General features: G+C 44.4%; 4 protein-coding genes across 8 annotated transcripts in view; all 4 read left to right on the forward strand.

Annotated features, from left to right (window-relative positions):
• The first annotated feature begins 16092 nt into the window (after positions 1–16092).
• Positions 16093–33204, forward strand: mturn (maturin, neural progenitor differentiation regulator homolog (Xenopus)). The gene is made up of 3 exons (XM_015955692.3): positions 16093–16389; positions 19640–19762; positions 32927–33204. The coding sequence occupies exons 1-3, from the start codon at positions 16231–16233 to the stop codon at positions 33032–33034; spliced, it is 390 nt and encodes a 129-aa protein (XP_015811178.1). The 5' UTR covers positions 16093–16230; the 3' UTR covers positions 33035–33204.
• A 2682-nt stretch (positions 33205–35886) lies between these two features.
• Positions 35887–45234, forward strand: LOC107383206 (E3 ubiquitin-protein ligase znrf2). The gene is made up of 4 exons (XM_015955693.3): positions 35887–36419; positions 37495–37590; positions 41948–42053; positions 44364–45234. The coding sequence occupies exons 1-4, from the start codon at positions 36098–36100 to the stop codon at positions 44419–44421; spliced, it is 582 nt and encodes a 193-aa protein (XP_015811179.3). The 5' UTR covers positions 35887–36097; the 3' UTR covers positions 44422–45234.
• Positions 45235–46226: 992 nt separating this feature from the next.
• txnl4a (thioredoxin-like 4A) lies at positions 46227–47511 on the forward strand. Its single transcript, XM_015955694.3, has 4 exons — positions 46227–46371; positions 46554–46734; positions 46861–46964; positions 47051–47511. The coding sequence occupies exons 2-4, from the start codon at positions 46582–46584 to the stop codon at positions 47220–47222; spliced, it is 429 nt and encodes a 142-aa protein (XP_015811180.1). The 5' UTR covers positions 46227–46371; positions 46554–46581; the 3' UTR covers positions 47223–47511.
• Positions 47512–67547: 20036 nt separating this feature from the next.
• fam49al (family with sequence similarity 49 member A, like) overlaps positions 67548–72089 on the forward strand; it is a 45937-nt gene continuing 41395 nt past the window's right edge. Inside the window, exon 1 of one of the 5 annotated variants that reach the window (XM_054745998.2) lies at positions 67548–67844. The gene's annotated coding sequence lies outside the window, so the exon portion shown is untranslated. The remainder of the gene's footprint in view (positions 67845–72089) is intronic. The other 4 variants (XM_054746008.2, XM_054746021.2, XM_015955696.3 and 1 more) reach the window with 4 other exon arrangements.

A 72089-nucleotide genomic window follows, 5' to 3' on the forward strand; every position in this document is an offset into this window, starting at 1 on the left:
AGTTTTCTTACTTAACCCTCTGATGCATGAATTATGAGATCTTCAACCATGATTTTTTAAACATTTTTTTTCATTCATCTTTAGGTGTAAATTAAACAAATTCCAACAAATATTTTTTGTAACATTTTGTTAATTTACAAATACTTTATTACATGTCCATCTCAGTGGACAGTGTGCATTCTGAACATGAAATATTTTGGCTTGCCTTACTGAAGTCCAACTGGAGAGGCTCACATGCAATAAAGTCTTCAACAGCTGTGCTTAATAGCAAAAATAAATAAATAACAATTTTGAGTACCTGTCCACTGTAGTGACCATTATGCATCAAAGGGTTAAGCAGATAATATCTCTTTTGCCTAATGGGGCTCTGTAACTCACAGTAGAATTGTTTAAATGGATCACAGAAAGTCGGATCTTACCTGACTGAACCAATATCTCCAGAGTCTGTTAAAGCTTTCCACACAATTACGGTTTTAATTTGGTAATTTAAGATTATTTTTCACAGAATGTTAAATGTTTTTCAATCCTACATCAATATATACTCTGACCACGACCTCTGACCATGACCCATCGAGCACAGTTGTGCGGCAGGATCTATGGTTTTCTCTAACTGTCTACACATGCTGGACAACGAACAATGTGACGTACTCACTACTACAGGGTAGTCCACCATACACTGTCGAAAAAGACGCAAATGCATTCTTTTTCGAAATAAAGGACATTAGGACCTTTACCTGCTCTTGACTCAAAGAAAAATCCAAGTCTAAACAGTTCAAAGTTGATACCAAAGCCGTTTTGAACAAGCCAACGCCATCTTTGTTGTTGCACGCTGTTGCATCATCCCGCTAACTCTTAGATCGACCCCGCAACCACCATGGCTCTCACCCTGTTTTTGACCTTTTAACCTTCAACAACCCCAAACAGTGCGTGACAAGTCTCGGGGTAAAGCTGGATGCTGAACTCTCAGTGGCCCCACAGATCAACTCCGTAGTGAGGCGTTGCTTTTATCAGCTTTGTCGCCTTGCTGGCCTCAGACAAATTTCGAAACGGAGAAATTTGGAGTCAGTCGTCCACGCCTTCATTACCTCTCGCCTGGACTCTGCAAACACCCTCCTCGTTGGTGCTCCGGTCTCTGCCATGAAATGGCTGCAGGTCGTCCAGAACGCTGCTGCCAGGTTCTTGACAAATACGCACCAACGTAGCCATATTACCCCTGTCCTGGCACATCTTCACTGGCTCCCGGTCATTTTCAGAGTACAGTTGAAGTTATTGACTTTTGTATTTAAAGCACTCAATGACTTGGCTCCTCCTTATCTCTCTGACCTGCTCACTCCCTATGTACCCACTCGCACATTTAGGTCATCTGACCTCCTGCTGCTGTGCACCCCCCGGATGCGATACAAATCGAGAGCATTTGTACATGCTGCCCCAAAGCTGTGGAACTCGTTACACACTGGAGTTCGTCAGGCTCCATCATTGATGGTTTTTAAATTTCGTTTAAATGTGGCTTTTAGACAGTGACTCGTTTTAGTGTTTTAATGTGTTCTCAGTATTTCTCATGTTTAATCTGCCTTTGATTCGTATTTTTATCTTCTGTTTTAGTTGCTTAGATTGGTTGTGTTTTGGTTTAGGCTGTGCAGCACTTTGCTGCTGTGGCCCCCAGACTCTGGACCTCTCTCCCCCTGAGCCTGAGATCAGTGGACTCAGTGGTCTCCTTCAAAGAGCAGCTGAAGACTCACTTGTTCAAGCTGGCTTTTGTGTGACCTTCTTCACCTCTCTCTTTATTCTGCTCTCCCCACCTATTCCACTTTCTTTAGGATCCACTGATTTCCCTCTTTCCTATTCACTCTCTCTCTTTCTTCACATTTTTTCTTTTAAATCCCGATTGCCTATTTTTGCTCATTTTAAAATATTTTTAAACATTTTCTAAATGTTTTTTTATATTTTTACATATTTTTTTTTGTTTTTGTGAAGCGCCTCGTGATTTTTATCTTGAGAGGCGCTATAGACATGATATTTTCTTCTTCTTCTTTGGGAAGCTCCCATGCTGCGTTTTAAATGTGCTATATAAATAAACTATGGTATGGTATGGTATGGTATGGTATGGTATGGTATGGTATGCTATGGTATGGTATGGTAGTGTAGCATCATGAATGGCCTCTAATTTGTGACAAAGGTCACACTTTCCCAGCTGGGTCAAGCTGGGTCGTGCCGTAACTTTTGCTCCACAGATTTTCCCGCCAGGAGCCGTGATGTCTGCTGAACAACATCTTTATCTGCTGCTGTACCTAGTTTGTAGTAACCGTCGTCGTCGTCGTCGTCTTCCTCCGCTTATCCGGGTCCGGGTCGCGGGGGCAGCATCCCAACTAGGGAGCTCCAGGCCGTCCTCTCCCCGGCCTTGTCCACCAGCTCCTCCGGCAGGACCCCAAGGCGTTCCCGGACCAGATTGGAGATGTAACTTCTCCAACGTGTCCTGGGTCGACCCGGGGGCCTTCTGCCGGCAGGACATGCCCGAAACACCTCCCCGGGGAGGCGTCCAGGAGGCATCCTGACCAGATGCCCAAACCACCTCAACTGGCTCCTTTCGATCCGGAGGAGCAGCGGTTCTACTCCGAGTCCCTCCCGAATGTCCGAGCTCCTCACCCTATCTCTAAGGCTGAGCCCGGCCACCCTACGGAGGAAACTCATTTCGGCCGCTTGTATCCGCGATCTCGTTCTTTCGGTCATTACCCAAAGCTCATGACCATAGGTGAGGATTGGGACGTAGATCGACCGGTAAATCGAGAGCCTGGCTTTCTGGCTCAGCTCCCTCTTCCCCACGACAGATCGGCTCAGCGTCCGCATCACTGCAGACGCCGAACCAATCCGCCTGTCGATCTCCCGATCCCTCCTACCCTCACTCGTGAACAAGACCCCGAGATACTTAAACTCCTCCACTTGAGGTAGGACCTCTCCCCCGACCCGGAGGTGGCAAGCCACCCTTTTCCGGTCGAGAACCATGGTCTCAGATTTGGAGGTGCTGATCCTCATCCCAGCCGCTTCACATTCGGCCGCGAACCTACCCAGCAAGAGCTGAAGGTCAGAGCTGGATGAAGCTAGGAGGACCACATCATCCGCAAAAAGCAGAGACGAGATTCTCCTGCCACCAAACTCGACACACTCCACACCACGGCTGCGTCTAGAAATTCTGTCCATAAAAGTGATGAACAGAACCGGTGACAAAGGGCAGCCCTGGCGGAGTCCAACCCTCACTGGGAACAGGTCCGACTTACTACCGGCTATGCGGACCAAACTCACGCTCCTCTGGTAAAGGGACTGAATGGCCCTTAACAGAAAGCCACCCACCCCATACTCCTGGAGCGTCCCCCACAGGGTGCCCCTGGGGACACGGTCATAAGCCTTCTCCAAATCCACAAAGCACATGTGGATTGGTTGGGCAAACTCCCATGCCCCCTCCATCACCCCTGCAAGGGTACAGAGCTGGTCCACAGCTCCACGGCCAGGACGAAAACCACATTGCTCCTCCTCTATCTGAGATTCAACTATCGATCGGACCCTCCTCTCCAGTACCTTGGCGTAGACCTTTCCAGGGAGGCTGAGGAGTGTGATCCCCCTATAGTTGGAACACACCCTCAGGTCACCCTTCTTAAAGATGGGGACCACCACCCCGGTCTGCCACTCCCTAGGAACTGCCCCCGATGACCACGCAATGTTGTAGAGACGTGTCAACCATGACAGCCCTACAACATCCATAGCCTTGAGATACCCAGGACGAACCTCATCCGCCCCCGGGGCTCCGCCGCTGTGTAGTTGTTTGACTACCTCAGCAACTTCTGCCCCCGAGATCGGACAGTCCATCCCCAGGCCTCCCAGCTCTGGTTCCTCCTCGGAATGCGCATTGGTGGGATTGAGGAGCTCCTCAAAGTATTCCTTCCACCGTCCGACTATAGCCTCAGTTGACGTCAGCAGCTCCCCATCCCCACTGTAAACAGTGTGAGCGAGTTGCTGCCTTCCTCTCCTGAGGCGCCGGACAGTTTGCCAGAACCTCTTTGGAGCCGATCGATAGTCTTTCTCCATGGCCTCACCAAACTCCTCCCACGCCCGAGATTTTGCCTCGGCAACTGCCACTGCTGCACCCCGCTTGGCTATCCGGTACCTGTCTGCTGCCTCCGGAGACCCACAGACCAGCCACGCCCTGTAGGCCTCCTTCTTCAGCCTGACGGCTCCCCGAACCTCTGGTGTCCACCAGCGGGTACGGGGGTTGCCACCACGACTGGCACCGGCCACCTTACGACCACAGCTAGCAACAGCCGCCTCGACAATCGCAGAGTGGAACAAGGCCCACTCGGACTCAATGTCCCCCACTGCTCTCGGGACGTGGTCAAAGCTCTGCCGGAGGTGGGAGTTGAAGACCGTCTTGACAGGTTCTTCTGCCAGGCGTTCCCAGCAGACCCTCACTATGCGTTTGGGTCTGCCAGGTCTACGCGGCATGTTCCCTTGCCATCTGATCCAACTCACCACCAGGTGGTGATCAGTTGACAGCTCCGCCCCTCTCTTCACTCGGGTGTCCAAAACATACGGCCGCAGGTCAGATGATACGACTACAAAATCTATCATCGACCTGTGACCTAGGCTGCCCTGGTACCAAGTGTACCGGTGGGCATCCTTATGTTCGAACATGGTGTTCGTTATGGCCAAACTGCGGCTTGCACAGAAGTCCAATAACAAAACACTGCTCGAGTTCTGATCAGGTGGGCCGTTCCTCCCAATCACACCCCTCCAGGTCAAGCTGTCATTGCCCACGTGAGCATTGAAGTCCCCCAGCAGGACAATGGAGTCCCCTGATGGAGCACTATCTAGCACTCGTCCCAGGGACTCCAAAAAGGGTGGGTACTCTGAACTGATATTTGGCCCATAAGCACAAACAACAGTCAGGACCCGTTCCCCGACCCGAAGGCGCAAGGAAGCTACCCTCTTGTCCCCCGGGGTAAACCCCAACACACAGGCAGAGAGTCTCGGGGCTAACAAAAAGCCAACCCCAGCCCTCCGCCTCTCACCCGGAGCAACTCCAGCAAAGTAGAGTGTCCAACCCCTCTCCAGGTCTCGGGTTCCAGAGCCAATGCAATGTGTCGAGGTGAGTCCGACTATATCTAGCCGGTACCGCTCAACCTCTGCCACAAGCTCCGGCTCCTTCCCCGCCAGCGAGGTGACGTTCCATGTCCCAAAAACTAGTTTTCTTGTCCGGGGATTGGACCGCCAAGGCTCCCGCCTTGGTCTGCCACCCGATTCACATTGCACCGGACCCTTCATGTTCCTCCTGCGGGTGGTGGGTCCACAGTTGGACGAGCCCATGTATCCGGTTCGGGCTGGGCCCGGCCGGGCCCCATGGGCGAAAGCCCGGCCACCAGGCGCTCGCTCACGGGCCCCAACCCCAGGCCTGGCTCCAGGGTGGGACCCCGGTAACCCTCCGGGCCGGGTACTCCGACTCTTCGTTTTCACCGCCATGAAAGATCCTTCGAACCGTTCTTTGTCTCACCCTTCACCTAAGACCAATTTGTCATGGGAGACCCTACCAGGGGCACTAAGTGCCCCAGACAACATAGCTCCTAGGATCATTAGGGCACTCAAACTCCTCCACCACGATAAGGTGACGGTTCAAGGAGGAGCGTTTGTAGTAACCACGCTACATAATGGTATGGTATGGTTTTGCTACTTCTATGGCCTGTCTAGATGTCTAAGGTAGTTTTTTCATAGTTTTCTCATTGATCACCTCAGAGTGCAGAGATCAAACCCAAACATCCTTGCTCAGATAGCTAAACGACAAAAAAACGAAGAACAAACGCCTCGGTAGAACATGAACATTGGAACATGCCTTGGCGGTTCCTGATGATGTATCTTCTAGGCAACAGGGGCGGGACCAAGACGTAAAGGCGAGGTTCCTTGTAATTGAGAAACACCTTAGACCCGCTCCCATGTATTTTTTGAACTGATTTTTATGGTTGTATGTTACAAAGCTGCCAATATTTTTCACCAACTGGACAACATTTCATTCATTTTCAACAACATTCTGATGGATATTTACAGAGATTAATGGTAAAAACTACACATTGTCTCTTTAAGGACCCGTGGTGACACTGGTGTCACAACCCATTTCAAACCTCTGCAAAATAGCTTCTTGAATCAAATATTCAAGTTTCAAAACCTCAAGTGACATTCTATCCATACATATATTGAAAATTATTTAACTTCTTTATCTCATGTAGTTTTTTTCTTTATTTTGATGTATTTATTCCAATGTGTTTTCTAATTCAAAAGGGTTTGGTTTCTAAAAGGTAAAAACAATCAGAATATGTAGTCCATTAATGCCACTCATTTGGGCTGCCAGAAGAGATGTGTGTGGTAACTTACCATGGTGACCTAAAGGTACAATAGGTAATAAGTCAATTGATAGGTACACTTTTCGCCTTTCAAACAAAATTAAAGAAGGATGCAATTACTTTTTACAATCTGTGAGCCTGCAGGGATGTTGAGTCTGCGTCAGCTAACGCTGCAACACCAGCATTTGTAATGTCACACCAGGTGCAAAAACGCAGCAGTGTTCGGTAAAGATCCAAAGTTAATAAAGCCAAGTGTACAATTTTGATCCAGTATGAGCCCAATTTCCTCTCGTGTGAGAATCTTGAAATTGAGGCAAGAGTTGCGTCAGGTAGCATACAGGCGTTAACGAGTGCCGATTAACACCTCACTTTTCCTGCACACAATGACAAGGATTGTCAAGAAAGCATGTTTACGGTGTTTATGTCAACTAAAAACGGATCTCAAAACATTGGTTTACTTTCTTTCTTTCACCTTTCTCCTCCAACCCCCAACAACCCCTGTGTGTTCCCCTACAACTACGGCAAGCCTGAAGGAAAACATCAGTAACAGCACAACAGTCTTCGTGTCTCTCTGGTTTTCAGACTCAAAGGTCCAATGCGCTGTGTAAAAACTACAATTTTTATCACATTTTTGTCACGTTGTAGGTGTGGATGACGGCGGACCATGTGTGGTAGAGCTGACCAGGAGGTAAAAAATGCAGGCTTCAGTAAAAGTAAAATGGTTTCAATGGAGGACTGGGAACGACAGGAACCAAACACAAGGACTACAAGCAACAATGATCTGACAAAGGACAGCAACAAGGAGGGAGGTATAAATACACGGGGAAAATGAGGAACACATGGGCAGGCTAATGAGGGACAGGTGAGAACAATAAGGGTAATCCAGGCAGGAGAGGAACACAGTCAGGAAGGCAGGGGCAGATCGTGACAATTTTTTGGTTGGACGTGTTGCTACAATGTGAGCAGTCAGGTTGCATCTGGGCATTGGGTCATACAGTAAGACTCGTGAGCTTTTCTCTGTAAGGAAGTCGTACAATTTGAGATGGAGTTGAATGCTACGAGTGAAAAAAGTCCCAGAATGTATACGCCTGGCTTAACAGGAGCGGCCCAGAAGTAATTATTTTGTACCCCTAAGAAACCACTGCATCTTTACATCTATACATCTATAAAATCTTCTGCTGCTGATCAGTAAATGGCAACAGTTGCTTAGAGAGGACTTGTTACTCTAATATTGTCAGGCTCCTCACCTTGCAGTGAGGAGAGCTGTAGTGTGTCAAGAGCCATATGGGGACGGGCTAACAAGGGGATATGTCTGACACGCCGGCAATCTAGGAACACCAGCACAAGTCTCAAAGGAAAACGAGGACATGGCGGCGTTCCAAAAAGAAAAAGGAATGGTCTGTTCAGGTGCACCTGGATGAGATTAGCGCGTGGAAGCTCTTAATCATCTGGCGTCAATCTGTGCCACAACAACGGGAATGGTTAAAAGCTATGACCTTCCAGTGTGAATCTGAGCTGCAATGATGGGAGCGATTGAAAGCTATGACCGTTCGGCGTGAATCTGAGCCTCGACAACTGGGGAGCTAAAGAGTGGGGTGAGAGTAAAAGCTCTATACGCTCAGCGTGACTTATTGAACCGATGGACTGGAAAAGTAAAAGCTGGGATTAAAGCAAAAACATGCCACCAATCGAGGCACTATTCTATCTGACCCAAAACGGGAACGTAACGGACAAAGGGTGATGACTGAGCCATGATTATTTTGATGAAGTTCCTGATAAAGGGTGAGTGTGATGACGTAGAGAGACAAATATTGGTCCTGTGTAAAGTGGATGGCTGGAATTGTGACAAATATCTGGAAAAAGGCTAGGTTAACATTAAGCTAACATTGTTAATGGTAAACTAGAAACAAATTGGCTCGATGTTACAGTGAAATGTATTTATCTACTAATCAACTGACTGTATATGACTCGTCTTTTCTCAACATCTATAAAATCTTCTGCTGCTGATCAGTAAATGGCAACAGTTGCTTAGAGAGGACTTGTTTGTTTTGATATGTGGACTGTAGTACTCATATTTGACCACAAGATGTCACTCACTCCTATTCATGCACCTTTTGAGAGCCACCAGGGCTTGGTGACTCAAATGGAAGCACTTAAAAATTTCTCAACTTTTACTTATTTATTAATTTGGTACAATGCACATTAAACAATCAAGTACATATGTGCAGACTGTAAATGAACCAGTTTATAGCATAGCTGATAATTTCCATCTGTAGTTCCTAAGCAGGAAAGCTAACTTACCGTAAATCCTCTAATATTAGCCTGTATTTAATTAACTGCCGGGTATCATATTTTGGCCGGTGTCGGAGTCGGCGGAGGTGAATAATGGCCGTTTTTTTAATTGTGGCGGGGTGGAATGTGGTAACAAGCAAGTACGGGGGGCGGTTGTGTCATCCGTCTCACTTTTGATTTGCCAGTGATAGACCGCGAGGGTAACTTTAACCGTGCGGAGATGAAGAGGAGGCGAAAATTTGATATCAAGTTCAAAGAGAACGTGCTGATTATGCTGCAGAACACTCTGGGGAGCAGTAGGGGTCGTATGAACTAGTCACTAGTCGACTTCACCGCTCTATAGTGACTTGTTATGCCTGTCATCGACTAGTCGCTGTCACGTGATAATGACCGGCAAGATGCAGTCCTCAGAAAAGACAGCAGCCTGCTGTCAGCAGGTGACAAGCTCCTGCGCACCGGGAGGCAACGCGCTGTGCCAGAGCGTCGGTACTGACACCCGCCGTAAAACGGACATTTAACCAAATTGTGACGTTTACCCTCGTGCAATTTAACCTTCCCCTCACCCCCATCCTAACCTTAACCAGCTTGCACATGCAAAGCTCTGATTGTTGACGCACTCCAGACATCTGCGTCCTGAGCACGGCCACAGTAACATTATCAAATCAGGTGTCGCCACCTCAAAAACTAATTTTTTTTTATTATATTTTTATTGAAAGAAGAAAACAACAGTACTTGCAGTTACCAAAATACAATTAACCTTTCTTCATTTTTTCTAGGTAAATAACAACAATCAGACAGAACAACAACAACAACAAAAAAAAGGGGGACAAGACAATTAGACAAAAAAAACATACCAAAAAACAAAGACCCCCCCCCCCCCCCCCCCACACACACACACACACACACACACACACAGATCAACACAACCGTCAAACATATTACCGGAATATAACTAACAGAAGTACAATTAAACAGGTAATACCTCTAGACTAGTAAAATAAGAGATAAAGGGTTGCCACTTATGAAAAAAATTGGCCGTGCAACCTCTCAGCGTATATTTAATTTTTTCAAGTTTAAAAAAAAAACATGACATCTTTAAGCCACTGGGAAACAGTAGGACACTTAGCAGACTTCCAATGCAACAATGTTAGACGTCTCGCTAATAGGGATGTGAAGGCAATGATATCCTTTTGTGTGGAGTCCAGTATAAGTGAGCGGTCAGGAATCCCGAATACCGCAATCAGAGGACAAGGATGAAGAGTTGCCCCAAGAACAGTTGACATAATAGCAAAATACCCTGTCCAGAAACTTTGTAGCTCAGGACAAAAAAACATGTGGCTAAGGTGACAAGGAGAACCCTGGCATTTATCACATTTATTTTCCACTTCCGGATACAGTTCAGAAAGTCTAGACTTAGAGAAATGCACCCTATGAATGACCTTGAATTGGATAAGTCCAAGACGAGCGCAGGAGGTGGAAGATCGTACCCTTGCTATAGCCTGTTCCCAAGACTCCTCATGTATTCCAATTCCTAGTTCTCCTTCCCATATACCCCTAAGCTTAACCTTAGAGTGGTTACTAAGAGACAGAATAGCATCATAAAGTTTCGAAATGGTTCCTCTGTGATGAGGAATAAAATATAACATAGTTTCCCACCACTGTTCTGGAGGTAAAGAGGGGAAATTCGGGAAACACTTGGCAACAAAATTTCGAATTTGAAAATAGTGAAACAAATGGGTAATAGGGAGATTATAACGAGAAGACAAATTGGGAAAACTATCGAACACACCATCCACATATACATGTTTAAACTGTTCTATACCCTTGTCACACCACACTGAGAATGTCGTGTCCAAAAGTGAAGGGGGAAACAAATGATTGTTGGTTAGAGGACCCGAGGAGGATGGCATTACAAAATTAAAGTGCCGTCTAAACTGAAACCAGATTTTGAGTGTGTTAAGAACCACCGGATTATCAGTATACAACGAGGGTTTTACGGGTAAAGAGGAATAGAGCAAAGCTGGTAAAGAGGAGCCCTTACATGATAATAGCTCCAATTTACACCACGAGGAACCAGAAGATTTTAGCCAGTAGCAGAGTTTTTGAATGTGAGCGGCCCAGTAATAAGCTAGAAAATTAGGTAATGCAAGTCCTCCACTAAATCTTCATTGCTGCAGCAACGTTTTAGAAACCCTAGGCGGCTTCCCTCCCCAAATAAAAGAACCAATAATCTTGTCCAGTGAAACAAAGAAATGTTTCGGCAAAAATAAGGGAATTGAGTGAAATAAAAGTAAAAATTTTGGTAAGATGTTCATTTTAACGACATTAATCTTACCGATTAAAGAAAGGGGGAGATTACCCCATCTTTGAATATCAGATGTGATCCTAGATAAAAGAGGAGACAAATTTGCTGATTTAAGGCCAGATAGAGAGCGAGTCACGTTAACCCCTAAGTACTTAAACCCAGAGGGACTAAGACAAAAGGGTAGATCGGACTGTTGGAGTTGACGTGCTGCCGTATTAACAGGAAAACACTCACTTTTCCCTAAATTTAATTTATAACCTGAAAACGAGCTGAAGTTCTCCAGAGTACTTAAAACAGCAGGGATGGAGCGAGCAGGGTCAGTCATATATAATAACAAGTCATCCGCATACAATGATATTTTATGTGTAATTCCATTACCGATGATTCCCTTGAATACAGAAGAAGATCTTAATGTAATGGACAGCGGCTCGATGGCAATGGCAAAGAGTAAAGGTGACAAAGGGCAACCTTGACGACAACCACGACCCAGCGCAAAATAATCAGAATAAACATCATTAGTATGAACACTGGCTTTAGGGGATGAATAAAGAAGCTGAATCCAAGAAGTAAATTTATCACCAAAACCAAATTTCTTCAAAACTGCAAACAAATATTCCCACTCCACCCTATCGAAAGCCTTTTCAGCATCTAAAGAAATCACAAGTTCAGGAAGTTGAGATAGATGCTTTGAGTAAATAACGTTAAAGAGTGTACGGGTATTAAAAAATAATTGCCGTCCCTTTATAAAGCCGTTCTGCTCTTCGGAGATAATTTGAGGAAGCACATCCTCAAGGCGAGACGCAATTACTTTAGCCAATACCTTTGCATCGGCATTAAGCAGAGATAATGGCCTGTAAGAATCACAGGAAGTTGGGTCCTTGTCATTTTTGAGAAGGAGCGCTATGGTGGCCTGCGTGAAAGTAGGAGGTAATGAACCTGATTCCAAGGACTCATTAAACACAGACAAAAGCAAAGGTGCCAGTTTACCAATAAATGTTTTATAAAATTCAATAGGAAACCCATCTGGGCCTGGGGCTTTATTAGACTGCATAGCTGTAATAGCTTTTAATACTTCATCAGCAGATAGTGGGGAGTCCAGTTGCCCGGCCTTATCAGTACCAATAACAGGGTTTGAAAGAGACTGAAGAAATTCATTCATTTTAGCTTTATCCGTGGGAAATTCTGACTTGTACAACAAAGAGTAAAATGCTTTAAAGGTAGAATTAATTTCCAACGGATCTGTAGTAATATTGTCGTAAGAGTTTTTAATACCAGGTATCACACGTGAAGAGGCCTGACGTCGTAACTGATGCGCCAACAAGCGATTAGCCTTGTCTCCGTATTCATAATATGAGCCACGACTGTGTAGTAATAAGTGCTCAGCCTCTTTGGTTGACATAAGATCAAATTCGGCTTGCAAATCAAGGCGCTGCTTGAGTAATTCTGGAGAAGGATTCAGTGCATAAATTTGATCAAAGTTACTAACTGCCACCGTAAGTTCTTTGAGCCTGGCATTAATCTTTTTATTAGCACAGACAGAATAAGAAATAATTTGACCTCTCAAATAGCATTTAAGAGTCTCCCACAGCAGAGAATATTAAACAGAATCATCCCGATTGAAGAACAAGAACTCCTCAATAGAGCTTGAAATAAATTCACAACATTCTTTATCAGCCAAAAGCAGAGAATTAAATCTCCAAAGAGGAGGACTACGTTTATATGTAGAGAGTTGAACATCTAATAGCAGAGGAGAGTGATCAGATATTACAATACCAGAATAGTCGGAGTTAGTAACACATGAATTGAGAGTTCTATCGATGAAAAAATAATCAATCCTGGAATAAGATTGGTGGACCTGGGAGAAAAACGAAAATTTTTTGATTGTAGGATTGCGAAGTCTCCATGGATCAACAAGATCATTCTGTTTCATAAAATCTGAAAATGTTTTAGACATAGATGATGGAGTCAAATTACGAGGACCAGAACGATCCAAGCTTGGAACAAAAACACAATTCAGATCACCACCAAAAATAAGCAAATGTGTATTCAGAAAGGGGATGTTACTCAGCAATCTATTAGCGAATTCAGCATCATCAAAATTCGGGGCAAATACGTTTACCAACAAAACCTTTTTCTGCATTAGGGTGCCAGCAACAATTATGTATCTACCGTTCCCATCAGCGATAACATTGGTCGAAGAGAATTGAACTTTCTTATTGATGAGAATGGCCACTCCTCTAGCCTTTGAATTGAAATTTGAGTGAAAAACCTGACCTACCCAAATTGTGACGGTTACCCTCTTGCAATTTAACCTTCCCCTCACCCCCATCCTAACCTTAACCAGCTTGCGCATGCAAAGCTCTGATTGTTGACGCACTCCAGACATCTGCGTCCTGAGCACGGCCACAGTAACATTATCAAATCAGGTGTCGCCACCTCAAAAACTAATTTAACACGCGATTGTTCATGTCGGCTCATTTCCTTTTATGTTTTCTGTCTTTTATTCTTTTATTTGTGCCTGATGCGTTTCGCTGCTGCGGATCGGGGCGCATCACCTGCTTTGTCCTCGGTGACGCACCTAACTGATACTGCCGGTGAGCACTCTGCTGTTTTTGCGGTCGGTAGATCTTTTAGAACTGCGTTCAAAGGTAACTCATAAGCAGAGGCGGATTTAGGACTGAAGAAGATCCGGGGCTTAACACACACGCGCGCGCGCACACGTGACACGCACTAGTCAACATCATATATCTTGTACCACATAATTTTTAATCTGAAGCTACATATTAAGCATTTTCAGGGCAGAGTATTGTTCCTGTTAGTGTTTAGTGTGAGATGATAGTAAATATTCCCTTTCTTTCTCCATCAACTTTACCTGATAGTAAGCAAACTTTAGGCAAACCAGCAGCACAACAAATATTTACAAATAAGACTCACAAACCTGAGTCAACACCAGTCTCATCAGAGCTGGGGTTCTGTCGCCGTACTTTTGGTCTAAAAAACGTCCTTATGTCCATCTTCACTCATGTGTTTAGAGTGTAGAAGAAGCCAGCTGCTGAAGGGCTTCTTCTTCAGTGGTGGAGGCTCAGGCAGGCTGTATACAAACTACTGCCAGCTGCGCCCTCTCTGTTGGACTTTGGTACTGCATGTTACTTCCGCGATTTAGATCCGGGGCTTATCATGAAAGATCCGGGGCTTCAGCCCAAGTAGCCGGGCCTAACGCCGCCCCTGCTCATAAGGTGAATATAAATGAACCCAGGTAGCGGTTTTTCTTTAGGATTGAGAGGAGATGCAGGAAGATAATAAACAGGCAGGACAGAAAAATAGTCAAATAAAAACAAGTTAGTTTTTGTACCTGGTGGTTGCAACAAACAGACACCATAGAAGGTAATCAGAAGTGAGGAACAGAAAATGAAATCATTATTTTAATGTTTAGAGCAGCAGGAACTCTGAGAGGCTGCAGGCGCATCAGTGAGTTTGCGGCCGCTGCGCAGGGGGAGGGGGGAGAGGACTGAAGCAGAAACTACCGTTGTTAAAAGAAATTAGTTTAACTTTGAAAATGTGGGCGCAATTTTAATTGTCAAAAACTCCAGCGAACCATTAGTTCATTTTGCTCAAATAGAAATTGAGGCCTGCCTCTAATTCTGGTCCTCCTTCCAATAAAGGCCTGGAGCTTGATTCAAATACAGGCCCGGGCCTGTATTAGAGGATTTACGGTACTGACAATTTACAATTCTAAAACAACAATCACATTACAGAAATGAAAACAAATTACATTTCAACAATAAAGATTAGTAAAGGTGCGTACATGACTGGGGACTTTAAGGTACTGTTTAAGGTGCTTTTTGAAAATACTATTATGGGGTTCAGAATGCGCCAAAATTTTACTGTCACTTTATTCTTGAAACTTGTTGCTCTTTTTCTCTCTTTATAACCCGTCAACACGATGTAGTCTTTATCTGTTGTAAGGTTGTTATCACATGATGGTTGTTTTTCTGTAGGGAATCTCCAGATCTCCTCTAGGGGAGGCTCTGGTGCCAAACCCTTCATCAGTTCTTAGTTTGATGTATGTAGCAAGTGAATGTGGGGCTAGTCCATGCAGTACTTTGTAGATTAAGCAGCTATTTAAACATTTTTAAAATTGAGCATATTGGATTTTTCCAGAATAGTACACTGGTGAAATGATCAAGAATTTTTATAAACTTTTTTAATAGCATTTCTATCGGTTTTAAGAGTATGTGACCAGAGAGTGACCAGGTTGTGAGGCAATAATCTATATGAGAAGATATCACAGAGTGTAGAAACATTTTAGCTGAGTTGATTGTCATTGATGGTCTTATATGTTTGAAGTTTTGCACATTGAATTTGATTGTTCGCTATGAGTTATATGTATTTTTTAAAAGATTGTGTCGGATGCAGGTACTTGAGCTCTTGCGCAAGGTCAAAATCTACTACCCCCAAGATCATATTGGACCGCTCCAGTTTTATGTTGTTTTTTTCATCGAAACTGTTTTGTTTTTGTTCAATGAAAGACAGGACCGAACTTAGCTTAACCTAACAGAGGTCCTTGAATAACTAAATAGTGTGTGTGTGTGTGTGTGTGTGTGTGTGTGTGTGTGTGTGTGTGTGTGTGTGTGTGTGTGTGTGTGTGTGTGCACATGTGCATATTATTTGTTACTTTGATGCAAATATACTTTAATGACTTCTTTTTATCACTTTTGGTAGGAGTTCCCTGTCTAGGCTATTTAGGAAGTGTGCATTTGCAAAAAAGAGAACTTTACTTGTCAAAAAAATATATATAGATTTTTTTGTTAAATATGCATTTTCCATTAAAATGACATTGCATCAGTTCTCGGTCTGCCTGACTCCAGGTTAAATGATGATGCTGACAGGAAGAAGTTGGACGCAGCCCCTCACAAATGGACGGCTGCCCGGCCTTGCTGTTCGTCATCGCGTTGTTTTTCCAGCGTCCTCCTGCGTCTGCATATATGCGACCGACAGGCTGATTTCATAACGCGGGGAGGAAGAGAGGAATGGGGCTTTGAGGACGGACGAGCACCAGCTCCCGGTCGGCTCCACGCATAAGCAGCAGTAATCTTTAGTGGGCCATGCAGAGGATGCTCTGGGAGGAGATGCGGTGCTGATGCTGATGCTGCTGCTGCTGCTGCTGTTTGCGTCTTGAGCATCAATCGCCCTGACGGCAAAAGAGATAGCGATCGATCTCCGGAGCCACGGACACAGCACCGAGACCCACACAGGATGGAGTTCAAGCATCTGGTGGAGGCAGCGGAGAAGTGGTGCTCCGGGAACCCGTTCGACCTCATATTTGCGGAGGAGAACGACGAGAGGCGGCTGGACTTTTACGCAGAGCCCGGCGTTTCCTTCTACGTCCTGTGTCCTGGTGGTACCGACAGCTTTGTGAGTGGGCTTCATCTGCAGGCCTTTTACTTCAGTGCGTGTGTGCTTGTGTGTGCGCGCGCGCACGCGTATGTGTGTGTTGGTGTTCTTGTAGGTGTGTCGAGGTTGGGATGGAGGTGGAGTTCCGGTTTTTTCGGAGATGAATGTAGGAAGGGGGTTGGGGGGGGGGGCTATGATGTCATTTCATCTTGGGTTCACACCCACTTTTTTCAATTTAGAGATTATGTTGTTTTCTTTCCTCTCTGCAGTGAGGACACCATGAGATATCTGGTTTAAGGTCTCAGACTAACAGAATTCCAACAAATGACCACGAAGTCACCAAAACTAGCCTTAAATTAAAGTTACAGCAACAATCAGAGGATTCAATTGATTCTTCGCCCCTCGTGTCACTCCTGTGTTCATAAAATCAAATTCAATCTTATAGTGAAGCTGTTTTCTACACATTAATTCACAAGAATAAAAAAGCATTAAGTGACTGTTTTAGGTGTTTTTTCTATTTACATATAATTTTTTGTTTTTACACAGATCATGGATCATATTGGTCTGCTTTGAGTTTTGGTTGCCACAGCAACACTGATGTATCCTGCCTTGGATCCATTCAAACTATTAACACAACCACATTTGAACAAGCATATACAGATTTTAACTTGTTTTTGCACATTTAATAATAAGGTTTGTAAATCTTTTTAATAATGTATGATGAGATTTATAAACACATTTGAAAGGATGCACCAACAGCTTTCAAAGAGTCACTTCACCCTGTAGCCATGTGATGCGGCGCTCAAGCCCCAGAGGCCAGACCCACTCTCCTCCCCCTCTTTGCCCCATCCTAGAGCTCATGGGCCAACGGGGCGGGGGCAGATGGAGATGACCCAGGAGTCTGGGCGGCTGTTCAGTCAATAACATATTATGTCACACAGGCTGAGCCTCCGTTGTGTTTGAAGCCTCGTCTGGCTCCACAGGGCAGCTCTAAAGCAAGAGGTTTCCACAGCTGCTCGGAAACAAAAGCTAAATCTGCATGAGTTTAATCATAACAGGGGAAACGTTATTCCTGACATTTGCAGCTGGAAGTCATTCATAACAAAAACTCTGACTGCTGACAGCATTTTTATTTTTTAACCTATAACTCTGGTATGAAATGAGTTGATGTGCATTCCTCCGATGGCTGCTGGAATATCAATTATTGCTTCAGTTCTAAGTCTCAGAGCCACTTTTAAGTCTTTTTTAGACGACACATCCAGATATTAAACCCGTGGTTTTGGATTCGACTCAAAAGTTGTCACTGTGGGCAAGCGCTTGCTGTCACATCATACCATTCTGATGTACAGAAGAAAAAAGACATTAATTTACAAAGATGGCTGTTTTTTAAACATATCCTATATGTGGTGTCTAATCCGGATCTTTAGAGGCCTCTATCCTGCATGTTTTAGATGTTTTCCTTCTCCACGCCTAATTCAAATCTGCTATATCAGAGTAAATGAACATCTAAAACATGCAGGATGGGGTCATTAAGGACTGGACAACAATGGAGACCATTAAAAATGCCGACGATTAAAAAAGCAACATAGATTGTTTCCACTGAAATTCTTCCAGAATAGACTCTTCCTGAGCCTAATCCTCTTTATTCTTACACCTGAGCTAAGGACTTTATCGTTCAACCTGGAAGGCCTATTTAACTAAACGTTTATCTTTCATAAAACACTTTAGACACGTAGAAACCTTCGTCTGTGATCATCAGTACAATTTACAGATTTTGCACAGTGGCTGTTTCAGACTTGACTTTCTACTCTTAGCAACATTTAACTGATAAACTTCATTACAGACTCCAGCTTACATAATAAACAAGATAAAACCAGTAAAAATACAATATTAAAATGAAACAGAAAGATAGAAAATGTCACCATATATACAAAAAAGTTACAATTTTGTTTAAGATTATAAATTTAGTTTTTAAGTGACTACAGAGCTCTTTAGTATTGGAATTTTAGGTAGTTTTAGATAAATAACACACCAGACGGGCCTTTAGACTTTAACCAGAGCAGTGTAAAGTAAGTGGCATTACTCCAGAAACAATCTCATACAGTTCCTGTAAATGCTTCAGACAAGCACTGGAGGAAGTTGTATTGAATCAGACCATAAATGTTGCTTCTGATTTCCATTTATCCTTCTCCAGAGCTCCTTGTGCTGACAAAGAGCATGAGGAGATTCTGGTCCACCATCCGGCGTCTCAGGAGGGGAAACCAGTGCACTACCAATGCTCTTTATAGGGGGAAGATGTTCTGCTGATCTCGTCTTGGGACGATGTGGATTGGTGGGTGGAGAACTTCAAAGACCTCCTCAATCTTCCAGTGAGGAAGCAGAGTTTGGGGATTTTGGTTTGGGCTCTCTAATCACTGGTGTGCTGAGGTCACTGAAGTGGTTAGAAAGCTCCTCGGTGGCAGGGCACCACATGTGGATGACATCCGCCCAGAGTTCCTTAAGGCTCTGGATGTTGTGGGGTTGTGTTGGTTGACGTGTCTCTGCAATATTGCATGGACATAGGGGGCAGTTCCACTGGATTGGATAACTCCAGGAGTATGGGGTACCAGGCCCTTTGTTACGGGCTGTTAGGTCCCTGCTAACGCTAGCCCAGTTACTGCTACCACTAGGCCAAGCTACTGCTAACGCTAGGCCAAGTTACTGCTAACACTAGGCCAAGCTACTGCTAATGCTAGGCCAAGCTGCTAATGCTAGGCTGAATTAGTACTAATGCTAGGCCAAACTACTGCTAATTCTAGGCCAAGCTACTGTTAACGCTAGGCTGAACTAGTGCTAACGCTAGGCCAAGGTAATGCTAACGCTAGGCCAAAATAGTGCTAACACAAGGCCAAGCTACTGCTAATGCTAGGCCGAACTAGTGCTAATGCTAGGCCAAGCTATTGCTAACACTAGGCCAAACTAGTGCTAACGCTAGGCCAAGCTACTGCTAACGCTAGGCCGAACTAGTGCTAACGCTAGGCCAAACTACTGCTAATGCTAGGCCAAAGTAGTGCTAACGCTAGGATGAACTACTGCTAACAATAGGTCAAGCTACCGCTAATGCAAGCCTGCACTGATTGGCAAGTCGGAAAAAAAGAAAGATAGAAAGTAAATTTTAGATCATGATCTGAGTTTAAATGTTGTGAACTCTCTAAATAGTTATTTCCTGTATGTCTGCAGTCAGTTAAAACATGTAATTAATCTGTGTGTGTGTGTGTGTCTGTGTGTGTAGCATGTGTGGAGTGAGAGCGAGGACTGCCTCCCCTTTCTGCAGCTGGCCCAGGACTACATATCCTCCTGTGGGAAGAAGACTCTGCTGGAGGTGCTGGAGAAGGTCTTCACGTCCTTCAGGCCTGTAAGGACACACATGGCTCTGAGAGCGACATGCTGCTTTTATCGCTGCTTCTGAACTTGTTTCTGCCCTAAAACATTCAGGCTGCTCGGTCACAACCAAAACACACCACTAAACATAGGTTTCTGTAGGCTGGCGATCTGTCTGATCTTGAAAGTTTAAGGAATGGTTGTGTGTGTTAACAAGGAGCTGCATTCCATTTAAAATGATTTTTACAAGACAGCCTGTGCAGCTGCTGAAGTGGAATGCAGCCCTTGTTATCTCACCTGTGCCTTCAACACTCAGAGCAAAAATAACGGGCCTTTTGGGAGATAAAACTGTTACTGGTCATCTTTTGAATATCAATGGCTTTCCTCGTTATTTTGCAAGCATAACTTATATTTAAATGTTTACATATCTGCAGAAAAAAGGTTCTGATAATTGCAATATATTGCTAGCTCATTAGCTCAGCAGGGCTACAGCCTGTTATGAACAGCTTCATTTGAACTGAAGCTGCATGCTGGCTAACAGTTTATCACCAACATTTAATTAGAGCTTCATGTCTGCAGCTCAGAGTTAACAAAAAAGGGTTTTTAAACTTAAACAATTGCTGAAATATTAACAAAAATGTTGTGTGAAATAGTATCACTATGCTGCAAATATGTCCCACCCTACGACACACACGTTCTCCCTTACATATGACTTATCTGTTATAAATAAAGCTTAGCAACTATATGTTTTCTGGTAACATTAATACAACTATACAATCTTATGGAATTAATTAAGTAATTAGAAATGCATCATTGTTTATGAGCTTACAAACAATTCCTCTCTACAGGTCACATTTATTAGCCCGGCCTGCCAGACTCGTCCTCTGTGTAATTCTGCACAGAGAAAGAGTCTGGTTACTCACAGGCAGAGAGGCACATGAGGGGCGGGACTAGCCAACTCAAAAATAACCAATCAGAAAAAAGACGGAAATGCTGACTGTACCGCGCAACGCTGTAGTTTTTTTTAGCTGTAGTCAAAAATGGTGTCTAGCGACAGCGCAAGCATCTTTCTTTAGAAGAAAGGCTTTTAGCATTTCTACTTGTGGTTTCAAAGACACGTCCAAGTCATTTAGAACAGAGGAAAGAGCCTCAGCGAACTCCGCTTCAGCCGCCATGTTTATGACAAACTCAGTGTTGTGGTGTATGACGTACGCTACTCAGCGCTGATTGGCTCTGTTAGAATTCTCAGGGGGTGGGGTTATTTGAATAGGAGAGTTCCCAGACCCTTTCTCTGTTCAGAATTAAACAGAGGAGGAGACTGGCAGGTCAGGCTACATGTTTATGGAGCTAAAACAGAGCCACAACGTTTAATTTTAAAAGAAAAAAAAAGAAACCAAAGCAATACTAGTTGAAATTGTAAGTACATTTTTGATCTTCAAATTCGAAAAGACAAATTTTTTTTTACAAAAACAAATTAAGCTAATGTTTTTTTTTTTTGTCGGTAGATTTGATTCCCTTTTTACATCTTTGTCTTCTTTGTCACATTCCACTTTGCATGTGTGCTCTTATTTTGGTAATCCTTTTAAAACTTCTAGCACAGGGATTCCCTAAGTGTGGTGCGCGCACCCCTGGGGGTGCGAGAGCTGCCGCTAGGGGGTGCGCGAGGTGAAAAGTGTAATGGCTGCGGAGCTCAGAGAAGTCTGTCATATGTCACCATTAATGTAGCCAGAAACTCATTTGTGGGTGGGCCTAAGAAAAAGTAAGTGGGCCCAATAAATGTAATTGAAAACAAGTATATTTTGCTTGTGTGTGTGCGTGTGTCCTCTGCATGTGCCCTAGCTTCATAATAATAATGCGCTCCGAGCTTCAGCGCTCTGACCTGCACACGCTGCCAACAGCAAGATATGTTTAGTATTTGATCATTTTTAACATGTTGGAGGAATCTGAAGGTGGTGAGTGATTCTGGCAGATTGTAATTAACACCTGTCTCATGCAGGTGTTCTGACATTGTAAACCTCACACACAGAACATTGTGGATGTAACAAAATAAATCAAGAAATGATTCCCATCTGAGCATTTTAGCATTATTATATTATTATAGTAGCTCACTGACTGTGGGACAGCATTCTAAACGTGTCAGGCTATTAACAGCACGCTGAAGATCTGAAGGTCAGAGTGCGTCTGTCAGAGGTCACACGCGTTCCAGCGGAACCACGGCTCACAGGTGCACATGTGAGCACATCTTGGCTGGGCAGAAGAAATTTTACAACATTGGTTTAAATAGCGCCAATAACGAGACGCGGTGACTGGAGCGGCTCATGGAGCTGTGCCGCGCGCGCACACACACACACACACACACACACACACACACACACACACACACACACACACACACACACACACACACACACACACACACACACACACATACTGATTCAACAAACGCACGCTGCGCAAACTCCGGCATTGCGCTGTGCCGTCAGACTGAAGGCAGAAATGAGCGCTGCCTCCTCTGTGATAAAAACTTTTAAGAGGTTTTATAACAACATTTTTCATTCAAGATCAAATTAAGATATTAGCTTCTATTTTGGGATGACGTATTAAAGTCGGGTCCGCTGCAGCCAGTGACTCCTCATGAACCTGACTACAAATCATGTTACAGCAGCATTTGTTATTCCAGTATGGCAGCAGATCGCAGATTCAGCCACACCATAAAACAGCAATAAGTCGGTCTGAGGCAAAAGTGAACCTCATGGCTATAGATTTTCCATATTTTCCCCTATAGACATTTGATTACGCACAAGTAGGTGACCAGTTCAGGTTTACGCAGAGCAGAAGGAAGGAGAGAGCTCTGGCCACAGGTTAAACGTTCCTGCTTTAAGAAACCCATTAAATTGCATTGTTTATGTGCTACCTGGGTTTCTCCAAAGGACTGTGCATCTACACCCTGAAGCATAGACAATAAGCATATTGATATCAGCGCCAGCAGGGACTCCATGTCCCATGATCCTCTGCAGCCGGCAGCAGCTTGATGATGTCATCACGAGATGCCAGGTCTGACTGGCCAGTGGATACCGGCCGCTACGGGGACCGCCCACTGGACCAGTCTATAAAGCCGAGGCGCAAAGCGGAACTCGCCCTCTTCCCGTCCAGTTCATCTGGTGTAAGGAGAACCCCCGCTTCTGCTCCTACCGCTCCGGACAGCGCGTGCATGAGGCCTAGCTGCTGAGATCAACGGAACAACGCCATCTGATCGGCTCAGCCCCGGACACAGAGGGACGCCTCGTGTTTGTTCATTCAAGATTTTTTTTCTCTCTCTCTCTCTCTCTCTCTCTCTCTCTCTCTCTCTCCCGCTTCTTTAATAGTCCGAAACAAGCGGTCGACCACGTGACTGCTTTAAATTAACAGACGGTCTCTCTCTTCCGTACCAAAAGCGCCGACGGACATCTCGAAGTAAGCTCCGTTTCTTTTATGGTTTAATATCTAAGTTTGTTTATGCTGTGGCCAGGCTGACAGACTGTTTAGACATGTGATTTGCCTTTTTGACTGATCTGTTGTTTTTTTTCTTGATCTTTGTGAAGCGATTTGAAGTGTTTTGATTAAGTTTACTGTGAACGTTTGCTCACACCGCCACTGATTGTGCGTGTTTGGGAAGACAAGCTAAATTCCACACACACACACACAGTTAGTGTCACGATCTGCCCCTGCCTTCCTGACTGTGTCTCTCTCCTGCCCTGATTGATCCATATTGTTCTCACCTGTCCCTCGTTGACCTGCCCATGTGTTCCTGATTTCCCTGTGTATTTATACCTCCCTCCTTGTGCCAGTCTTTGTCAGATCATTGTTGTTTGCCGTGTTGTTCTCGTTTCTGCCGTATCCTGTCATTAAACCCATTTTTACTTTATCCGTGCCTGCATTCCTGCCTCCTGGAACTCTCCACCACACATAGTCCATCATCTCCACACCCTCGCAACGTGACAGAATGATCTGACCAAACCTGGACCTGTGGTGAGCTAACACCTGTTTTTTGGAGGATTCTTTTTTCTTTTTTTCCTCTTTTCAGCGGAGGGAGATTCCGGCCCGGAGTTGTGTTTCTCGGCGCATCCTACCTGTTCTCGGGGTGGTCGAGCCCTCTGGGTGATCCTGGCGCATCCTATCAGTTTCCGGGGTGGTCAAGGTCTTTTCTCCTCTCCTGCTGTTCTGCCCCATCCTGTTTTTTTACAGAAGCTGCCGTTTCCTGGAGTTTTGATGGAGGTAAAACCCTCTACGCACGCTATCATTCTCCGGGGTGGTAGGGCTGGTCTTCCTGCTCCGTGGTCTGCTTCCCTTCACCCGAGCCTGCCTGTGGATCCTGTTGAGTTACGGTGTGCACCTGCTCAGAACTGTGGTCGAGTACCTGCTACCGCTCCTGGTTCCCTCGCGTCACTCCTGCTGTCTCGTCCCACTTCCTGGTCCACGCCTGCAGGGTCTATGCCTGCAGGCCCTTCACGCTGCAGTTCCTGCTGGGTCCCACGCCTGCTGCTGCAGTTTGTTTACGCCAAGTCAAGTGTATCCAGTCAAGTCTTCGAGTCCTGTCCCCGCCAAGTCAAGTGTTTCCAGTCAAGTCGAGTCTTCGAGTCCTGTCCCCGCCAAGTCAAGTGTTTCCAGTCAAGTCGAGTCTTCGAGTCCTGTCCCCGCCAAGTCAAGTGTTCCCGTCCCGAGTCAAGTGTTCCCAGTCTCCTGTGTTGTGTGGCCTTGTGGGTGTCTGGTATCCGCCCCTTAAGGGGAGGGTACTGTCACGATCTGCCCCTGCCTTCCTGACTGTGTCTCTCTCCTGCCCTGATTGATCCATATTGTTCTCACCTGTCCCTCGTTAACCTGCCCATGTGTTCCTGATTTCCCTGTGTATTTATACCTCCCTCCTTGTTCCAGTCTTTGTCAGATCATTGTTGTTTGTCGTGTTGTTCTCGTTCCTGCCGTATCCTGTCATTAAACCCATTTTTACTTTATCCGTGCCTGCATTCCTGCCTCCTGGAACTCTCCACCACACATGGTCCATCATCTCCACACCCTCGCAACGTGACAGTTAGATCCTTTGGTCAGCCAAACAAAGAATCCGCCATTTTGTTTTAAAAACTCCCTCCAGTTTGGTAATCAGGCTATCTCTGCCTGATTGCATCATCAAGCCGCCTCACCATTGCTGGATCACATTACCATCTCACCCCACCGGTCTGATTAGATTGTTACTTCACATTATCATTCCACGGTTTCATTGCTTGTTGTTTGTTTAATAAAATCAGTTGGTTGATATTGATTGGCTAGCGCTTTGAAGGAGCTAAGGTGATTATGTTAGTCAATAAATGTTATTGCCAATTAAGTTTTGTCTCAAGTGAACTTGTCTGTGTTGGATAGAATATGACCGCTGCTTGTTAAAAGAATTTTACGAACTTTAGACAGATTGATAGAGGTTTGGATTCATTTTTCCCCTATAAAAGGGGTGGTGCCCCAAGGCATATCCACGGATATCCTAATTAGGTAATAAATTGGTAAATATTTCCATATTTACGAATTTTATTGATGAATCCAAAGAGTAAGTAAAGCTTACACATTATTTGTTGGCTAATAACCACAACATATATATATATATATACATACATATATAGCCATGCCCTCATGTGGGGCTCGGTGCGTCAACATGGTCGGGACATAGAAGGGGGTGCGTGGCTAAATAAGTTTGGGAACCACTGTTCTAGCACACGATTTTGATGCAGCTTGTAACGGTGTTTCTGAAAAGTCAATAAATAATCGTCAATAATTTAGCAGAATGAATGCAAAACACACTGTTGGTGCATGAGGTACATCATCTGTTATTTTTCATTTATGGCCTAAACACATTCTGTGGCGTTGCTCCTGAGAAAACACCTCTTTTATGTATTGGCATCTGGTTTCCCGTTAGCTCTTCTCTATTTATACATTAGCTCTGTCTTTCTATTAATGCGATCAATCAGGTAGAAGATTAAGCTTAATTAGCTGATGTCAGTGTACAGTCCTGGGGCGAGCTCATCAAGCAGGCTACAGTTTGAAAAGGAAAAAATTAACAAATTTATTGTCCACTCCCATCCTCATGACTTCAATGTTTTCCTTTAAGGCACTCTGGTACTTTGTCCTAAATTTGAAGTGGTAGCAGCCGGCGGTTTCTCCTTCTCTATTGAGAAGGAGAACCTCTCACACCAGTGGTGTTGTTCTGCAAAATGCATGAGTGTGTAATGAATGGAAGAGCCAGGTAAATGCAAAAGTGAAATGGCTCAGTAAGATGGTCCAATTGTTGGGTTCGGACAAAGCCGTTTCATTGGCTGAAGTTTTACGACAAATGTGAGGGAAAATATTTATCGCTATGCTATGCTAGAACGAGGCATGAAAAAATACTTTAAGATTTTCCACTGTAGCTTTAATAAGTAATACTCACCCGGCTCACGAAGAAATAGAACCCGATCCTATCTTCAGCAGCGCGGCATGCCATGTCACCACGGCTGGTTTGTTACACTCCATAGACTATAATGGATCCTATTTGAAGCAATGCCGCTGCCGCGCTGCTTTTGCTTCCAGTGTGCAGCAGGGGTGAATGTCTCAATCATGTTGGAAGGAAGGATACTTTAAAACAGATTTCCTTCAGCTGGCTGGGGCGTTGTCAGTCTTTCTCCTTTCAAAAAGCTAAAGAGGGACGAAGTCTTAGTTTACAATCTGTGAGCCTGCAGGGTTGCTGAGTCTACACGAGCTAAAGCTTCAGCGCTGGCACTTGTAATTTGACACCAGCCGGCAAAACACAGCAGTGTTTTGGAACTAACCAAAGCCAGTAAAAAGGAGCGACCTGGGAGTCATTTCTTGTACCCCCAAGAAGCCACCGCACCTTTCTGTTTTCCTCTAATATGGGTAAATAGCAGAGGTGTGACCAAGTCACTGCTTTTCAAGTCACAAGTAAGTCACAAGTCTTTCCAGTCAAGTCTCAAGTCAAGTCCAAGTCAAAGACAACCAAGTCCAAGTCAAGTCCAGTTCATTAACTTTGAATTTTCAAGTCAGAATCAAGTCATCTGTCCAACTTCAATTTAATGACAATGATAATAAATAAATACCAGAAATAAAGCTTCATTTATTTGTGCTGCTGCATTTAGCAGTACAAGATCAAACCCAGAATGAAGAATGACTTATGATTTTTGTCCATGTCTTGTCACTTTTGTGCTAAAATGTGGGGCGACGGTGGCACAGGAGTTAAGTGCTCGCCTCGCAATCGGAAGGTCGCAGGTTGGAGACCCGCTCAGTCTGTCGCTGTCGTTGTGTCCTTGGGCAAGACACTTAACCCACATTGCCTGCTGGTGGTGGTCGGAGGGACCGGTGGCGCCAGTACTCGGCAGCCTCGCCTCTGTCAGTGCACCCCAGGGCAGCTGTGGCTACATTGTAGCTCATCCCCACCAGTGTGTGTATGTGTGTGTGAATGGGTGAATGACTGATTGTGTTGTAAAGCGCCTTGAAGGCGCTATATCAAATACAGGCCATTTACCATTTACCATCTAAAATATCAAATATGGTTAAGTCATCATCAAGTTAACATATGCAAGTCCATTCAAGTTGCAAGTCATTGGCATTCAAGTCCGTGTCAAGTCGTAAGTCTTTATAGATTTTTTCAAGTCAAGTCAGAAGTTATTAAAATAATGACTCAAGTTTGACTTGAGTCCAAGTCATATGACTCAAGTCCACACCTGTGGTGAATAGGCTAGAGGCTAATGTTGAGCCAACAACTATTTAACTGCTTCGAACCAACAATACACAATTCCAAAAAGAGGAGAGACGGTCAGAGGGCAGTTTGTTGGATGGATTATGATCCATTCATTAGGAAGGGGATGGTCACAATGACTGGATGAGGTTTTTACAGGATTAGTAAATTTACGGGGTGGTTAAAATTCACAGTTTTGACAAAACATTTGGAATAGAAGAGCATTTCAAGTAATGTGGCAAAATAAACTTCAGAAAAAATTTTTCTCACTTCATCTTTAAACTAATGTCTGAATGCTTCAAACATTTATTAGATTTTAATCCTAAATAAATCTGGCATTAAGTGTTTTATGATAATTTATTCTCATTGTAGTATAACAAAAGTAATGTTTGTCCTGTAATTTATACCCATCTGCTGACATGAAGCAGTGCCTCCTTTAATATGAACTCTGGATTTGCATAATCAGAAAATGTCATTTCTAAAACCCTTGTGCTCTAAAGACAAGATGTGTTGATGAAAAAAGGGTGGTACAACTAAGGGACAGAATGTGAAAAATTTCTTCAGACTTTCTGTGTGTGCACTCTGGTGTCAGAGTGGCAGTGTGTCAGGGTGCGCTGGTGAGTGGAGCGGAGGTGAGGATCCAAATGCAGGGGAGAAAGCAGGCAGGCAGACAAACTGGACAACTGAAAGGGTTTTAATGATTCACGCACGCAGGACATGGAAACAATGAAGCAACAAGAGACAAAGGACTGGAGGGGTTTAAACACAGGAGGGCTGGGAGCTTGGGTGATTGGGAAACAAGAGGCAGGTGGGAGCAATCAACAGGGACACAGGCTGAACCACATGGAGAGACAGGACAGGGTGTGACAGTACCCCCCCCCCCCCCCCCCCCCAAAAGGGCGGCTTCCAGAAGCCCACAGGAACACAGAACAGGGCCGGAGGAGGGGGACCCGGATGGAGGGCCGAAAGGGACAGAGGGCCCGATGATCAGGAGGCAGGGACCAGCAGAGTCCGGGGGCCTGCACCCAGGGCAGAGGAGGCAATAACGACGACGGGCTCTTGGGGGCCTGCGCCTGGGGCAGAGGAGGAGGCGACAACGGGCTCTTGGGGGCCTGCGCCTGGGGCAGAGGAGGAGGCGACGATGGGCTCTTGGGGGCCTGCGCCTGGGGCAGAGGAGGAGGCGACGACGGGCTCTTGGGGGCCTGCGCCTGGGGCAGCGGAGGAGGCGACGATGGGCTCCTGGGGGCCGGCGTCTATGGCAGAGGAGCTCTGTAGACTGGGGCGGGGACAGAGTCTCTGCAGGCTGGGCCGGGGACATAGTCTCTGCAGGCTGGGCCGGGGACATAGTCTCTGCAGGCTGGGCCGGGGACAAAGCCCCTTGGACGGGCTGGACCGGAGACTCGTAGAAGAGCTGGACCGGATACGGTATGACCTCCAGAACCACCGTTAGCACTGGAGACGGTGGAGACGTCGGACTAGAGGGAGCGCCGACCTCTGGACAGGAGAGAGCGCCGACCTCTGGACAGGAGAGAGCGCCGACCTCTGGACAGGAGAGAGCGCCGACCTCTGGACAGGAGAGAGCGCCGACCTCTGGACAGGAGAGAGCGCCGACCTCTGGACAGGAGAGAGCGCCGACCTCTGGACAGGAGAGAGCGTCGACCTCTGGACAGGAGAGAGCGTCGACCTCTGGACAGGAGAGAGCGTCGACCTCTGGACTGGAAAGAGCATCCTCAGACGAGGCAACTTCAGACGACCCGACTTCGGAGGAGGAGGTGACGTTATCGGACGAGCCGACTGCAGAGGCGATGTCATCGGACGAGCCGACTTCAGAGGCGGCGACTTCAGAGGCGACGTCGTCAGACGAGCCGACTTCAGAGGCGGCGACTTCAAAGGCGACGTCGTCAGACGAGCCGACTTCAGAGGCGGCGACTTCAGAGGCGACGTCGTCAGACGAGCCGACTTCAGAGGCGGCGACTTCAGAGGCGACGTCGTCAGACGAGCCGACTTCAGACGAGCCGACTTCAGAGGCGACGTCGTCAGACGAGCCGACTTCAGAGGCGGCGATTTCAGAGGCGACGTCGTCAGACGAGACGACTTCAGAGGCGACGTCGTCAGACGAGACGACTTCAGACGAGCCGACTTCAGACGAGCAGACTTGGGAGGCGACGTCGTCAGACGAGCAGACTTGGGAGGCGACGTCGTCGGACGAGCAGACTTGGGAGGCGACGTCGTCGGACGAGCAGACTTGGGAGGCGACGTCGTCGGACGAGCAGACTTGGGAGGCGACGTCGTCGGACGAGCAGACTTGGGAGGCGACGTCGTCAGACGAGCCGACTTCAGAGGCGGCGACTTCAGAGGCGACGTCGTCAGACGAGCCGACTTCAGAGGCGGCGACTTCAGAGGCGACGTCGTCAGACGAGCCGACTTCAGAGGCGGCGACTTCAGAGGCGACGTCGTCAGACGAGCCGACTTCAGACGAGCCGACTTCAGAGGCGACGTCGTCAGACGAGCCGACTTCAGAGGCGGCGATTTCAGAGGCGACGTCGTCAGACGAGACGACTTCAGAGGCGACGTCGTCAGACGAGACGACTTCAGACGAGCCGACTTCAGACGAGCAGACTTGGGAGGCGACGTCGTCAGACGAGCAGACTTGGGAGGCGACGTCGTCGGACGAGCAGACTTGGGAGGCGACGTCGTCGGACGAGCAGACTTGGGAGGCGACGTCGTCGGACGAGCAGACTTGGGAGGCGACGTCGTCGGACGAGCAGACTTGGGAGGCGACGTCGTCGGACGAGCAGACTTGGGAGGCGACGTCGTCGGACGAGCAGACTTGGGAGGCGACGTCGTCGGACGAGCAGACTTCAGAGGCGACGTCGTCAGACGAGCCGACTTCAGAGGCGGCGACTTCAGAGGCGACGTCGTCAGACGAGACGACTTCAGACGAGCCGACTTGGGAGGCGACGTCGTCGGACGAGCAGACTTGGGAGGCGACGTCGTCGGACGAGCAGACTTGGGAGGCGACGTCGTCGGACGAGCAGACTTGGGAGGCGACGTCGTCGGACGAGCAGACTTGGGAGGCGACGACGTCGTCGGACGAGCAGACTTGGGAGGCGGCGACGTCATCGGACGAGCCGACTTCAGAGGAGACGTCATCAGGGGCGTCGACTTCTGGACAGGAACGGGCGTCGACTTCTGGACAGGAACGGGCGTCGACTTCTGGACAGGAACGGGCGTCGACTTCTGGACAGGAACGGGCGTCGACTTCTGGACAGGAACGGGCGTCGACTTCTGGACAGGAACGGGCGTCGACTTCTGGACAGGAACGGGCGTCGACTTCTGGACAGACACGGGCGTCGACTTCAGGACAGACACGGGCGTCGACTTCAGGACAGGAACGTGCGTCGATTTCAGGACAGGAACGAGTGTCGACTTCAGGACAGGAACGGGCTTCGACTTCCATCGACTTCAGGTCCGGGGGCGTCGGCTTCGGGTCCGGAGGCGTCGACTTTTGGTCCGGAACCAGAACCATCTGCTTCGGGGTCAGAACCGTCTGCTTCTGGGCCGGAACCGGAACCATCTGCTTCTGGGCCCGAACCGGAACCATCTGCTTCTGGGCCCGAACCTTCTGCTTCTGGTCCGGGACTGCCTGCTTCCGGACCGGTATCATCAGCTTCTGGGCTGGAGGCAGAGCTGCTGCAGGAGGAGCTGCCTGGCCAGGCTGGACCAGATGCGGTGCGACCTCCGGGACCACCGCTGGAACTGGATGCGGAGCGTCCACCGGGGCCACTGCTGGAGCTGGCTGCGACAGAGCAGGTGGTGCTGAGAACTGTGAAAGCAGGGAGGACAGACCGTCCAGCTGACGCTCCTTAAGGCTGAGGGTCCAATGGAGCTGGGCCAGCTTAGCCCGCAGATCGGCGAGCTCCGCTGGGTGAACACCGGGCTCGCTCGTCTGGTCCTGAGATGAGGAGGATAGAGCGTCCAGGCGGGATTCCTGGAAGCTGATGAGCTGGCGGAACCGGCCAAGCTCCGCCTGGAGACTGACGAGCTCAGTCAGCTGGGCTGCGGCCAACGCTCCTCCCTCAGCAGATGACGGAGGCGCCGATTGGGTCGGAGCCGGAACTGCTGGTCTGGCCGGGGGCTTGTCCAAACTGCTGCGCAGAGCAGGGGCAGCGGCGGGCACACAACTCCATCCCGGTACACAGGACTGCGGGGCAGCCCGGCGTCTCTCCCCACGCCGTGGACCAACGCCGGGGGAGCACACAGCCAGACGGGTGCCCACGTAACTGGAGTGATCCGAACGCGTCTCTCGATCCGGTCTCTCATCAGGCGCTGGGAGGGTGGAGAGGAAGGCCGAGGGTGCACGCTGACGCCGTCGTCCGCGACGAGGCGGAGCTGGAGCTGGAGAAGCCGGGTGGTGGCTTGGAGCGAGCCACTGGAGCAGGTACTCCCTCGGGAGAATCTCCCCGCTGGGTCCTTCAACTGGGGGTTGCTTCATTCTGTCAGGGTGCGCTGGTGAGTGGAGCGGAGGTGAGGATCCAAATGCAGGGGAGAAAGCAGGCAGGCAGACAAACTGGACAACTGAAAGGGTTTTAATGATTCACGCACGCAGGACATGGAAACAATGAAGCAACAAGAGACAAAGGACTGGAGGGGTTTAAATACAGGAGGGCTGGGAGCTTGGGTGATTGGGAAACAAGAGGCAGGTGGGAGCAATCAACAGGGACACAGGCTGAACCACATGGAGAGACAGGACAGGGTGTGACACAGTGTGTATTTTTCCTGGTGATGGGGGCAGTAAATACCTAAATTGCAGCAAGCAGGCAGTATTTTTGTGTTTGGGTAAGATCTTACCAAGGGATGCTCATTAGGATCAAAAAGCCCTGGGGAGTGCAAACTTTAGCTAAAAACACACACATCAGACTCTCTTTCATCACTGGCAAGAAGTGAAAAGGTAAATGTGGAAGACAACAACATTTAAGAACGACTAAAGTTTCGTAACCGTTTGTTACAAATCAGTAAATGCATTTTGTCCTCATGGGCTCCTGTAGAAGGAAACATGGCTTCTAATATGGTGTTGCCCAGCTACAGACACGCTGCCATGTATTTTAGACATTTTTTTTAACATTTTGATAGATTTTACCAGAAATCAATGGTTAAACTGCACATTGTCTCTTTAAATGCTCTTATTTTGAAGAGCCACAATACAGCATTCTATTTCCAATTATAATTTCAATACCGCTCAAAATATTGCTGATCCTGATTGTTTAAATGACTGAGAAGCCTCTGTTTTTATACTTAGTCAAAGAAAATTGGTTGTAAAAGTTTCCATTAAGATTTGATTTCCTTTATTAAGAATATAAATGACTTAACCAGTGATGTTTATATATTTTATTCAAGTCATTAGAAGAAAAAAGTATAACGAGGCTAATTTCACTTCTTTTTCTTTTTTAGCTGTTAGGCCTTCCAGACATAGACGACGACAGTTTTGAGCACTACCATGCCGACATGGAGGGGGAACCTGGACCAGACCACCAGCAGATGGGGGTCAGCCAGCAGTGATGCGTCCCCATGAGGGAGCTCTATCCTGGGCTGGGCTGCTCCACAGCTTTGGGCCTCGACACATTAACACACACACACACACACACACACACACACACACACACACACACACACACACACACACACACACACACACACACACACACACACACACACACACACACACACAGTTAAATTGGTGAAAATTCACTTCCTTGTTCTTGAATGTCTCAGTTGCTTTGCTTCCTAAAGAGTGCCCTTTGTTGATCCTACAACAAAAAACATCAACACACACACACACACCTACACACACTCTGGGGTCACACGAGTAACCATGTACAAGGCAGCATCTTAATCATTCACCATTTGGCAAGTTAAAGTTCAGCACAGCTTTGTAATGAAGAAATACTTTCAGACGTTACGGCAATACACACCTCCACCCTCGTGGAGATGAATGTGGCAGACTGCTGCCTCTCTGACACAAATGATGCTCGAAAACCAGAGGAAACGCAGACATGTGACAGTTTGAGGCTGAAGCATGAAGTAGCGAGAGGACAGGTGCAGCTTTTCCACTCTGAGGAAGACGTGCATACTTGTGACAGACTGATGAGTGTAAATCCTGATCTAACTAACCGAACTAGGCATCCTGCAGCCGTGAATAAAAAGCCCCCCCCTGTGCTAACAGTCCTTTTGTGGAAAACAGTAGCATGGTTATTTGCGAGGTGTGTTTCTTACTGTTTGCTAGGCACTGCATCTCAAACAGCCGCTTCATTAAGATGTTTTCATCACTTTTGGTATCTTTTAACCACTGCCTCATCCAGCCCAGCTCCCACTTTAACTTCCTGTAGTCTTCCTGGTCGTCCCTCAGCACGATCTGAGGAGAAACTCTGATTTCCAGACTTGAGTTATTTTGGTTCTGCTGTCTCACCTGGAGGTACCTCCTCATGGAGGGCCCACCCACACCCCTAGGCAGAGGAATAGTTTATTTGTAGCTTCCTTCTGACGCCACCATGTCCCTGTCCACCACCAGGTCCAGGACTGACAGGTCTTCAGCTGAGCTCCTCTGGCTTGTAAACGTTTCTCTCTCTTGTTTGAATGTTTCTCATGCAGTGTACCTTCTGTTTGTCCTCTGGTGTGTGACTTTGGTCAATAAACCGTATGAACAGAGATTGTCTGCCTGTCTGGGGTTCCTGCAACACAATCACAGAGCTCTCTCTCGCCTGGACTGCCAGCCCGCGGTGTTGCTAAGGTTGACGTCACGCCACCTGACTCGTCCTGTCTGAGCTCCGTCAAGGTATAAAGTTTATTAAAAAAAAATAAAAAGCTGCGTCAAGGTGGGGACGCGAGAGAGCTGCACGTCGGATGCACGGTTTTGGCTTTCAAAGTAAAAGCATTCATGCAAAAAATAAATAAATAAAATGAAATAACCTTTGGGCCCCTAAGGATATTTTTAAGCACTGGACCAAGATTACAATTATCCAATCATGCGGCAGTGACGTCATACAGCTACAGTTCCTCCAAAAGTTTAATGTTAGCTTTGTCAGTATCATTATCCATCCATCTATCCATCCATCCATCCATCATCCATCCATCCATCTATGTATCTATCCATTCATCCATCATCCATCCATCCATCTATCTATCCACCTACCATCTATCCATCATCCATCCATCTTTCCACCCATCCATCATCCATCCATCTATCCATTTATCCATCATCCATCCATCCATCTATCTATCCACCCACCATCCATCCATCCATCCATTAGACACCCTCGTCTCCATGGACACCATGAATCAATCAGGGCGGGGTCCTACCTTCAAACTGAAGGGACTCTTGTGATTGGGCATTTGTTGATCCTGGACTGGAACCAGTGCGATCTTCAGTCGATTTGCTGCAAGGTGCCAGAACACAATATTTATTGACTTCCTCTCATTGTTAGCTGACCATTTTCAACAGTCTGGCACACTTTGTCCTTTCAGGAAATACGATTTGCTTATATAAAACTAATAAGACAGCGTGGAGAAGAAATAGTACACAATCTCATCTCTCATAGCTTCTGATAAAAGAAGCTTAAACTACCTGAAAATATCCAGTTATTGTTATTATTATTATTATTATTATTATTATTAGCATTTCTGTTTCAGTTAAAGAGCAAAACGAATGGAGAATGATTATAAAAGTTGAAGCACATGTTTAATGATAATGTCAGTAAATGTATTTATCTGTGAGAGCATCAAAAGTAAAAAAAAGATTAAACTAATTATTCAGTTTTACTCTACTTTCTGCTCATTTTCCTTCAAACTTCACTGGTTTAACAGTTTTGGTTGTGGAATAGTGTTTTCCATAATTTGAAGTGAAATTACTTTTATTTTGTTACTTTGTTTTATTTATTAAAGATTTTAATTGATGCTTTTAATTTCTACATATTTTCCCCAGTGAATTAAACTTCCCAAATATGTTTAAAGGATAGTTTTTCATCAGTGAGAATATTAATGGCTGTGACGATTTCAAACAGAAAAATGTAAGAATATTTTTTGGTAAGATTTTTTTCTCCAATCATTGTAATAAAGCTTTTATTTTGAAAGGTCCGTGTGTGTTTACGCGGTGCACTTTGGTAAGTTTCACTGCTCTGCCCCACCAGGGGAGGAGGGAGAGGAGGAGGGCAACCCCTGCTTTTATTTTTATGTTCTGATGGCCGCAGTTAAGCCCAAAAACACAATCGCTGCCGAGGAGCCTTCGAGCCAAACTCTTGTTTTGTGTGCTGGTGAGGAGCGGAGGAACTAAAGGCGCGGGACTGCTGAGGTGCCCTCCGCTTTGCTTTTCCATTGTTTGAAAAGGGGAAGGGCTAAGAAAGAGCAACCAAAACAAAACCAGAACAAGTGAAATCCTCTCGGGTCGTCTGCGGGAACGCACTTTACGCACAAAGGGAGCACGCAGTCACACTCTGATGTTGGATCACCTCGACGGCGTGACTGCCCTTGTTGGTGTCATCTCTTCAGGACTCGCTGTGATCATGAGTCGTGGCTGAAACCAAACAAAAACAAACTTCGAAGCTCTGAAAACCTCGCGGATCCTGCGGCATGGGCTCGAAACAGAGCAGCCCGGCGCTTGACGGCAGAACTCGGGCTTACTCCAGCTCCGACCTCCCCGTTTCTGGGAGCTCCGGTGCAGCTGAAAGGATCGCAGGGTTTAGGTACACAAACGGACCCGACGGGCCCCGGATCCGCTACATGGGTGAAGGACCAGCCAACCCCGGGCTGAGTATCCCGGCCGGTGCAAGGTCAGGGTCGCACAGTCAGAGCCTGGATGATGGAGACGGTGATGAGGGCCAGCTGGGCCCTGACGCGCACAGGTTACTCATCGGGTCACTACCTGCTCACCTGTCCCCCCGCCTGCTGGGAGGTAAGATCCTGAAGCCCCAGACCACCAACCCCCCCTCCTTTCAGACCAGTTTCAACATGTTCTGATAGTTTTATCAGCTCTGCGCGTGGCTGTTACGTCATTTAAAGTTATTCTTTAATCTCCAGCTCTACAGCGTGTTCCTTCCTGCTTCAGCAGAGAGAGTCAACGCTATGTTTGGTGTTGTTGTCTCCTATTTCTCTCTTTATGGCTCCACAACACTTCCCCAGATGCTTGGACACGTGGAGTAATTTTCCATCTGACACGTGAAACCTGGCATGTTTGGTGTCTGTGTGATGACAGCCCTTTGTTTGGCTGCCTGCCCATTTATTCTATCCACAGGTGGCTCCGCTCTGCCCTTTGTCTTCCTTCTTCTGACTTGCCTGTTTTGCAAAGTGGGCTTGTTTTCTTTTTTTATATTTTGGCCTGCCTGAGAGGGAAGAGTGCCCTATGTAGGTCAACAGATAAGAGCTTCCTGCTGGTTACACATTGCCTGACACACACACACACACACACACACACACACACACACACACACACACACACACACACACACACACACACACACACACACACACACACACACACACACACACACACACACACACACACACACAGCTCACTTCAACTTCCTGAATCTGCAAGTCTGGCTGTTTATGAGCGCTCTGGGTTCCAGATCAGACCAAAACAGAGCAGGAGACGAGCCGACACAACAGCAGGGAGATTAGGCCTTTTCATGGTCATCGCTGTTTCATAACAGGGATCCATAAAACTCCAACCTCCTCCTGTTTTTAATTACTGATGAAGGTAATGAGGAAGTCTAATCACCGATGGCCTCATCAGCGACCTTCGGTCATGATGCGACTGCGAGGGCCCCACGCTGGGCTCAGACAAACACGCTGCGACAACATGACGCATTTCTTTGTCTTTTTTGAGGGAGACCTCACAGAAAGTGTGTTTATCTCAACGTCTAGTAGCGTTTGACCCAGTTATGACGTCTAGTGCCAGGATGTAAGCAGATCAGGGGCTGAGTGGTGCAGGTGAGCTAACAGATTTATGTGTTGTTTTTATTTCCCAGGGTTCCATTGTCCTGTTTGCTCCAAGTTCATGGAAGCAGATGAAATAGAGAAGCACCTGCTTGTGTGTTTCAGCAAAACACACCTCACCTATAACAGTAAGATTCTACAGTTTCACCTTTCATTGGCTCATCACCGACGTTTGTCCGTATGAGCCCAAACAAAAGTTGGGATTGAAAGTTTTTGCTGCTCTTATTTTGTGAGTTAAAGCCGAAACGATGATGAAAACACGTCTACATTAAAGGTAAGGTGGAGGATGTTTCTGAATGTCAGGAAAGAACTGAGTTGAGAGAGGACATCCAGCAACGATCACGTACAACAATGGCCTTGCTTGACTGGTTCACCAAAATGATTGACAGTTATGCAAACCAATGGTTCAGATTATCCACCCGGAAGAAAAAGATCCTCCTCTATACCTTTTAGCTGAATATGTCTTTCCTTTTTAACCTGTGCTCTAGGGCTGCTCAATTAATCGAATTTTAATCCCAATTACGATCTGAGTTTTGAACGATTATGAAAACAAAACAAGCCGATTATTTGCTCCTCCCACTTAGGATTGTCACGGTAACCGGTGTAGCGGTAAACCCCGGTAAAAAAAAGTTGACAATAATAATAACCGTCTTGTTTTTAAAAAAAACTATATTATCTCGGTGGGTTTACCATTGCTGCGGTGTAGGCGTGGTGACCCTTACCAGCCACCGTATCATCTGCTGAAGTTGCCGGCGGCACATGCGCACTTTGTTGTTTACAACCAAAACTTTCTTGAAGCTAAAGCTGAAATAACGGCCAAAGGAGGAGACGGCAGCACTCAGGAGGACATTTTTTATCCCTCAAAGAAGACAAAGTGGGAAGTATGGGCATCTTTTAGATATTTGAAGAATGCCGAGGGACAGTTGATAGAAGACGGCTATCCTGTTTGCAGCACGTGCAGAAAAAGTGTCTGTGAAAGGCAGCAACGCTTCAAATCTCATGACACATCTGCGTGACCATCACCCACAACTCTACAGCCAACGCAAGGCAAGCTAACGTTAGCATTTTAGCTAAAATGGGTGATCCGAGGATTTGGGTTGAGGGAGAATGCAACGAGTCGCTATATAAAGCAGCCGCAGCGCCGCTACCTGCATATAAACCGTGTCGCGGACACCCCCATGTTGAAATGACGCTATGCATTACGGGGCTCCCAGGGGCAGATAAGAGTTGGTCTCTCTCCGAGAATAATTATGAATTTAACAACGATTACTGCCTGATGACATTTTCCCACATCTGCAAAGCTCACTGGAAGGACACAAACCGAGGATGATATTTTCCTGATATAGGGTTTATTACTCAAGTAAGGGTAAAAAAGTATCTGATTAGAAGGCTACTTGAATACTGAGTATCATGTAATCTAATATTTTTAAATGATGACATCAAACAGACATAAAATAAGAAGTTATGGGCAAATATTGGTATTTTAAAGACTAAAGGGAAAAAATGTAAACAAATAAACAACATAATTACAAAATAACACATTTTAGGCAAAAGTTAGACACAAACTGAGGACAATATTTCCTGACATACAGGGTTTATTTAATTGTGTGAAAATGTAGCACGTTTAAAAAAATACCGCAATAATACCGAAAACCGTGGTAATTTTAGTCACAATAACCGTGAGGTTAAATTTTCACACCGTGACAACCCTACTCCCACAGTGTTGCCAACTTATCGACTTTGACGCTATTTCAGCAGCTTTTCAGACCCCCTTCTTGACTTTTTAAATCCTAAAAGTACCTGGCGAACACCTGAGAAACATCTCTGGTTTAGCTACTTTCTGGATAACTGTCGTCGACATTTCCTGCAGGTTAGCTAAACACTCCGCCTGCGCTTCCGACCGTTCTTCAGGATTTTAGGAAAGGGAATGATGTAGTGATGTGTCAGTCGCTACAGAAACGGCTCCCAGAGCCGGCTTCCTGTTGGAGTAACCAGAGTGAGTGACACACACCGTACCTGCAGGTTCCTGAGCCGATAAAAACGGCCAAATGTGCGCGTGCGGCGTGCTAAACACACGTGCAGCTTGCCCCTGATTGCTGTGAGACCGGGTTGGGGGGTGGGGGGTGCAGCTGTGGTTGGGACAATTATTACATTAACTGATGGACCTGTAAATACATAGTTGATAAATAAGGTAGAAATAAGTTCCTCACACTGATAAATAATCACTAATCTCTCTGAGGACACGGTGCTAGTGCGCTCTCCTACAGCACCTTGACACGACTAAATAAATGTTATGCAACATTTTGTGAACATCAATTTATTTGCATTTATTTGTTATAAATGCCACTGTATAATTCTTGCTGTCAGTATTAGCAAGATATTGGTATTTGGGTCTGTACTGGTTAGACTTAAATGAGTTAAACCAAGGTCTATAGCCCTTGGGTCATAAACTATGAGCTATAAGTATATTGGTCTTTTTATACTGGGAATCAGGAGTTATTTTAGTGATCATCTTGTTTCTTATTTATTTTTGTCCTGATTGTGCCCTGAGCAATTTTATGACTGAATAAAAACAAATAAAATCAACATTAATTGAAAAATCTTCTAAAATAATCGAGATCTCAATTTCAGTCACCATAATCGTGATTATTTTGCCATAATCGAGCAGCCCTAGTTTTTATTATACTATACTATATTATATTAGATTATAATAGATTAGATTAAATTAGATTAGATTATTATTTTTGCCATAATCGAGCAGCCCTACTGTGCTCTCAGACCTGCAGGGTAACATGGATGTTCTACCAGCAGGGGGACCACGAGGCAACCTCCAGACTTGCACAATTGACTGATTTTAACATGGTGGTGGATAAAACAGCAGCTGCAGTCTGGCTGAAGTTATTAAAGGCCCTTAAATCAAGCATAATGGAGATTTGTTGGCATTCGCCCCACTGCTCCCTCTACTGGTCACTTCCACTGTTAAACAGGGCTGTCCAACGTGCAGTCCCGTGGGTCGTTTGTGGCCCTTAGAGGGATTTTGTGCAGCCTGCAAAGGCTGTTGGTGCAGAGGAGAACCTATACGTGACAGTGTGTCATTAGTCCACAACCACATGTCTGGTGAGCACAGGAAGTGTGACGTGACCTTTTAAGGTCAATCCTGCTCACCTGCAAACATTCTCGTTCAGGACTTCCTTTGAAAACGTGTGTTTGTGTACCAGTTTTTGGACAGAGGAGCTCATTTCAGCATGTTAATGTTTGCAGATAAGTCAAGCAGCAACAAGGTGACATGATGCATGTGAATCCCAACAAACAGCCGCTGATAAAAAGCATCTTTCCTGTGTGGTTGACCAATCGTATACTTACTGTAACAGACTTTGAAAACGGCTGTTTAGAGTTTGCAGAAAAACACGAATTGTATAATTGTGCACATGAAATCCTCACCTGGACATGCACGACAGATTCTGTTTACAAACCATTACTGAAAGTCTGAGGCATTTAACATTTAAATAAAACATTTTATTACTGATTCTTCTTTGGTGATCTCACATATTTGACTCATTTGATGACGTACCCATGAAGAACTAATAAAAACGTCACAAAATTTGAAATAAAATACTACTTGAACTACTTTTTACCTGCAGTTTTGAACCATTTCTACCTTATTTAAGTAGATGTTCATTCTGCAGCCTTAAATTGCATCACACTCGTGGTTTGGGTTCGACTGCAATCTTTCCTGACCTGCAAATGAAAGATCTCAGGAGCAAAATTAGTAAAATGTGTGTTGAGCAATTTTCAAAACCACAAACATGCACCTCTAGACTGTCGAGGAGAGAAACAGGAAAAGAGATCAAACCCCAGTCGAAACGTGTGATGCAGCTGCGCATCTAAGCAGCCGCTTATATGCACGCCTGTGAAGTTTGAGCACCTGTAAAACACACACACACACTCACAGGTGTGTGCATGTTGCTGATAAATATGCAAATGTGGCTCCTCTGCTGGATCAGGACTATCATCACCCACATGCAGAGGTGTTTCCAAGTAAAGTATTCATAAAAACAGTTTTTTTTTATTAAGAAACAATAAAAATACAAAGGAACGGGTCCTAATTTACTTCATCCTTTTTGCTGATCCTGTCGCTGCTTCATCTCTTTCAAAATAAAAACCCAACGTCTTGTTTTTGTATCAGTCAAGAGACTTAAACTGGAATCATGTTACACGGAGGAGTTCTGGAGCTAAAGCTGTTTTACAACAAAAACATTAGATTCACGTGGAAAACAGTAGCATGATAATTTAGATATTTACTAAAGTTCTAACAAACAGATTTACACACAGGTTATAAAATAATATAATTCCTCACACAACCCGTTAAAAGACTGGATTTTGAGCTCAGATGATTTCAGGTCTGCTGGTATCCCAGATGGGTTTTGCAGGATTGAGAGGACACTCAGTGCAGCTTATTTTGTCTGTCCACAATGTCTTCTACAGAGGACATCCTGTCCAGAGACTGTGGGGAATGTGCCATCTGTCTAGAGGAGCTGGAGCAGGGGGACACCATTGCCAGACTGCCTTGTCTCTGTATCTACCACAAAGGGTGAGACACACACACACACACACACACACACACACACACACACACACACACACACACACACACACACACACACACACACACAACTTGGACTAATACGTTAATGCTGGTTAGTCACTAGCAAAACCAAATGCTGCTCTAGGTAGAAGTAGATGTCCGCTTACACTACAAAAATATCAAAAGTTGTTTTTTCTTACACTTTTTTTTTGTTGCACCTTTTTTACGTCTAAATATTTTTTAAACATGTAACAGAACATTTAGACCGGTGTTTGCAAAGCTGAGGATCGGGGGCCTTGAGACGAGCCCCAGACATAAAATTAAAGTGACAGTGTGTATTTTCCCTGGTGATGGGGGCAGTAGATACCCGAGTAATTGCAAGCAAGCATTGTTTTTGTGTTCAAGTAAGACCTTACAAACAGATTAGGGTCAAAAATCCTGGGAGTGCAACTTCCATTAAAATAAGAAAAATATCAGATTCCTTTTTATCACTTGCAGTGAGTGAAGAGGGAAATGTGTAAAAGAACAATGTTTATTAATGCTGAAAGTTTTGTAACCATTTGTTACAAATCAGTAAGTGCATTCTGTCCTCACGGGCTTCCGTAGAAGGAAAGATGGCATCCAATATGGCGAAGCCCAGTGACTTAGACCCGCTCCCGTGTATTTTAGAACCTATTTTTATGGTTATATGTCATGAAACCTCCAACATTTTTCAACAACTGGACATCTTTTAATTCATTTACAACAACAGTTCAATGGGCATTTCCAGAGATTAATGGTAAAAACTACATATTGTCACTTTAAACTGAAAAGAAACTCCCCAAAAGTTCATGTCCTAAAATACAACAAATCTAGTTGAAGTCGTTTGTTTCCATCTTGTAACATAATAGATGATTCAGCCATTTTTACTTATTAGTTTACAAAATAATCCGGCCGCAGATAAGCGGATGAAAACGGATGGATGGATGGATGGATGGATGGACGGACGGAGTTTACAAAATTCATTCAGAGTTTTTCATGCAAGGACAGACGGTGAAACTTTAGGATTTGAACATCCTGACAGTTCTACATCCCTCTGTCACTTAACATTCGTGGACTCACAGATATTGGCTCACGACGAGGAGAGCTGTTGTTAGTTTAGCATCAATGAAACAGCAGACATCTCAGCTAGTAGAAGCTAACGGATAGCCTTAGCACCTCCGCCACACTGCAGAACTCCTCCAGGCTTGTGTTATTTGCGGAGATAAAACATCAATGTTGCAAATTGAGTCAGTAACAGAGTCACGTTGCTGTTAGCCACTCCGAGGCGAGATGTCCAAATATCAGGAAATAAGAATCCAAATATTTTTGTCATTTTTCTCTTTTTAAAAAGTCAAAAGAGGGACGTAGTCTTTGTTTACAATTGGCCCCGCCTCCATACACCTTGATTCCAGAACCAATCATATTCAACTCAGTGGGGCAGTCTTCTCCAGCATTTGTAATTTGATACCGGATTGCAAAAGGCAGCAGTGTCATGGGAAAAAATGTTAGCCAGTTAACAGGAGTGACCCAGGAGTTCTTTCTTGTAAAAAGCCACAGTATCTTTTTAGTTGGCTCTAATATTGGGTAAAGAAGGCTATATGCTAACACTGAGCTAACAATGCTAATGATGAATTAGAAACACAGTCGGCTCTAAAAATATATCAAGTTAATTTTACCAACAACTCAATATTACAGCGAATGGGCAAAAGTAGCTCAGGATGTAGAGCAGGTTGCCTCATGATCAAAGGGTTGAGGGTTGGATTCCAGCTCCCGCCAGGGGTACTCTGCTGTTGTGTCCTTGGGCAAGACATTTCACCTGACTTGCCAGTGTTGGTGGTCAGAAATGGCAGCAGATCTGTCAGACTGCTCCAGAGCAGCTGTGGCTACATAGTAGCTTACCATCACTAGCAGTGTGTGAATGTAAGAGTGCGTGAATAATGGAAAACGCTTTGGGTGGCTTGAAAAAGCGCTGTATAATTCCAATCTACTATTATTATCATTATTATTATTATTATTATTATTATTATTATTATCATTATTATCATTATTATTGAAATGTGTTCATCTACTTATCAACTCACTGTGTATGACTCGTCTTCACTCGTCGTCTAGAATCTTATGGTGCTGGTCCCTAACTGTCAACAGTTTCTCAGAGCAGACTTGTTTGTTTTGATACGTGGACTGCAGTACCCAAATCTGACCACAGGAGGTCATTCTTACTTCACGCACCGTTAATTCTACATGGAGACTGGGTAAAGTGTGTCCCGTTGGAAATAATCTTTCTTTTGGTTTCAGGTGCATTGATGAATGGTTTGTGGTGAACCGGTCATGTCCAGAGCATCCTGCAGACTAGCAGCTCCTGTTCATCACCATAATCCCAAAGCTGTCTGATCCAGCTCTCCTCAGGGACTCAAGACATTATAATGACCTTTTTTTTTTTATCGTGGCCTAACAACACACTGATGGACCTTCTTCATATGATGTGACGTTGATAGAACCACTGATGGAGACATGGGGTCTCTTCTATTTGTGAACTCTCCATGCGTCGTGTGTTGAAGCGAGCGTGTGACACCGGAGCCTGATCCAGTCTTGGGGAACTGGGTGTGGTTTTACAGCTCGGAGCCTGCAGATCCAGTATGGTGTGTGGAAATTTAGGCTAAGTGACCGAATTTGGTCAGAGTGAGGATGTTGTGCAATATGAAAACCAGCCAAATGGAACCGAATAAACCAAGCCTTTTGTCAGCTTTAAGGGATGATTGCTGTGGTGATGGTAGTCGGAGAATAGATTAGAACTTTATCCCACGTCAGCTACCATGACTGTTTGTTAATCAATCATGTCTTAAACCAAATCTTCTAACAGGAGAAAGGTGAACTCATCATTCACTGGGTCATTCATTACCACAGTGATGCGGTTAATTAGTCATGAAATGAAAAAAATATAACTTTTAGACATATCTAATGATCATTTAGACTCTCTCTCTCTAGGGAGTGCCACAATGTGCTGCTATGTCGTCAGACTGGAACGTTTTTTCTTTAACCTTTATACTATCTTTTTCTTCTTTGATTGTACTGCAGTAAATTGCACAATAAGTGTTTTTTCTTCGTGTTTTTCCACTATTAGAATTGTACACCCACACTTTAAATAAAATAACGTCTCTAAATCTAAGTAAGACTGAAAGATTGATGATTTATTTGTTTATTCGTAATGGTATTTTCAAGTTTTAAAAGTGCTTCAGCATTTAAATAAGTCCTTGAAAACAACTGAAACTGACTTTATGGTGCAGACGTTTCCTTTAATGAGACAGCAAAGTGACGTGATTGTTGTGAACAAGTATAAACGGTCTCTGTGCAACACCGGTGTAACGTGCTGGAAAATATTTAAAAACTCCATCTTAAAGTGCTTGAAAAGGGTTTACATTTTATTATTTACAAAGTGTGTTAGGAAGCCTGCAAAAAATCAAGTACGACACGTAGTATTTGACATTGCATGATGAGTTAGGGTTGGGTTTTTACAAATTTTTCTTTGGAATCTCTTTTTGTGGAAGAATTTGAGTTTGAACGCAGAGTAAAACTCCAAACTAATCATTTTTCAAGCTGTATCCATTTTACAGCAAGTGTGCCAAATATACACATTGTTCTAAATTTGTGAACTTGTTAAGAATCAGAAATACTTCACAGCATCAAATATTAACAGTTTTTTTTGTAAAGTACACAAACAACACGTGCACGTTTTAATTGAAGTGTGGCAAACAAGCTTTACAAATAAAGAGTGCTCCGAGATTTCCTAAAAAATGTATTCATGTTGCAAATTTCTAATTATGTTATCTAGACTGTAAACATAATTTCTGTTTGTTATTGAGCTGTTTGAAAATCTGTTTGTTCTCCATGCATGAATACGAAATACATTTAATACTAGAAGTATTTCTCTAGTTGATCATCCAAAAAGATGATCATCCAAAAAGATATTGCTGGAAAACATAACGTAAATATATTTATTTTAAAAGTACTTGCTGGAGTGAAAAGTAATTATTTCAAATAATTAATTATTTAAAATTTTTATTTTTTGTGTGCGGCTTTCACATTAAAAAATAATAAATAAATAAATTGGGACTTTTTAAAAGAGTTTTTCGAATTGAGCGACTATGACGTAAATTTAACGCGTCTCCTGCGTCGCTGATTTGATGACGTCGTGAAGCGTTTGTTTTCCGTGGGGTTTAAAAGAAGTCACATTGAACATAGCTGCTTTATCTATAGTTAGTCCGTTTTCTTCCCGCCACTTAAATACTCTATTTTATATTTTGGGGTAAGTGTTTCAGAATATTTAGTGGGAAGTTTCATAATTGTGTCTTTCAGATTGTATCCATGGTTAACGCTAACTAGCTAGCTAGCTGTTGCCGGTCAAACCGTTCTCTGGTACTCAGAGATGTTTGTTTAATTTAATGTTCAGCTGTGATCGATTTGAACTCTTTATTTGATCCATTTCAGGTTAGAATTTGCTCATTTTTGAGTCAAGATGTCGTACATGTTACCGCATCTCCACAATGGATGGCAGGTCGACCAAGCCATCCTGTCTGAGGAGGACCGAGTCCTCGTCATCCGCTTCGGACACGACTGGGACCCAACATGTATGAAGATGGACGAGGTTCTTTACAGCATCGCTGAAAAGGTTTGATTTGTTTCCTGTCTTTATTATATAAAGTCCGGTTGGCTCAGATTCAGGAGTCGCGTCACATTACCTGCTGGCGTGCTCCAAATGCCATGTTTAATTCATTCTTGGTTTGTTTATTTACAGGTGAAGAACTTTGCTGTCATTTACCTCGTGGACATCACAGAAGTGCCTGATTTCAATAAGATGTACGAGTTGTACGACCCCTGCACTGTCATGTTCTTTTTCAGGTAGCTCTTCCAGTTCCACATGTTGCAATAGACAGGGCAGCTGAGTAAACATATTTTAAGGTGATATTTTTGTCTTTCTCTTCCAGGAACAAACACATCATGATTGATTTGGGCACCGGTAACAATAACAAGATCAACTGGATAATCGAGGACAAACAGGAGATGATAGATATTGTTGAAACTGTGTATCGAGGAGCAAGGAAAGGAAGAGGTTTGGTGGTGTCTCCCAAGGATTACTCTACAAAATACAGATACTGATTTTTTTTCATCCTCCTTTGTTCAGTTTATTATTTTTTCATTTGACAAAATGAAGAGACAAAAAACACAAAAGGTTCAGGAATATTCTTCAGCGTGTTTACCTTTGGTAGTAAAACAGGACATTGTTGATAATGGTGGGTTTAATGTCACTTTTTGTTTTTGCAAACGTAGCTTCATAAATATTAAGTTTTGTGTTTTTTAAGGCTTATTTCTGTGAAATATGTCAGTGTGGAACACATCGGTAATATTGTACAACTTGTAACTGTTTTAATAAAAAACTTTTACTTAAGATTTAAATGTAGTGTTTTAATTTATTTTATATATATATATATATATATATATATATATATATATATTCTGAACCTGCTTGTCCATGTAGGGTCGCGGGGGGCTGGTGCCTATCTCCAGCTGTCACTGGGCAACCAGGCGGGGTTCACCCTGGACAGAGCCAGTCTATCTAGTACTTCTAAGGCCTATAAAATAAACATGTTTATCATGAGTACAAGCTGTTCCACCACATCATTAAGTATAAGACTGATAGATTTATGAGTGTAAAACTTAAAATCCTGCTTTTCTGTTGTTAATACTCTTAATTCTAGAAGGCTTTTAATGACTGGCTAAAAAATATGGCTATAAGTTTATAAATATAATGAATATATGATCTTATTTAATTATGGTTATGCAAAATAAGATAGTAGACAGGCTTTTTAAAATGTTAAGTATTTTAAATAAAACGAATCTGTGCATAATGTTGGAAATCATACCATTTTAATGACATACCTGGAATCTTCCACTAGAGGGAGTTAGAGCTCTTGACTGCACCTTTGCCTCATTGGATCATTGTAAAACTTCATTATAACATTAATTAATAGTGATACTAAATGTAGAAGGACGTATGAGCCAAACACCAGTGAGAGATGAACACTGAAACCAAGAGTAATACATTTTAATGCAAATTTTTTTATAGGAAATGCACTGAGGCACAATATTAAATACCACACTGGCCAAAAAAAGTCACATTAATATTTCTTTGAATTGCCTTTAGCTTCAGTTACGACACACATTTGCTGTAGCATTGTTTCCATACGCTTCTGCAGTGTCACCAGATTCACTTCCATCCAGTGTTGCATTAACTTTTCACCAAGATCTTGCATTGATGATGGTAGAGTCTGACCGCTGCACAAAGCCTTCTCCAGCACATCCTCAATGGGGTTAAGGTCTGGTGACCAATCCATGTGTAAAATGATGTCTCGTGCTCCCTGAACCACTCTTTCACTGTTTGAGCTTGATGAATCCGGGCATCGTCATCTTGGAATATTCCCGTGTCATCAGGGAAGATGGAATAACCTGGTCATTCAGGATGTTCAGGTAGTCAGCTGACCTCATTCTTGGTGCACATCCTGTTGCTGAACCTAGATCTGACCACCTGCAGCAAGCACAGATCATAACACTGCCCCCACAGGCTTGTAGACACTAGGCATGATGGGTGCTTCCCTTCATCTGCCCCTCTTCTTACCCTGATGCACCTAACGCTCTGGAACAGGGTCCATCTGGACTCATCAGACCAGTTTTAATAATTCGTTGGACAGCTCTTAACCCAGTTTTAGTCGTGTCTGCATCTCCTTAGACGTTTCCTGTTCATGATGCATGCCAATGATCTGACCCTTCTCAAACTGACTAACATCTTTTCCACGACCACCAGACGTGTCTTTCCACCTGGTAGTTTAAGAAATGAGAAGCAGCTGATTGCACCAGTTGGGTTGAATAAAACGTTGTAGCTGAAAGACGATTACCCAGGCAGTAATCATACAAAAGAGGCTCCTACCTGTTTGCTTAGTTAAATCCAGGTGGTGACCTTTTTTGCTCAGGCAGTGCACGTGTGTGGTGTGTAAAGGCGGTGTCATTTAAAGAGTAAAAACCAATACAGATATTTTCAGTAATTAAATGTAATGCCAATTAATGGTAGACGGATAATAATGGACACCCCTTGCCAAAACTGAGAACCGCAGTTAAAACATGACCTGATAGTCCTATTTTATGCACGCTGGCAGTCAACAAACATATCTGCATTTGAATATGAAGTAATTTTCTCATGTTGAGGACATGCAGAACCCCCCAGAGGTGGCCCGTGTCCTTTCCGTTTACATTAGCCCCCAGTCTGCAGGGCACATGCACATCACGACTGAGCCCCTGTCCTCAAATAGAGCACAAGGCCAAAGGCCACTGCCTTTGGTCCGTTATAATTCACATTATCATGCATTGTTGATTCTTATTACTGTTAATCAGCTCAGCCTCAGGGGGAGGGGAAGTTTGGAGAACTAGAAAGTCCCGTCGTCTAGACGTGATCAGAGACATGGCTGGATACAGCTCAGCTCTGAGTGTTTCACGCTGACACAAGGAGAAGTTGTTGTGTGTAGACTAGAGCAATAATATGCACGCTCACACTCTAAAGCTATATTAATCCAAGATCTGTTTTCAGCTGATAGCGTTTGAATGGAGGCTGCAGCAGGCTGAACATGAGGATGATCCCTGTGCCAGCGGGAAGACAAGCTGGCATCCTGCCATCCTTTCCTTTTGGCATCGCTGCTTTGTCACTAGCCATGTGGATGGCAAACATGGGGGAGGAAGAGGGGCGGTTGCCAGTTTCTGGGACACCCTACCCCCACCCCCTCAGATTTCCCTCCTGGCACTGAGAAACAGATGCACACATAAATAATGTTTTAACTTGGTTCCTCGACCCAGTAACAGTCTCATCTAAACACGGATGACTGACAGCTGTCAGCTTTTCTCTGATGTTGGTGCAGATACGTCTCATTAAAGCAAACGATCACCTGCTGCCAAAAGAAAGGAGATAATGTTTTTGCCTCTATTCGTTTGTCTGTTAGCCGAAAACCTCATGAACCACTGGCTGATTTTAATAAAACTCAGATAATCTTCATTAAATGAACATCTACAAAACCATTCCAGATGGCCACCACAGCTGATCCACATTTTTTTTATTCAGAATTCATCCACCAGTTCTCATCCTGCCAACAAGAAATTCAGATTTACAAGCACAGGCTACAATATAGTCCCGGGATTAGAGATGTGTAACCACGGAGACTATCAGCTTCTGTAATCTCATTCCAAAAATACAGGTGTCACATTTGGATTTGTGGGTCAGGATTTTTTTAAATCCCACCTGTCTCACACACACACACTTACTTACTAACCAACACCTGTTGTCACATAAAACCGTGGCGTATCTTTTTTCTCCTGGTTTTTACTAATTACCTAAGCTGTGCTAGTATAAGTTTGGCACCACCCACAGAGAAGCTCAAACAGGGTGTCCTGGTGCATAAACTAAACAAACCTGGAAGGGAGAAGGCTGAGTGACTTGTGTAAATCACAGCTGACTCAACACACACACTTTCTATAAGTTATAAATAACTTAGGTGGACTGCTCCAGGACCCCTCCAGTTATAGGTCAGCTTTGGGGAGAGAGATCAGTGAGATATGTGGCATGGCTGTTTTCTGGAGAATTCCTGAGTCGGATGACATGCGCGTTAAGGTTTTGGAAATACTCCTTGCACATTTTTACCAGCAAATTTGTATCATTTGCTGCTGGATTCGGAAATGAAGCCAGGCTTTAGGTTTTATTAGGCGGTTTTCACTTGCTTTAACACCACTAGTTCATTTGAAGCTGCAATAGCAAAGTTGGAAAACAAGCTAGCTTTAGCATTTTGTCTTGCCTCAAAACACTCTGTAGAGTTAGCATACACATGTATTTTGGGTGCTTTTTAGGCTCAATATACTACACTACACTTGACCAATAAGATGTGAATTTCAATATAAATATGGAAATCCAGTCTGATTGGTCTTTGAATGTTTAACCTGAAGAATTAGAGTTCTTTGTTTATTCAGGGATCGTAAGACACTTTGTATTAATTCAGAGAGAGTCATTTATAAAAAGTAAGAAATTTATTTTCTAAACAATTAAAAACATGACAACTAGGAACATTGATGGATGAATCTTAAGTGGATGGAATGTGAGGTGTGATGATGTGTGGATGTGATGTTATCAGAACCTTCGTATCTGGAGAAACGGAGTTCTGAGTGGGAGTGAATTTGGTCTGCTATAAACTATAAGTGATGATTTATAAAACCACATCAGACGCAACCTGTCGAGTCTACGTACCCTTTCGAAGACCCTCGTGGTAGATCCGGAATGTGTGGAAGTCCGTGGACCCCAAAGGTACCAAAGTCCGTAGAAGAAACCGCAGTGCCACTAGACCGGTCTCGAGATGTCTCCAGGTCACAACAGGTAGTTATTTGGGTCTATGGAAGGACTCTTCAGGAATTGGAGCTGTGTCAGCTTTATTCTGAAGGAACCATTTGTGGTATCAGCTGTAGCATGCAACAGGTTTTGATAGCTTGATGCGATGGGAGAAGAGTTTTCGTCCAGAGTTAGGCTCAACTGAATCGCTAGGATGTGCGTTCTGTTTTAGTAATTGCCATGTTTGGACTTGCTGACAGATCAGAATGTTACAAGTAGATGGGTTTTGCCAACACACCTCAGAAACCACACCTCGCATAGATACAGGAGTTCGGGTGGGTTGATTTGCTGGAGTTTTTGACAATTAAAAATTGCGCCCACATTTTCTAAGTTAACACACATTTCTTTCAACAATGGTAGTTTTTGCATCTTTACTGTTCCCCTGCTTAGCGGCACAAACTCCCTGATGCACCTGCAGCCTCTCAGAGTTCCTGCTGCTCTAAACATTGACAGAATAATTTCATTTTCTGTTCCTCACTTCTGATTATTTTCAATGGAGTTTGTTTGTTGCAACCACCAGGTACAAAAACGAACTTGTTTTTATTTGACTGTTTTTTCTGTCCTGTCTGTTTATTATTTTCCTGCATCTCCTCTCAATCTTAAAGAAAAACTGGCCTCATAAATATTCACCTTATGAGTTACCTTTGAACTGCAGTTCAAAAAGATCTACCGACCGCAAATATAGCGGAGTGCGCTCTGCGCGCTGGCTGCACCGGTGAGGTGAATACACCGGAGGACAAAACAGGTGATGCGCTCCGCTCTGCAGCAGCAAAACACATCAGGAACAAAAAAAAGACAGAAAGCATGAAAGGATATGAGCCGACATAAACGATTGTGTGTTAAATTGGTTTTTGAGGTGGCGACACTTTGAAAATGTTACTGTGGCCGTGCTCAGGACGCATCTGTCGGGAGTGCAAGCTCTGCGCCTCTCAGCTCTAAATATATGGCGCGGTATGGGGGCCAAAATTAAGACTACATAGATAATGTATATAAGTAGAACCAGAATCGTTTTTGGGCTCCCCGGGTGTGTAAACTGAGGGCTTCCAGGGGAGCCTGTCATCCCTTTAGCTCACCCGTAATTCGAACCCTGCATATAGCACAAGATGGTCGCGTGAGTTGCCGGATCCTAGCAGACAGTTGCTGGAACGGTCCTTTCAAAATAAGACAGTTCCCGGGTCTTGTTCCGGCAAGATCCAGCTCAGATTAAGCACTGGTCACGGGTGTCTGTCTTCCTACAAGTGCCCGGAAAAAAAAGGCTACTTTGTGAAGGAGTTAGGACATAAGATATATTATAATATATAATATTATTCAATAATTACCAAAAATCGCCAGGGGAAATGTGGCGATATTCAATTTTTGTGATTTGTCCCACCACATGCTGTTCAAACTGACTTATGGCGCTGGGATGTTTGGAACTATTGAGAGCTCCATGAACCACGTGACCGCAAGTTGGCAAGTTCAAAGCGTGTAGTAGCCAGGACATGCATATGCTAACAAGCTGCTTGCTGATTGGTTGGTTTAAACCAGAAGACCTTAGACACTGGAGCCTGCAGATTGGAGGAAGAAGGGCTCCACAGTGACGTTTTCATGAGAGGTTTCTCAGAAAATACCGTAAATCCTCTAATACAGGCCCGGACCTGTATTTGACTCAAGCTCATCAAGCTCCAGGCCTTTATTGGAAGGAGGACCCGAATTAGAGGCAGGCCTCAATTTCTATTTGAGCAAAATGAACTAATGGTTCGCTGGAGTTTTTGACAATTAATATTGCACCCACATTTTCAAAGTGAAACACATTTCTTTTAACAATGGTAGTTTCTGCTTCAGCCCCCTCCCCCCTCCCCCTGCTTCAGCCCTCTCCCCCCTCCCCCTGCGCAGCGGCCGCAAACTCACTGATGCGCCTGCAGCCTCTCAGAGTTCCTGCTGCTCTAAACATTAAAATAATTATTTCATTTTCTGTTCCTCACTTCTGATTACCTTCAATGGTGTCTGTTTGTTGCAACCAGCAGGTACAAAAACTAACTTGTTTTTATTTGACTATTTTTCTGTCCTGCCTGTTTATCATCTTCCTGCACCTCCTCTCAATCCTAAAGAAAAACTGCTACCTGCCTTCATATATATTCACCTCATGAGTTACCTTTGAACTGCAGTTCTAAAAGATCTACCGACCGCAAAAACAGCGGAGTGCTCGCTGCTTGGTGGCCGCATCAGTGATCGGTGCGTCACCGGAGGACAAGGTGATGTGCCCCGCTCCACAGCAGCGAAACACATCAGGCGCAAATAAAAGACAGAAAACATTAAAGGAAATGAACTGACATGAACGATCGCGTGTTAAATTAGTTTTTGAGGTGGCGACACCTGATTGTTACTGTGGCCGTGCTCAGGAGGCAGATTACCGACCGCAAAAACAGCAGAGTGCTCCCTGCTTGGCGGCCGCATCAGTGATCGGTGCGTTACCGGAGGACAAGGTGATGTGCCCCGCTCCACAGCAGCAAAACACATCAGGCACAAATGAAAGACAGAAAACATTAAAGGAAATGAACCGACATGAACGATCGCGTGTCAGTACCGACGCTCTGGCACAGCGCATTGCCCCCCCGAGCGCAGGAGCTTGTCACCTGCTGACAGCAGGCTGCTGTCTTTTCTGAGGGCTGCATCTTGCCGGTCATTATCACGTGACAGCGACTAGTCGACGACAGGCATAAAAAGTCCCTTTAGTGAAGTCGACTAGTTCATACAACCCCTATTGCTCCCCAGTATTCTGCAGCGCATGTTCTCTTTGAACTTGATATCAAATTTTCGCCTCCTCTTCTTCTCTGCATGGTTAAAGTTACCCTCGCGGTCTATCACTGGCAAATCAAAAGTGAGACGATGACACAACCGCCCCCCGTTCTTGCTTGTTACCACATTCCACCCGGCCACAATAAGAGACCGGCCATTATTCACCTCCGCCGACTCCGACACCGGCCAAAATATGATACCCGGCCGTTAATTGAATACAGGCCTGTATTAGAGGATTTACGGTAAGTTTTTCTCCAGCATTTCTAAACTTTCTAATTTACATAAAAAGTAGGTCACACACGGCTTTGACTTTTTGGCATGCTGACCGCACAAGCTATCTTTACTCACAAACAACAAGAAAACATTGGTTTGTCCCCTTTAAAGCAGAGTACATAGGATAAACATGTATGTGCCTTACCTGGGTAAGACTGGAAAGGCACAAGACTTAAGCCTAATTTATACTTCTCCGTCTGCGCCGGGACGGACGCACACAACGCCATCATCTGGCCTTTCGAAGGCTCTCCAGCAGGCTTGCAAGGACGAATGGAGTTGAGTTCTCTTTTTTAAGCATCCATCCAGCAAGATGGAACATGCATGCTTGTGATTGTGCCTTCAAAACAAAAAGAGAGCCGAGGAGGTGTAGCGGCTGGTACAGAGCGTCTTGAAGAATACCTCCCAGAAAAATTCGACAAATATGAACGTTTTATTCTCACGTGACCGGAGGAGTGAAAAAATACACGGCAAGCGTTTTGTTTGTGGACGGAAAGGATGGGAAACGTGGGTTTAGAGGTGGCGAGCGCATTAAGAGGTGGAGAAGAATGAGGGACACATTTTTCCGTGTTTAAAAAGTCTCTTCAGTCCAGAAAAACCCACAATATAAACCTTGGACCAGATACAGGACAGGATATCACAGAACAGCGCTACGCCCTCTGTTGTCCTGGTGAGGATTTGCTTTGCAACACTCCCCAGGAGACGGAGACGTCCAAGAGCAAAATGTCGCTGTCAGTGCGTGTGTGTCTCTCTCTCGTGGAGCTGACGGAGAAGCATGAATTAGGCTTTAGGCTCCCTATTCCCATCTCTATTCATATTATAACACACTTGTGTAATTAGCAACACACCACCACACGTGTGAAAGGTTCTCCACTCAATAATACCAGAGAAGAAACAGACGGCTGCTATCACTCCAACTTTAGGAAAAACTACCAGAGTCCCAAAAAGAAAAACACCATTTGAGGTCACGGACAACAAAAGACGTTTGTACCTAGAAAACAGTGACCGGTGTTTAGCGCTATCTCGTTTTCTCTGGCAATAAGGGTGTCTGGTTCTGGCGCTCGTGGCCTAGGGCGGGGTGAGTGTTCTGTGACAGTGTTTGCATTTAAAAGCTAACTTGTTTTAAATAGTTGCCATTGCAGTTTCATGCAGCTAGGTTTAACTGAATCAGCTGACTTAACTTGGTTAAATAAATTCAACATTTCATTTGTTAGAAGCTGTGACCTTGTTTCTGCATGTAGTTCAACACGCTCATTTAATAAACCTCTCTTAGGCTATATCACAGCCTCTTTACACAACCCGCCACACCCAGAAGTCTCAGCTGTCCGAGTCCCCTGATTACTTCCAGGGGAAAATTAGTTCCAAGATTTAAGATTTAGATGGAGGCAGATAGTTCACTTTTAATTAGCGAGAAACGAGCAGCAGCTTATCTTCTAATAATTTCTGAATCAAGATAATGTGTATTCATGTGATCTGTTTCAGGCCCTCTTGTGGGACGCATGGGCTGTAGGGTAATTATTCAGAGAGGATCTACTTCCTCCCAGCTGTCAGAACAGTGAGCATTAGTGTTTCACCCTGATAGTATCCCGACACAAACACAAACCTTTAAACCGCGTTTCTTTGATCACAGAGGCTGAACACGCAGCAGTTGGGTGCCACGTTGACTTTGTTATCTCCTTTATTTTCCTCTTTCTTTTTACTCCTCTCTGAAATCTGTGACTCAATGGATTTGCATCTCTCTTCCCACAAAATTCCCAAAAGGATGTCATTCCGAAGAATGAAACAAACCTGGGGTTCCGCTGAGACGGAGAGGGGGGGTGTTTGTGCAGCCTGCGGCGATGCTGACACATTGGTGTGTTGTTTTACACACACACACACACACACACACACACACACACACACACACACACACACACACACACACACACACACACACACACACACACACACACACACACACACACACACACACACACACGCACACACACCCAGCTAGCTCCTCACACACAAGCATCTTCATTCAGAAACTTCAGACCCAATTAGCACCTTCCCCTCCATTCACCGACACACCAGACCTCCTGCTAGAAAAGAGGTGTGACCCTGGGAGAAGCTCCAGCTGAACCAACGTGACCAGTAAGCACCAGACTGTCAAACGACACAACCATATACCACTTCCTGTTTGAATAGGTAGACAATCCATCCTCGTGAAACTTGTTTTTATCCTTTTAAAGTGTTCCTAGTGTCATCACGTGGCAGCTGGATTGTCTTACCTTCATTATTACTAACGATATCAAAAGCTTGTCACCCAGTTTCAAGAATAACAGCTAATTGGAGTACAAATACATGGAGCAGTACCGAAATCTTATTAAAAAGTGACTAAAAAAGATTTATGAAGTCGTTAATAAATAACTTTGTTTCTTTCATAGAAATCTGTGGTTGCTAATAGATGTCAGCCGTAGCAGGGAGGCCCAGACCTCCCACTCCCCAGCCATTTGGGCCAGGTCCGCCAGGGAAATCCCAAGGCGTTCCCTGGCCAGACGAGAAACATAGTCCCTCCAGGCTGACGTGGAAAATCTCACCAGGGATGTGTCCATCTTAAACAGATGATTGAGCCACCTCAACTGACTGCAGGTCTGCTCCGAGCTCCTACCGGATGACCGAGCTTCTCACCCTATCTTTAAAGGAGAGCCCAGAAACCCTGTGGAGGAAACGCTTGTATCCGCATTCTCATTCCATCAGTCTCTACCCAAAGCTCGTGACCGATGTGCAAAATAGATTTTTGAAAAAATGTAAAAAAAATTATCATTTAAAATATAAGAACCTGGAGCTGCTTAAGGCAGCAGCAGTTTCAACGCCTGGTATTGCTGCTGTCTCTTAAAGCGACACTGAAGAGGTTTTAACGATTTAAACCATTGCTTTCAAACTGGTTTCAGTGGTTCTTGAGCCATAAACTTGAGGAAGTTCACATTTGACACTGCTCTGTAGCCCTCTGTTGACCAAAAGCTGCTCTTACAGGGGCCTACGAAATCACAGACTGATGGTGACCTGGCTTTGTTGTTATTTATAAATAATAATACTTGTCAAAGAGTGTGGATCTTTTTACTTGGGGGTTTATTTAGTATCAGTTAGCTCTTTGTTAGCTCCAGCTACAGCAGGCTTCTGCAAGACTGTTTACGGCAGTTGTAATTCCTCTTTTAACCAGTAGGAGGGAGAAGTGGGAAACTTGTGTTAAATATAACACAGGTTCATATGAACAATATTTTATAACACACTTGCCTTCTTGATCTGACCCCTGGATGGACCAGCTGTTTTAAGATGGCAACAATACATTTTCAGAATAGCCGTTAGCTCCTCAGTACTCAGCAAGGCAAGCTCTAGTTCTCCAAACAGAGCTTGCTCGTGGCAATCATTTACGCATATTAACACATAAATACATTTAAATATGGTTTGCTGGGTTATGCAGTATATCTAAATAAAGGAGGAGCTGAATAACTGAGTTTTGATGCTTAGTTGACCAGCCAGAGGAGAACCTTCCTCTCATTAGGAGAACGTGAGACATCCAGACCTGTCACGCTGCACCACTAAAGCTCCCACCACCACCACAACTGTCAGCAGCCAAATGTTAAGCTTTGCATATAACTGACGGGTGTGTGTGGGTAGCTGCTGAGTTAGCGTGATTCAGATATTGCTCACTGGCAGAAAGAATCTTGAACTATAAGATGTCACTACAAACTCTTCCTGGCTGATGAAGATGTTAGCAGGCTTTTGTCTATTTACAGTGAGTCTGACTCATGAGCATCCCCACCACCAGATCCTGAACCTCCACCTGCCTCCTCCCACCGCTTCTTTTCTCCTGTCCATTCCTGTCATTCTATTTGAGATTCATTGACAGAAAAGTGGAGGCTCATCACCTCCTCAACTCCTTTAACCTTTCTCCTCTCCCCCTCCCCCCACCTCGCCCTGATCTTACATCAGTGGTCCCCCTGCACCAGCGACACCCCTGCCATCCTCGTTCAGTTAGTACAGTCTGCTCGTGCTCTCTCCTTATAAGGGCAAAATACATTGACAAAGGCAGAGAGAGAGGCGGCTGTACCAGCACAGGCGGGCAGGTGGGGGGGGGGGGGGGGGGGGGGGGGGGACGGTGGCTCAAGCAGGAGGCATGGAGATGGGAGTGATGAAGATGACCTGGGAGGGAAACGGGTGAAATATCCTTCATCTGACTGAAAAACAAAGACCACAAATACAAAAATGAGGAGGACAACACACATTTGTTATCGGTTTAATTATTTCTATAGAAATTGTTTGAAATCAGTATTGTTCATTTAGAAAAAAACACACATTTGTTTTTAGGGTTCATTAGTACATTCACTTAAAACGTTATAAGAACGCCAATGGTTTTGTTGATCGGTTAGTTGGTTTAAGAAATGAGAGCAGCTCTGACCGGTTATCAAAAACTAGGGAAAGAAAAAGAATAATGTACAAGACCAAGGTGCATTTGTGAATAACCTGTAGGAAGGACTAGTTCCTGTTTTTTGTGTGTGACTAACTGGCTTCGCGTGTTCATGTGATGGAGTGGAGACCTTTCTAGGGTTTCTCTTGGCCATGCTGGATACACATAGCCTGGCAAGCCTATGCAAAGCAAGAATTTGGTCTAGTTCACTACGCTAGGATACACGAGCTCATAGCAAATCAAACCAGCCAAAAAACAGCAAATCGGTTTAACGTTAACTTTAAACCAACACTAAGGAAGTTTTACTGATCTAAACTATTGCTTTCAAGGTGGTTTCAGTGGTTTTTTAGCCTTAAACTTTGGCAACTTCAAATGGGACAGCACTCTGTCGCCCTCTGCTGACCAGAAACTGCACTTAACAGTGTTTTGGTTCAGGTAGGAACACTAGTGGGAGGTCTCTACCTGCTTTACAGCAATAGCCGTTTACTGTGCCGGTAGCTAGCAGTTAGCTTTTTCAGTTCACCGACAGTCAACAAAAAGCATGTTTGCATCTTGAGGGAACCAGGAAGGAAAAGAGCAAAAACAAGGGTTAACATCAAAGAGGCCTACACTTGTTTAAGGGAGCTGAAGGATGCTACAAAATCATGAACTGATGGTGACCTGGCTTTGTTGCTACTGGACCTGTAAGTAATAATGTGTTTTGTCCAACAGTGTGGATCTTTTTATTTCATGGGATACTTCAGTAAGCTTCTGTTAGCATTAGCGTTTCCAGAAACAGCTCTTCTTAGGGTCTCTAATGACCTTCTGACCCACAGTGATGCAGGGGACTGTTCTGTTCTGGTCCTGCTGGACCTGACTGCAGCGTTTGACACTGTTGACCATCACCTGCTACTGGAGAGGCTGGGTAGGCCTATCAGGATCTGCTCTGGAGTGGTTCTCCTCATTCCTTCTTTGTGGTCATCTCCATCTTTTGGTCCTCCACCATCTTCCTCGCCCATGGTGTCCCACAAGGTTCTGCATGGTGGCGCAGTGGTTAGCACTGTTGCCTCGCAGCATGAAGGTTGCAGGTTTGAAACTCAGCTGCAGCCTTTCTGCGTGGAGATGTGTGTTCTCCCCATGCATGCGTGGGTTTCCTCCGGGTACTCCGGTTTGCCCCACAGATCACAACATGCCCTATAGGTTATAAATTGTAAGTCGCTTTGGATAAAAGCGTCTCCTAAATGAATAAACATAAACATAAACATAGAAGTGGGCAACTTAAGTGTTGCTTCATATAAGCAGTGGATAATCTACCCGTCTGTCTTTCTTTGTAACATAAAATGATTTTCACAATAAATGAAAATGTGAAAATGAGGTGAAGGTACATTCAGGATTGTAAGTTTAATATTTCACTAATCTGGCACATTAAATAATGTACCTTCATCTGTTTCATTGGCAACTACATTAAACAAACTCAATTATATACAAAAGCCAAACTTTTTCCACCATATTGACAGAAGTGTACTTTGCATGTTTTTCTAATGACTAAAACATTTTTTATTGAGGGTAAACTGAACTGATGATATATTCAAACATGCCAAAATGTTTCAGCCATTCATCCAAAAGCAGGAAGAGAGAGCTGACCTAAAAAGTAAATGACTCTGTATAAATAATCCAGGTTTCCACCTTGTGTTTGCTGACAGTGATGGTCTAGTATTGATATTTCAACCAGTAGAAACACTTTCCTAAAATTGAACAAACTGCTTGTTCTCAGTTCCAGATATGATTAAAACCAAACTAAAATGTTTTCATGTCCACACCGGTTGTGAGTCTAACGGTTTGTCCACTACCCAGGCTGAGCCGTCCTCACACCAGAGACGTGTTTACAGCTGATATCTTTAGAAGCAAACTTCTCCCTGCAGCTTATGCAAATGGACTTACTCATCCTCCTCCCTCAGTATCCTTGGATACGAGTTATTCGTTCATCTCAGTCCACTGCTGTTCAATCTGACACACACACACACACACACACACACACACACACACGCATGCACGCACGCACACACACACACACGCACGCACACACACACGCACGCACGCACGCACGCACACACACACACAGATAATAAATGACCCAAACCTGACTACATATATATATGAACAGTACTAATGCAGCTATGCAAACATACAGTCCCTTCCAAGAACCCCAATACAAACCTATCTATCTATCTATCTATCTATCTATCTATCTATCTATCTATCATCTATCTATCTATCTATCTATCTATCTATCTATCTATCTATCTATCTATCTATCTATCTATCTATCTATCTATCTATCTATCTATCTATCTATCTATCTATCTATCTATCTATCTATCTATCTATCTATCTATCTATCTATCTATCTATCTATCTATCTATCTATCTATCTATCTATCTATCTATCTATCTATCTGCAATGCATTATTAACACGTGCAGCGCTGTAGCCTCCACAACTAGACGAAAGAAGGACAGTAAAGTAAAAGTTTACAGTATTTTTTTCCACTCAACGCAGAAAAGACTTGGTTGCACCTTCGTTGCCTCAACTGTGTGAAGTCCAGGCTAATACTATAATCGTAGATATCCCCAAGCTAGCGCCCAGTTCCGAGGACTGTCATCCCCACAGCTCGTTAGCTTTGTGCTAAACAACATTAGCTTCGAGATGTCACTTTTTGCACAAAGATGTGTACGATGATCTAAAATAGTAAAATCAAAATCCCTAGGTTTTATTTTTTAGCTTAAGTTGCAGAGATACAGCTCTGGATGGCAGCTGCAGAGCGTCTTTAGCCTCATAGCGTTGTGCGGATGTGCAATATTACCTGGATGTGACTAATAACAATCAAGGGGTCTATACACAAGAGCATGTGAAAGAACAGAAATTCTGCCATTAACAAACAGCTGCTGCACAAAAGCACCAGGGACTAAACTGCAGTTTTCCAGTGTTAGGACATACTTGTACGATTTGGGGCTTTACTGTAATTTAGAGGCTTCCTCGATGCTTTTGAGCAAACACCCTTTCTAGTTTCATTAAAAAAAAGATTGTGTGTCCAGTGAACTTTTTATTTATTTAATGTTTTTTTCTTACTAAATCACAATAGAAATTGTGTGATTTGAGCAGCACTTCAGATGGAAAGAAACAGCTCATGAAAATCACAAATTCAAAATCTCAGAAAATTAGAATATTGTGAAAAGGTTCTAAATTCAAAGGGTTCCTGAGCCTAGATGGTCTCTCTGTTGGATTAAGGAAATATACATACTTTTGTACTATATACTGGTCTCACCTGCATCCTAATGTGTTAATACCGTGCACCCAAATGTTTACATTTTTCCATAAAACCAACAACATTTTTTGCAGTCTTGATGTTTAATTTTGAGTTAAATTTACAAAAGCTCAACATTTAACGGTGTGTTACAGATATACGACTGGAAGCCACGAATGTACAGTTCACTGTTTGGTTGCATCATCGTGTGACGTTCTCCTTTCATTTATTTCTGCTTCTGTTTTTGTCTGATGAGTTGTGGTGTCACAGGGAAGCGGGAGTGGAATAAAACCCGGTAACGCTTGCTGGTGTTTATGAGCCGCTGCTGGGACGTTGGCGGAGCAATAACGGCCGTGTTTGGTGATGTGAAAGTAGCCGTCAGAAGATCCACTTCTCAGACAGCTAGAAAAACAGGAAGATGTGTGTGTTTGTGTGTTTTACATTTAACTGTTCCTTGGTTTTCCACTTAATTATTGCCTGCAGGACAAAGCTAGCTGTTAATGCTATAGACTTAATATGTGGGTTTGGCACATTTCAGCCTGTTTGTGACATTTTTCTACTTTAACATCTGCGTTGAATGCTATTTTTACAATCCAAGCAATAGTGGGACATGTTCACAACACATCTCTTGCCAGATCACCTCAAACAGCTCTTTTATTTTTTAAATGGATAAGCTCCACCTCCCGTCCCTCTGGAGGAGGTACATTTCAGCTGCTTCTTTTGGTCACTACCCACCTTTCGTGATTGTAGGTGATGATTAATGATGATGATGTTTCTACTCCTGGTGCACAAAGAAATGCTGAAACAAAACTTCCTATAGAAATATCATATGATACTTCATGAGTTCCATTTTTTACATGAATTTGATTCTTGCCTTCAGTCCTCACACAATATAATAAAGTATTTGTGTGTTTATGAGATTTAACCCCATTATTGCCAGGTTCATGATCAAAACCAGAACTGTGAAAAAATGTTAAAAATATTGAAAATAATCAAAAATTGTTTGTGTTACATCCAGAGGAGTTGTTTTGGGGGTGAAAAGCTGCTTTGGAGTGTCACAAATAGGCATACGTTTTTGTGTAATGTCATATTTACCAAAAAAAAAAAAAAGTCACAATTTTTGTTTTTGTGCACAAAAACATGCTAAAATAAAACTTTTTCATATATTTCACAAGTTCCATTTTTTTTACATGAATTTCCTCTTTAGCTTCAGTTTCACAAAACATAATAAAGTATTTGTGTGTTTATGAAATTTAAGCTTTTTATTCCTGTTTATTGCTAGGTTTATGATCTAAACCAGAAATATAAACAAATGATAAGAATGTAATAATTATTTGGGTGTTATGTCCAGATGATTTGTTTGTGGATGAATGTTCATTAAATTGGAGTGTCATAAATGGGCATAAAAATATTTTTGATTCATTTTAAAAAATTTGAATGCAGTGTTAGTTTTTGCCCTGCTATACATGCGCAATCTCGTGGAAAATATTAAAAACTTAAAATTGTGTCTGTGATTGGTCTGGAAACCCATACAACAACAACAATAATAATAATAATAATAATAATAATAATAATAATAATAATAATAATAATAATAATAATAATAATAATAATAATAATAATAATAAGTTTATTAGATAAAAATGATTTACACAGGAGTCAATGGCACAAAAACTGCTATAGAAGCATTAAGGCGTTATATTAAATAGAGTAAGGGAATTTAATTTTTGGTTCTTTTTTTAAACACAGATAAGGTTTTTCTTTACCTTGCTGACGTTGCGTTTGCGGCTGCAAGCATCTTCAGAGCTGACGCTGATGGTGGCGTCACTTCCTACTCCGTTTATCCGCTCTCCCCTCTCCGATGATGCAGTCCCAAGCACGATCCAATGAGTAGACTCCATCGTCTCTGTTCATGGTCCCGCATCCACATCTCCTTATCTCGATAGCTTCCTTTATCCATTTTTTTATTCTGTTGTTCGGTGTTTATGATCCTTGTGTTGTCCCAGTCCATTTTATAGTTTTCTCTTGTGCAGTGATCTGTTACGGCTGACTTCTTTATTGTGCTTTCTGCTTCTTGTGTTGCTGCTCTTGTGTGTTTTTGACTTGTTTCTTTCTCGCACTCCTTTCTATGTTCTATTCTTTGTGTGTTGAGTTGGCGTCCGCTTTCTCCTGTGTATGTTTTATTGCAGAGTTTACATAAGATTTCGTAAACGACTCCACATTTAAGTCCAGCTGATATTTTGTCTTTTGGGTGCACTAGTCTGTTTCTAACTGTTGTGTATGGTTTTGTTGGTGTGTTTATGTTGTGTTTTTTCATTGTTGCTCTTATTTTTTCTGTTATGCCTCTGATGTATGGTAGGGTTATCACTGGTTTTGGTTCTTGTCTTTCTGGGTTTCTGGTTCTTTGCTTAGGTTGTTCTTTTCTTTCTGTTGTTGTTTGTTGTTTTCCTTTGTTTATTGCCCATGTCGGGTATCCGCAGGACTTTAAAGCATGTTGTATGTGTTTTTCCTCTTGTTAACGGTCTCTTTCTTCTGTTACCATGTTTGTTCGGTGATATAATGTTCTGATTACTGACATCTTGTGTATGGTGGGGTGTTCTGATGTCCATAATAGATATTGGCCTGTGTGTGTTGGTTTCCTAACTAACTAGCTAACTCCACTTACTTCACATACGACAACACAATATACAAACAACTGGAAGGCTTCGCCATGGGTAACCCGTTATCAGCCACCCTGTGCGAGTTTTTCATGGAAGACCTGGAACAAAAAGCCATAGCCACCGCCCCCCCAAACTGCAAAATAAAACTATGGAAACGCTACGTAGACGACATACTGGAAATCATACCCAAAGGACAAACAGAAACACCAACACAACACTTAAACAACATTGACGACACAGGCAGCATAAAGTTCACTTATGAGTCAGAAACAGAAGGCAGCATAGCATTTCTGGACATGAAAATCACCAGACAGACCGACGGGACCCTAAACATAAACACATACAGGAAAACAACACACACAGACCAATATTTATTATGGACATCAGAACACCCCACCATACACAAGATGTCAGTAATCAGAACATTATATCACCGAGCAAACATAATAACAGAAGAGAGAGACCGTAAACACGAGGACAAACACATACAACATGCTTTAAAGACCTGCAGATACCCGACATGGGCAATAAACAAAGGAAAACAACAAACAACAACAGAAAGAGAAGAACAACCAAAGCAAAGAACCAGAAACCCAGAAAGACAAGAACCAAAACCAGTGATAACCCTACCATACATCAGAGGCATAACGGAAAAAATAAGAGCAACAATGACAAAACACAACATAAACACACCAACAAAACCATACTCAACAGTTAGAAACAGACTAGTGCACCCAAAAGACAAGATACCAGCTGGACTTAAATGTGGAGTCATTTACGAAATCCCATGCAAACTCTGCAATAAAACATACATAGGAGAAACGGGACGCCAACTCAACACACGAACAATAGAACATAGAAAGGAGTGCGAAAAAGAAACAAGCCGAAAACACACAAGAGCAGCAAAAGAAGAAGCAGAAAGCACAATAAAGAAGTCAGCCGTAACAGATCACTGCACAAGAGAAAACCATGTAATGGACTGGGACAACACAAGGATCATAAACACCGAACAACAGAAATACAAAAGATGGATGAAGGAAGCAATCGAGATAAGGAGACGTGGATGTGGGACCATGAACAGAGACGATGGAGTTTACTCGTTGGATCGCACATGGGACTGCATCGTCGGAGAGGGGAGAGCGGGCAGCAGAGGGCGACAACGTCCTCTGCTGCCCGCGGAGAAACGGAATAGGAAGTGACGCCACCATCAGCGTCAGCTCTGAGGAAGTTTGCAGCCGCAAACGAAACATCATCAGCAAGGTAAAGAAAAACCTTATCCGTGTTTAAAAAAAGAACCAGAAATGGAATTTGAAGACAAAAACAGTAAGAAAGTACAAAAGAAGAGTAAGGGAATTTATTTTTTGTTACTCCCTCAAAAATACACATTCTGTAAAATATTTGATAAATTGCATTAGCATAGCCAAAATTCTTCACAAAAACACACCTGCACAAAAAAATACACTTTTTGAATGAGGAATGACGGTGCTCCTGGCGAATTCGAAGGAAGTGTTTTGACCAATCACTGGTTTTCTAAGGAAAGTTATCTTTGTCCCCGACGCATCATGGCTCTAGCTGTGTGAGTTTAGAGTAGTCTTGCAGCATCTTGTAAGGTGGTGGTGTCCCACTTGACCCATCGGCCTTTCCAGAAAGTAACAATGGTCACAGAGGGGAGAGTTCATCAACTGGACTTCCTCAGAAGTCACTCCCATGACCCGAGTATAAAAGGGCCCAGAGTCTTTGTGACCACCTTCTGCTCAGACTTTAGCACCATCATAAACTCTGGTGAGGACTGCAGAACATTTGGTCTCTGCTCTGCTCCAGTCCCACCGAGTGGGTGGACGGCCATGAGCAGTGGTCTGAGTACAGGACCTAGACAATGGATGATCTGCCCCCCTCCCCCCCCCAAACTCACACACACACGTAGAGAGAGTGACAATCCAACGTCTCATTTAACATTGCCCTTTTGTCCAGGCTGTGACCCTTAAGCAAGAAACCCAAAAGGGCTTCACCGACCCCAATTCTCACTGATCTGAACAAAGATGGAACACACGCTGACACCACGCTAAGGTTTTAAAAATACGTTCTCATTTCTGCTCACAGTTTGGCCTAACGGTAAACACACACACACACACCACAATCTACCACAAATAATGTGAGTTTCCTTCCTTTTAGCAAATGATGGTCAGCACATCACCCACACACACAGCAAAAAATACCCCGACGTGCATCACTATTCACCATGATTCATATTCACACTGTGGACCGAAAAAGTCACTCTGCAGATGAAAATATGTCAAACACAATACAAGTCTACACACACACACACACACACACACACACACACACACACACACACACACACACACACACACACACACACACACACACACACACACACACACACGCTCCCTCCTCCCATTGTCAGCAGGCTGGTAGATGTTAGTCAAAAGGAGGAGGGGGTGTTGTGAGGGCACTGTGTGTGTGAGTGTGTGATGGGGGTCGTGAGTGAGAGAGGTAGGAGGAGAACGGGAGAAGGAGGGGGACACAGTGTTCTGTTCCTCATAGACCAACAGCTGCTGTTGAGTGCAGAGAGGGAGGGGTGTGTGGCGTGAGGCGGTGCGTGCGCTCAGCGTTTAGGTGAATCCACAGCCCTCTGCCTCACAAGGATAAAGGATCCTCACCGAACAGCAACACAGGAACTTAATTCAGCATCTTTCCTCTGCCCTCTAGGTTCATTTGGCTGCAGGTATTTTATTTTACTCTTGGCATCCTTTTTTATTTTGGTTCTCCGCTTCCCTTTCTGTTTCGCCTTGGGTCCAGATAGGAGAAAGGAAGAAAGAGGAGCTTTTCCTCCTGTCCTGCAGCCGGTAAGCTGACATCGTTCAGTTTCATGTTACCTGCTTGCCCCCTTTTATCCCTGCAGCACTGACGGCAGGAGAGAGACGGTTAGTCCCACCCTGCACCAACAGAGGAAGAGACGATGATGAATGAAGCTGAGGAGGACAGGATGTGGGCCAGGCTCTGGTTAGAGACTGGCAGGTGGTTCTTGCAGGATGAAGGGACAGGCAGGCTGGATGTGTGTTTATATCTAAACCCTGTGGGGTGGATCAGCTGATCCTTTCCTTATTTCACACCAGAAACATCACGCCACAGTCAGAATCACCTCCCTGTCTCATCTGTACCTAAAACCAGCGAGGAGAACATGAAGTTAGCAGGTGCTGGTGTGTGTTGATGTGTGTGTTTGCTTCAGTGATGGATCACAGTGTTAACCGGACATATGTGACCCAGAACCATCAGAGCACATGAACCATACATCAGAGTGATGCTCATGACTAACACACACACACACACACACACACACACACACACACACACACGCGCACGCACGCACGCACGCACGCACGCGCACGCACGCACACACACACAAACTGAGGTGTGAGCTGGATGTCTGAAAAAGACTAGAAACATGGACCCGATCAGCTGCACACTACCGGACTGGAAAGCAGGGAGGAGGATGAGAAGAAGGGAGGCGGGAAAGAAAGACTGAATGAAGGGACGGATGAATGAGGCTTTTGAGGAGTGTTTCGTTCTGTCGAGTGTAGATAGAAGAAGGAGAGAGGAGCTGAAAGGGTGAAGGAACCTTGTGTGTCTCCATGTGACTCTGCAGGTCTTCTTTGTGTGTGAGGAGGGCAGAGAGAGAGAGAGAGAGAGAGAGAGAGAGAGAGATGCTGTGGATGGAGAGGTGGCAGAATGGGAGAACGGCGATGGAGTGTGCGTGGATGAGGGAGGTGATGAAGGGCAGAAGATGAGATGTTCTGAAGTTCTGATCACTCTTCTGTAATGTAGCTATGAATGTGTTAGTGAATTAACACACACACACACACACACACACACACACACACACACACACACACACACACACACGCACACGCACGCACACACACACACACACACACACACACACACACACGCACACACACGCACACATGCACACACACACACACACACACACACACACACACACGCACACACACACACACACACACACACACACACACACACACACACACACACACACACACACACACGTTTGTTTAATTATCTAGTTTTGTCTTACCCATGCCCATATATGGTAAACAGAACCAGGTGTGCTGAAGACTGAAGGTGTGTATCATGTGTCTGCAGCAGCAGCATCACGTTTAAACTGGAAGTGTGTATCAATCTAAATGCAGCTTTTTCCCAGTCTGAGACAGAGCAGTGGCTGCTATGGTATTTACTCCGCTGTTGCTAGGACACTCCCTTTGAACATTTTAGCCGAGCCATCTCATTGGCTGCAGCCTCGATGATGTAAGATTCCCTCACCCCAAATCTTTCCCGAGCACCCATAGAAACATGCCCGTCTGCTTTTCCTCCTCGCTCCCTCACTGTCACTCCGTCACATTCCTCCCCTTTTGCTCAATTTTCATTTCTTTTTTATTTTCCAACAGGAGACCTCCCTTCATCCTTCCTTTCTTCTTCTCTCACCTCCCCATCGTTGCTCTGAGAGTCCTGTAACTCTCTCCTCTCATCAGCATCAGCATCATGAACTCTGATACATCTCTCATCGTGGTACATTCTATTTATTTTCTCCTCTTTGTGGCTGATTATTACTTTGAGTGTCTCCTGTGTCCACATGAGGCCCGTCTTTCAGTTCAGGTGTCACTACAGAGATGACGAGTTTAAAGTCGCAGCTGAGGAAACCTACACTTATTTATCTGAACATCACCTACAGGTTCAAACGACCCTTCCTCACCTGCTCTATAACATTTCTCACAGTGATCCTTCATTTTCACGTTTCACAGTGTAGAAGTGTGTAATTGTTTCAGGTGCAGCATTAACACTGATAAGGTTGAAACGGAAGCAGGAGAGTATGTAGGGTTAGCTCAAAGACGTGAAGAGAAAACAGAGAGAGGATGAGTAGTTTTCTGTCATTTTGCATTAAAAGAGGCTTTTCAACGTGGCTCATCAGGTGCAACGACCTCTGATGACCTCCAATGTGGCAGAAATCACAGGAAAAAACTACAGAAGCATGAAAATTACGTGAATGTACACCTGAGAAATGATGCATAATCTCATGCTACCTCTTAGCCTTCAGAGTATTTGTTGTGAATGATGTTTGGCTAAAACAGCATTAAATGTTGAGTTTGAGCCATTTTGGTGTTGATAAGGTTCGCTGTGGATGACATCTTGAATTGTGGTCAGGTGAAGACGTGTCCAATGATTATTCACTGGGAAACCAGTTTTTACTTATTATTTTTGAAAATGATCAGTGTTTCATATGGACTGAACATGAAAATAGTCTCCTACACCTATCTCCTGCATTAGCTCCTGACAGAAAAGCAACGGTGAAACTCTAGGATCAGAAAATCCTGACAGATCCACATCACACTGTCACTTAACATTAATGGACTCACAGATCTTGATTCACAACGGGGACGGCTGCTGTTGTTTTAACGTCCAGGAATTAGCAGCGGACTTCTCGGCTAGTTTAAGCTAACCGTTATGGGCTCGACACACGGGAGGCGACATCGCCTGTCCTCCATTCATTTCCAATGAGACATGTGCGACAAAGCGATAATCGCGGGTCTCCCTCCTACTAAGCGAAACGCAAAAAACGTGCGTGTGAAATGTTGCACTCGTGCACGTGTCGTGCACAGGCGACCCAGCGACGCGATCCCAGAAAGTTGAAACATTTTCAACTTTTCATCGCTGTCGCTCGGACGAGGACCAATCAACGGAGGTTTCATTCGCTGACCAATGAGCGGACGGGATACTCCGTACATCTCCGAGCAAACATGGAGGAGAAGTTGATTATTATTATGTTTTATAGTAAAATCAGAAGTAAGATTTCACACAACTCTAGCAGCACCTTGTGAAACATCATATCTACCGCTTTATTAACTCTGAACCGCTTAAATAACCTTAAATCCCTCCAACCTGACACAGCCAAGCAAAACAACGGAAGTTTCGATTTCGCCATGGAACAGAACGGATTTGCCGCTGGCCGCTGCCGCGGGTCGCCTCCCGTGTGTCAGGTAATAAAAGCGCCAGCGACGAATTTCGCTGATCGCGGTCGTTCTTCGCCTCCCGTGTTTAGCAACGTCTCCACACAGCAGAAGGTCCTCCTGGCTTGTGTTTGTGGAGATAGTCATGTTGCAAGTCAGTGGTCAAGGAAGTCTGTTTTTGTTTAAATGTCCAGGAAGCAGTAGAGATTGTCTTGGCTAGTGGATGCTAACTGTTAGCTTTAGCAACTCCACCACACAGCAGAACTCTTTCAGGTTTGTGTTACTTTGTGGAGATAAAACATCAACTTTGCTGAGCTACAGTGGTAGAGTTGTGTTGCTGTCAGCCAATCAGAGGCAAGATGTCCAAGTATCAGGAATTAAGAAACTCTTTTCTTTCCCTACAGCTGAATTCTCTGTCCTCAAACAGGTGCACCGGAACTTTTTTTCCCCAGAGAACGACTTGTAAGGCATCGATTTGTACTAGAGACCACTGCACATGTATTAAAGACATGAGTGAAGGACCTCTTTCTGCAGTTTATTAGATATTTTACCAACACTACAAACCAGTGAGCTCACAGGCTAAACAAACATCACTGGCTCTTATTTAGAAGTGAAGGAAAATCAGACATCATGTTAGTTTCAATCCTATTAATGAATTAGAGCGACTGCCATATGCCATGGTCAGAAATACCTCCTAGCATCCACCACCACTGAAACATTGAACATCTGTCAGTCAAACAGCTGTCACATAAGTTCAGAGGTTAGATCAGTTACAGGACTGGAATAATGCAGGAACTCGAATCTCCACCCAGTTACTGTGTGTGTGTGTGTGTGTGTGTGTGTGTGTGTGTGTGTGCGAGTGTGTGTTTTAATCCTGTGTTTTCAGGAATTAGGGATAATCTCCTCAGAGCTGACATTATCCTGGTAAAAGGGCGCAGGGTGGAGCAGCAACGGGTGTGGAGGGAAAGTGAGTCCGGAAATAGGCTGATGGGGTTTTATCTGCTAAAGGGTAAAATACTTTAGCTCTAAAATCAGAGGAATCCCTGAGAAATAAAGAGAACGGCTGAA

This window comes from Nothobranchius furzeri, chromosome 11 (assembly GCF_043380555.1).
Source record: "Nothobranchius furzeri strain GRZ-AD chromosome 11, NfurGRZ-RIMD1, whole genome shotgun sequence".
In the NCBI taxonomy this organism is placed as follows: domain Eukaryota; kingdom Metazoa; phylum Chordata; class Actinopteri; order Cyprinodontiformes; family Nothobranchiidae; genus Nothobranchius; species Nothobranchius furzeri.

Bases quoted from the DNA above. Each gene is read 5' to 3' on its own strand.
- txnl4a (XM_015955694.3), top strand. From the start codon at position 46,582: ATGTCGTACATGTTACCGCATCTCCACAATGGATGGCAGGTCGACCAA. The intron at 46,735-46,860 runs GTTTGATTTGTT...GTTTATTTACAG, and splicing joins TTTACAGCATCGCTGAAAAG to GTGAAGAACTTTGCTGTCAT. The intron at 46,965-47,050 runs GTAGCTCTTCCA...TTTCTCTTCCAG, and splicing joins ACTGTCATGTTCTTTTTCAG to GAACAAACACATCATGATTG.
- mturn (XM_015955692.3), top strand. From the start codon at position 16,231: ATGGAGTTCAAGCATCTGGTGGAGGCAGCGGAGAAGTGGTGCTCCGGG. The intron at 16,390-19,639 runs GTGAGTGGGCTT...CTGTGTGTGTAG, and splicing joins CTGGTGGTACCGACAGCTTT to CATGTGTGGAGTGAGAGCGA. The intron at 19,763-32,926 runs GTAAGGACACAC...TTTCTTTTTTAG, and splicing joins TCTTCACGTCCTTCAGGCCT to CTGTTAGGCCTTCCAGACAT.
- LOC107383206 (XM_015955693.3), top strand. From the start codon at position 36,098: ATGGGCTCGAAACAGAGCAGCCCGGCGCTTGACGGCAGAACTCGGGCT. The intron at 37,591-41,947 runs GTAAGATTCTAC...TGTCTTCTACAG, and splicing joins AACACACCTCACCTATAACA to AGGACATCCTGTCCAGAGAC. The intron at 42,054-44,363 runs GTGAGACACACA...TTTTGGTTTCAG, and splicing joins CTCTGTATCTACCACAAAGG to GTGCATTGATGAATGGTTTG.